The sequence below is a fragment of the Dermacentor silvarum genome, chromosome 10 (genome assembly GCF_013339745.2).
Source record: "Dermacentor silvarum isolate Dsil-2018 chromosome 10, BIME_Dsil_1.4, whole genome shotgun sequence".
Classification (NCBI taxonomy): domain Eukaryota; kingdom Metazoa; phylum Arthropoda; class Arachnida; order Ixodida; family Ixodidae; genus Dermacentor; species Dermacentor silvarum.
Window position 1 is genome coordinate 43072787 of NC_051163.1, and position 72089 is coordinate 43144875.

At 46.3% G+C, this 72089-nt stretch overlaps 2 protein-coding genes across 2 annotated transcripts; one reads left to right on the forward strand and one right to left on the reverse strand.

The window, feature by feature from the left end:
- Window positions 1–33192: 33192 nt before the first annotated feature.
- On the forward strand, window positions 33193–34023 carry LOC119431488 (tyrosyl-DNA phosphodiesterase 2). Its single transcript, XM_037698968.1, has one exon. The coding sequence runs from the start codon at window positions 33193–33195 to the stop codon at window positions 34021–34023; it is 831 nt and encodes a 276-aa protein (XP_037554896.1).
- A 3981-nt stretch (window positions 34024–38004) lies between these two features.
- Window positions 38005–53350, reverse strand: LOC119431489 (uncharacterized). The gene is made up of 6 exons (XM_037698969.2): window positions 53201–53350; window positions 47840–47919; window positions 47630–47713; window positions 42997–43029; window positions 42411–42455; window positions 38005–38040 (listed from the first exon to the last, which is right to left on the reverse strand). Exons 1-6 carry the CDS (start codon window positions 53346–53348, stop codon window positions 38005–38007), a joined length of 426 nt encoding a protein of 141 aa, XP_037554897.1. The 5' UTR covers window positions 53349–53350.
- Window positions 53351–72089: the final 18739 nt, after the last annotated feature.

Sequence of the window (72089 nt, forward strand, 5' to 3'; positions counted from 1 at the left end):
ACATCGCGACGTCACCGTCGGTGGGAACGGCCTCAGACGGGCGCAATTATTCCTTGCATGTAGCACAATAGAGTCGTGGTTCAATTTTCCCCTTGCTCTCAATGGTTTCTTTTGTTGGACCAACAAATAAGCGCACACCGCTTACGCCCCTCAGCGTTGTCTGAGCACTCTCGGAAAACTGAGTACACTTGAAGGTGAACTAGTTACTTCTTTGACTCACTGACTTGACTTCTTCGAATCATGTTGGTTTACAAGACATCTAACCCAGGTTTACTGTAATGCGAGGAGGTTATGAGTGCTGCTGCTTATTCGCACGAAATGCTGCTGCTCCTTATGATCATACCCGCGCGACCTATACACACAAACCAGCCATGGATTGATCGTGCCATTGTTGTGCCTGTTAATGTAAATGACAAGTATCGCGCGCATTCAGTGGACTAACCAATTTTTGCTCGTAAAACACAAGCTCGTAAAACGTGGGTAGCCTATGACCACAGGCCGGGCCCAGATTTAGCGGCGTCATGAATGTCAACGCGTACAATGACTCATGTCAAAGTCATAAAAAACCGACGGGCTATAAAGGGGTACAAAGTTGGGCGTGCAGAGAGTGACAATATGAAAACATAATAACAAAAAGCATGCAAGGGGTCTGCTGCTGCCAGAAGAGTATTCGGGTAGAAAACGCCTGCCCGCAAACACAAAGGATACCACGTGTGCAAAGAATGCAATGGATCGCAGTTCGTTCAACTCTGAGTTTAGTGGAGGTCACAGTGCAGGCGTCCTACAGCCAGGTGAGGGTGTATTGACTGTCTTTGGGGTCAAACACTCTCTTGACAGCAGAGACCCCTTGCATGCTTTTTGTTAATGTTTTTATAATAGCACTGCATGTACGCGCAAATTTGTACCCTTTATAGCACCACTGTATATGCCCGTCGCTTTTGAAGACTTTGACATGAGTCATTGTATGCGTTGAAATTCATGACGCAGCTAAATTTGCGCGCGCCTGTGGTCATAGGCTACTCATGCTTTACAAGCTTGTGTTGATGGCTTTGTTGTAGTCCCGTTTATTTTTTATTTTGTAAAAATAATTTATTAATGTGCGCGCACAAGTTTTCACTGACATTCTTGTTGCCTTCCGTTTCTAATTTTTATTATTTTCTTGTATATTGTTTACACTATTACGGAGAAAATGTATAAATTCAGCTCTGTGTGCTTGCAATCGCACTCGTAATGAAGGCCGGACCCCGGCCGAAACGTCAATAAAGTCCTAGCTGTTCTATGCTTTTCCGACGTGCTTCTATATTTTAACTATTTCTCTGCCGGCCACTGTGATTCTGTGCTTCAGTGATTTATACATATAGAAGCATACAAAATCAAGAAGGTGGCAGATAGATGGAGTAGCATGCTGTGTATATAGGTTATAAACGGGGTAAGTTACCCCAGAAAGGCTGGTCAACGTTTTGTAAGGAAGACCTATCGTCGTGTAATCTGGCTTCGTCATCCTCGGCAGGTTTTATAAGCTTTACAAACGAATAGAAAAATGTGCACGTGATGAAGATCGAGGTGTTACGTAATGTTGAATATGGCATGTCAAATGCGACCGTTTTTATATCTTACTGCGAACTGAACCCGAGAAGGCCTAATCGAGAAGAGCGCTGGAGTGACCTCGCGTTCTCATACAAAAATATTTTGTGTACAGGTATGTTTTGGGGGAGGGGGGAGTTCTGACTATAATTTGTTACTTTTGCGCTGAATTGAGGGCACATGGGCATTTGAGATCCTTCGACACGCATTATACCGTGGGCATCCCTTGTCACGAACCAGTCCATGTCGTTTAATCTAATGACGTTTTACTGAACCTAGATTCATCGAAGAGGGTATATCAATAAGATGTGGCCACGGTCGTTTCATCGAACGTGCTTTAACTACACGTAATGGCCACGACAAAATAGCATCTGCAAACTCAAGGTAAACACAGCTTTTCACTTTGAACTATGACGTCATGATTCCGTACTACTATTTGCACACATGCAACAGTTTTGACAGCCGAAGTTCATCTTGAATAATGAAGAATGATTCATTCAAAATCAACTCGTGTGCATCGGGTCAGTGATATTACATAAGAATTATGAGTATCTCTGAGATTATGCTTGTTCTTGAACATGTGCCTACGCAGTTAATTCATCCTCCTTATTTTTCCCTCTTCGTCCCCTCTCCCATTTCACCTTAAATCCCGCCATGTGAGCATAAACCCATGGTTGTTAGTCTGCGCTCAGTCCTGTCGCCTTCTTATTTCTTTTTCGCACGCAAAACGATTTTCGCTTGTCAGAAAAATACAAGCAGCTTAAGCAGTCACGCTTGTAAAAGTGCCTAGAGGCTTCACAAAAATACATTGCATACGTACACAACCACAAATGTTTTTGGCCAGGCTACTGACGCTAATAAAACGAAAACAAGATGTCTTTGCATGAACTATGAAGAGAAACCGACGGTTGAGGCACTTCCACATTGATATTTATTTGGACTAACTGGTGGATATATTTTTCTGATCACTGACTGTGCACCGGGAAAACATTTTGTGTAAGGGGCGAGTTTTTATGCGAGCTCCAGGAAAGTGGCTGTTGTTATAAAAGGTCCACAATCGTGTGTCCACTTCAAGAGGCAAATGATATTGCTTTGAAGAGGGCGAGCTGCCATTTTGCAATTGTTTTCAGATCTCTTAGTTCGTTCACAACCAACTCTTGCCCAACAAGATGGAATGTACTGTTGCTGTTCAGTAACCTTTATCAGCGCAGAGCAATTTCAATGTAAAGGAATGTGCAGGGCTTTTGGATGGTAAGACGAAACCATTGAATGGGAACAATAGCTCGTTCTACTGTTTTGTGGTCAAAGGTGTTATGCTTGGAAACTACATTACGCATCTTCAGGAACATCGTTGCAAGTTGTCTACTCTGAGCTTCTGGGACGCTACAAAGAACTGAAACACTTGGACCTCTCGAATTCGTTGTTTCCCTGTCATACGTGTTCGTTTTCCGTGCATTCATCAGTGTAGGAAAGATAAAAAATTTGAACGTGACAGCGTTAAGGGGCCCATGTCACAGAAAATCCGGTGTCGGTGTAAGCGTTGGCGTATGGGGGAAATAATCATGCCAAACCGCCACATCCCCCACCACCCCGACCGGAGAGGCGTTTCGCGTGCGCAAGGAGTTAGTGAACAAAAGCTGAATTTGTGAAAGCTGGATTTCTCAAAATTATAAAGTTGGACTTAACCACAAACTACAGAAGTGATAGTGTCGGATCGTAATTTGAATATACGAAAAAAAAATCTGATAAGCAGCCAGGGATCTTTGAATGGTATCGCGTTCTACTCTTAAAGGCGATGCTTAAGCATGCTCCAATTCTGATGGTGCACGCCGGGCGCGACCTAGTCCGGAAGCTCGCACCCACTTTCTAAATTTAGAATAGAAAATACAGGAGCACGTAGGAAAACATATAACATGGGTCTGGCCTTCTCGCTACATATATATATCGCTGGGTATTACGCTCAATGTACTTTTTTTTTCGTTTCAATTCACTACCAACTGGATTATATAGATGTTACTGACGAGACAATGTGCAGGGAGTGCACAGCATGCGACTGCACAAAATCCGAAAAAAAAAAACGCTTCCGCTTTTTATGTTGCCTGCAGCAACCTAATTTATTTTTATAACATAGCAAACTCACGACATGGACGAGTGCAAGCCGTCGCCGGCAACCAGAGCATGCGTGCAATAATCACTCAAGCCGAGTAAATGCGAAAGAACATGTTTGTTTATTGCTGGACTGCCGCAAGAACTTGCGAGGTTGCTTGAAAGTCATTCATGTTACCGTCTACCATCCTGCGTAGAGCAGAGAATGCTGCTCGGTCTTGCATGCCGGCATGTCATCCATTTCGCCGCGACGACAGGTAGCGGCGTTGAAACGGCATTGGTGGAAGCAGTGAGCTTTCAGAAGTCCGAGTTCGACATTGGACAAGCATGCAGCCGAACACTGCGCTCACGCAGAATGTCAAACTACTGCATGCGCCCTTCAAGCCACAACCTTCAGTTCAGAATCGGCAAACACGACACCAACCTCAGGACACGGAATGCTTATTTCCCTAAGCAATCTCTGAGGAAAGTTCCTAGGGCACTGTCATTGAGCTCTTGGTACCGGCTTAGTGGTGTGGCTGAACGCGTCATATGAGTACACCAAGCACACTGCGGGGGCCCAAGGCCAAGCCGTATGCATGGTGTTCTGAAATCTCTCAGTGGGTATGTATTGGAGTCGGGGTCGCACTCATCTGAATCTGCACTCGCCTCAATTTCGTAGGCCCCGGAAATGACGTCGCTGTGGGTAGCCTGGTCGCGCTTGCTGCGGTTGAGAAAACGTTTCCCAAAAGGCGGCCGGAGCTTCCTTTCGCGCTGATTGCCGCCGTCATCGACATCCGTCTTCTCCTCCGAGGAGCGTGCCGAGCGATTGGCCGAGGCGCCGTGATCCACGCATTCTGAAGTAGCAGGCTTGTCTTCACTACTTGGGAGGACGTCCTTGTGGTGCTTGCGCCTTGACTTTGATCGCCCCATGACTTAGCTTATGCTTCAACGTCGATATGGTTGGGACAGACTTCACTCACAGTTCTCTGCAGGCCAGATGCTGTGGGTTGTCACTTGATGGCTTCGATGAGATGCCGGTGAATGCAGACGTATAGCGACGAGATTTGAGAGCAGCGAAAGAGCTGCGCTGATCTGAGTCGTGGAACTGCCTCTCGAGAGGGTCGGCTGACCTTTTATATCCTGCAAAGTTCTCTCCGCCACCACCTTGAGAGCGCCAGTGAGGGGGAGAAGGAATGGGGCAGGGGTTTCGAGAGGTTGCCCTTTATTTGCTGCCGCTAGTTGTGGGTGGTTCAAAATTGGTCACGTGGTTGAGCCTGTAAACGCGGAAGCAGGTAAGAGGGAAAGGGGGAAAGCGACAACAGGAACCCGCCTGATTAACTTCACTGTTTCCGAGAAAGGAAAGCGTATGCAGCTCACCCGGTTCCTTTACATTGAACTTTTCTATTTGGCGCTCCTATCATTCTGAAAATATATAAAAAACGTATTTTTTTTTTGCATTTTCTGCCAACTGAATAGGTACCTAACTTAGAATTCTAATATTTTCTCGGGTTCATTATTGTAGGGTATGAAATTATTCTTAGCACCCACAGGGCTATATGTGGGTGCTAAACAACTTCTTGGGAAGCGCGTAAGAGCCTTGCTTTTCCTATTGCGAAGACGCTGCGCAACAAAGGATAGCTTACGAGCTTTCTGGAAACATTTTATAGAAAATAATTTGGTTCATCGTGTGTGTGCGAATTTCCTGCTTCGTCCTGTCTTTGTACTTCGCTTTCTTTGAACACGTGTTTGGTGCGAAGTTTATTGCTTTTCTAGCGGTTCCTCTTGTTGTGAAATTTATTTTAACAGTGACGGTATATGAGAAAGAAAAGAGAATGGTCGAGTTCTCATTATGAGATGTGTTTAGAGGGAGAGACTTGTAACGGCTTGGTTTCCATCTAACCACGTTGGTAGTAGTGCCTATTCTATAGTGCCTATTCTAGTAGTGCCTATATTATAGTTGTGTGCTTCCGATTTCCACAACTAACAAAATTAATACCACGTCTTCGTCGCAAAATTATTCAGAAATTTAGAACTACGGATTAAGCTTAGATATCATTATAGGATTATAAATACAGATGTCATCTTCGTTCATTGCAGGAGTTATGTCATGGCTGAATTTGTGGGTCAGAATACCGGCAGGGGTGTCCTTTCTATAACTTCGAATTATATGTAGTTATCACAATATAATTACAAATTCACTGTCACTGTAGCATAGGCCAAAGACGATGAAGGCGAAGGCTGGGGGGCTCAAGGGACATTTATTAAATTACTTGACGTTCTCAGTCGAATACGTTGTTACTGATTACTTGTTTTTTTCTCGACCAAATGTCGCAGGTTCCAGTGCCCTTGTTGCTGCTACCTTAATTAAAAGCGCGCTAATTAAGACCAAAGGTCGTGGGTTCAACTCCCACCAAAGGTCGTAGGTTCAAGTGCCTTAATTACTTTATATAATGTAAATAAATGTGCCTTAAATAACTTCGCCTTAACCACCGATGTCTTAACTACCCACGGTGGTCGGTTCGACTGCCACATAGGCTCGAGGGTTTGACTCCCTTCTAAGATCGTAGGTCTGAGTGATTGAATTAACTCTGTGTTAGTTAAACTGGATGAGTACGTCGACTGGCACACCGTCAGAATTGTTGCGTGAGCGTTTTTAACGCGATAGCGTTTGGGGCCCCGTGTCGCAGAAAATCCGGCGTCGGCATTGGCGCCAGCGGGCGAGAAAATCATCCCCAACCACATTTAGGTACGCCACACCATTCTATCATTAATGTTGCTCATACCTTGTCTTGCATTCTTGCCAACGCTATTCCTCGGAATCTTGAGAATGACAATTCACAAACAAATGTCATGAAACAAAACGCCCACAGCACATGCCTTGTATGTTAAATCTTCTCAGACTGATATACTAAATGTGCGAAGCAAACAGGCAAACCTGAAAATAATGTAAGTTTCATTGGCGCGGTTGTGCACTATCTCAGGGATCGGCCAACGCAAGAGGCCGCATTTCCACCAGAAAGGTCGCCTACGTGTATAGCGTTCGCCGCCAGTGTTTGCCAGTAACCATTACGGTTGAATAAGCTGCAGTCGTCGGGAACCATGAGTATACGCAGTCAGGGACCTTTGAATGCTATCGCGTTGCACTCTTAAAGGCGAAGCTTAAGCGTTCTCTCCAATTTTTATATTGGTAAGACAGTGAAGTATGTAAATTATTACACCGAGTCGGCATCGTGTAAATTTCGCATGGATGACACGGTTTTCGCTCAAGGACGTTGAAGGTCGACTGAACAATGAGACATGTAAGCCTTTCGCCTTAATAATTCTTATCTATATTATCAATTCTTCGTCCTTAGAAGGAAAAATTTCACCTTAGTATTTATTCGTATCTTCTGTTTATTCCCCGGTTAAAAATTACATAGGATCTCCTCAGGGATTGATGCTTGAGCACTTCATAGTAACGATGTGGTGTTGAATTTTCACACATCAAACGCTGCTGGTAATCCCAGCACTGCTCAGCGGCTGCGGTTGTCTTGGCGCCATTATCGCTAAATGCGACAGCGCTGTGACGATAAGAACTGCTACGAACGTGAACTGATGAGGGCAAGCAAACTACTGCAGGTGGCGTCGCCAGTTGCGACGATGACGTTCCGATCCGAAGCCACAGCTGCTCCACAGTTCTGGATTAATAAAGGTGTGCCTAGTGCGTGCCTGACTGCAGATGTCACGTGGTACCAGAGGCGCCCTCGTGCCACTGCTCTAGCGTTCGTCGTCGTATTCTTCCACAGCTGGCGAAAACATTGCTGCTGGCTTCTTCTTGAAAGCGATCGTCTTACGAGATGTACGGATGCACAAACAGTTTTCTCGTTTGATAACCATAGAAATGCTTACGCGTTTAAAAGGGTATTGCACAAAATCATATCGTAATTTCCAGCGCTCCTGCATCTTTTCACCAGCTCCATCAAGAGATCCATGTCACTGTAAATAAGCCACACGCTTTAACACGTTATGAAGGTATACTTCTTTCAATAACTCGACAAAGAAATTTAGTACATATCTGGGAATTTGATCTCAGTGACCATTATAAACTTCAAGTTCCCGTAAGTAAATTATACGGCACTCTTAAAAGTCCCCAATTATTCTGTGGAACGCTTGCATTGATAATTCATTGCAGAGGCCATATTTGTCCCAGGTACTTTCAATTTCGTATAATTATTATCAATACCATTTTCAGGAAACATAAAATACCTAGTTTAATTCACCAAATAAATTGTGGGCGAATCGTACAAGCCGCAGGGTCTATGTTGGCGGCATTGTTCAAGAACAAACCACGTGGTAGCATCAGCGTCAGTGTTAATAGCCTCAGAAGGGTGCAATTCATCCTGGCATCTAGTGAAGCCATAGTCACCGTTCAGTTTTCGCGCTGCTGTCAAGGGCTCTTTGTGTCTGTCCAACAAAGAAGCACATGTAAAGATACCACCCCTTAGAGGCGCCTAAACATTCTTGGTTAATAGAGGGCTCTTAGAGGTGAGCTTGGGACTTTGACTCATTGTTGGTCAGCCAGGTTTCTTGGAATGCGAGGACGCCACGAGTGCTGCTGCGTTTTCACACAATGTACTGCTGACCGCTCATGGTCACATCCGCGCGGCTACACCATGGAACCGCCCCCCCCCCCCCCCCTCGAATGACTGTACCATTGTTGTGCCTATGAATGAAAATGGCACGCTGGGCGCGCATTCAGTCGACTGTAACTTATCTTTTCCGCCTTCTGTATCCTGCACACTACCCAAAGCCTAGCGCAGCCGCGCAATATCTTCCAGTGTATGTAGACTTTTTGGAAATGTCACAACGTGCGATGGGTGGTTCAAAGATGGTCGCGTGGTTGAGTGTGTAAATAGGAGACTAACAAAAGTGGTGAAAGCGGGTGGGGAGGAGGTGAAGTGAAACATGCTGAATTTTGTTAAATCTTTGCAAGAAATCGAAGCGCATATGACACATCCTGTCAACTCTCTTATCTCCTCTCAGAATAAACAAATACTGTTTTGTTGCCTCAATTTTCCCCAAAACTGAGAGGAATCTGAATACGAATAATCATCTTCGCTCGGGTGAGTCGAGTAGCTTATGAAGCGGTTCTCAGCTCCCAGAGGTCTACATAGCACAGATTTATAGGCTGCTTAAACAACCGTCTTGGGAGCTCGCCTGAGCCTTACTTTAACAAATGTCAAGACGTCGGGCTAGATCCTTGAAACCACAAAGCTCATGAGTTTTCTGGAAACCTATTATAGAAAATGAAACAGCAAGAATGTGTGTGCGAGTTTCCTGCCTCATCTCTTCTTTATATCCTTGACTTTGTGTAATCGTGTTTTTAGCGCTATATAATAAGTTGTATATCGCTTTCTCTTGGAAAAATAAATTTATAAATGAAAGTAAGAAATAAAAACAAATGGTCGCTTTGTCATTAACACATGAAGTTCTGGCGGCACACGTTTTAATGCCTTGGTTAAGATATAAACACGTTGGTAGCGGTGCACTGTGTGTCAATTCTTTATTCTATGTTCAGCCAGTGAGTTTTTCACGCAATAAATAGCACACAAACGTTGACATAACGCTTCATGATTTCGTCTGTTTTTTTTTTATGAAGCTGTTGACACTGCGTCAACAGCTTCATCCATGAGACATAACAGCCCTACCCAGGACTACGAGACACAACGATTGAAAAAGAACCATTGTATGTAACATTTCGTTTTATAATATTCTTGTTTAGGCACTTCAGCTATGAAATGTCTCTCTTAGTGCTCTTAAAATATTTCTTGGGTGCCTGCTGAGTGCATGAAAAGAGTTGCTTCTGTTTTAGGTATCCTGGGAGACAGTGGCCTTTACAGCAGGCTTGAGCACTTGGTCCAGGGTTCGTCATACACCTTCTACGGGGACCCTGCGTACCCACTACGTCCACTGCTGATGCGCCCATATGCCGGATCTTCTCAGACGAAGACAGAGCAGAGGTTCAATTCTGGCATGAGTACAGTCCGCCAGGCCAGTAGAATGGGGTTCGGCAAGACTGTTGGCTGTTTGCCTTCTTGGACTTAAAATAAATAAAAAATTCTTCTACAAAATGTACCGCACATGTACAAAGTAGGTACAATCCTGACAAACTGCCATACATCTTTGTATGATAGTCAAGTTTCTATGTTTTTTGGCTTAAGACCACCATACTCTGCAATAATATCTCGTTCCTGTCACTGCTTGAGATGCTCAATCCTTGGATCGGGGACCTCGCGTATGTGTACCCCACAAGATCATTTTTGAGAGCACATTAAAATGATCAATTTTTGGCTCAATTTGGACCACTAACAAATCTCATATTTGCAGATGGTACATTTGGTATGGCCTCTTACAGCAAATTTTATAACCCGCCGTGGTTTGCTCAGTGGCTATGGTGTTGGGCTGCTGAGCACGAGGGCGCGGGATCGAATCCCGGCCACGGCGGCCGCGTTTCGATGGGGGCGAAATGCAAAAACACCCGTGTAGGTGCACGTTAAAGAACTCCAGGTGGTCCAAATTTCCGGAGTCCCCCACTACGGCGTGCCTCATAATCAGATCGCGGTTTTGGCACGTAAAAACCCATAATTTATTTTTAAGCAAGCTTTATACTTGTATGCAGTACTGGAGCAATGGTAGAGCACCAGCATCACAGTCTTAGGTTGAACACACTTTAATTTTCGTCATAACTAATTGTTCAAGTATTTAAGCGTGATGTTACAAGGATAATGACCTAATAACTTCCTTTTTGAAAAAATAAATGCATAGCAGTAAGCTTCGAGGATGCTTATTTTTTCGAAGAAAGTTTATGAATAATTTCAAGGAGAGTCCTCTGGGTGGCAAGGAATGCCTCTCGTTCTACCCTGCGCTCCTGCACTTCGAGCTCGTACTGCTTTTGTAGCCTCTGCATTTCTGCAATCCGCAGCTGCCTGTCTTCGTCGAGCATTCGCTGCTGCCCCTCCCATTCCCGCCTTTTTGCTCAAGTTGGTCTCAAGACCGAGGCGTTGTTGAGCAAGGACAATTCACCGCTCCTCTATGGAGCACTCAGTCACTCTCATTCACTTTTCATACTGCAGCCTTTCTCAAAGAAGGTCAACTTGCCGCCCTCGGCAGCTCTTTTCGCACCTGCAAAAAAGAAAAAGATCGAATAAGACGGCTACAGCTAAAATGCTGTTTGTAACAAGGCAGTGACAAACTTCTCCAAACAACATTTTACATACATGTTGCCCAACTACACACAGTGTATACTTGCCTTGCCTTCCCCGCAGTCTCTCTTGCACTACACGGTTCAGGGTCGGGCTGTGCGGTTAGGCGCTGAGGAGAGTTGCTGCAGGTGGACACATAAAATATCAAATGCAGCTTCGTCCCCTGGATGAACCTCTTCATACATTTGCATCAATTGTACTGATGCTGCAGTCTCTGTATCCGGATTCCGGCCCGGGATCAAAATAAGACACAAACGAACTCTGTAACAATATATTCTGGCTGGCATTACTTTTTTGGCTGCTAAAAGGCAGTCAAAAGAAACATAGTTTTGTCGGCATGATGTGGCACCTTAAGCATACTTCCACTAAATAGCTTGTCCTTTCACAAAATGTGCTAACAGAAAATATGTCTCTGCTTGGTGTGTTGTACCATTAGAAAGGTGAAGTGAAATATTATTCCATGTACAGCCAGTAACTATGATAAGGGGAGCGTGTTTAGTAGAACATTGCATACAGATCATAATTGCATCGTCGCGTGGATGATATCTGTCCTATGTTTGCATAAGTTGCGATGCAGCACTGTCTGACTAATCCATATTCTCTATGTTGGAACTTAAGGGTCGGCAAATGTGAGATACCATTGTTGTAATGTTAAAAACATTGCATGAACATGAAAGCTGTACACTGTATCACCTTCGTGCTGATCTGTCGTGCATTTGTATTAGTTGTGGTGCAGAGGTGTCTGTGTAAACCATGTGGCGTGGATAAAAACAAATGTTGACAGACATGTCATTCTTGCTAGCACTATTTCTCTTCACTGATAAGAGCGACTCATGTTGCCAAAACACTGTCTTCCCTGCTGCTGTAGTGTAGTGCCCAAGCTCGACATAGTTCTGCCTACTTGTTGTAGTGGCCTAACTAAACACACTTGAGCTAAAACAGAACCTCAATTAGGTGCAGAAGGACGGCTGAGCAGCATTTGAAATGAGCGGGGTTTTCACTGTACAGAGAGCAACTAGTGTTGTAAGAAGTACTAACGCGGAATATTGTATGACAGACACAAAGAAAGTAAGGCGTTCTGTAATGTTGACATGCATTAAATATACAATCACAATAGGCTATTATGATGTTCGAACTTCGAATATATTTACCACAAACACTGCTTCCCATACATGTGTAGCTGTTACTGTGCTGCAAATAGCAATATAGCATGACCGCATTGTTGCAAGATAAATACAGCGCGTGTAACCCGCCGGGGTGGCTTAGTCAGCTAACGCGTTGCGCTGCTGAGCACGAGATCGCGGGATCGAATCCCGGCCCCGGCGGCCGCATTTCGATGGAGGCGAAATGCAAAAACGCCCGTGTGCTTGCGTTGTAGTGCACGTTAAAGAACCCCAGGTGGTCAAAATTAATCCGGAGCCCTCCACTACGGCGTGCCTCATAATCAGAACTGGTTTTGGCACGTAAAACCCCAGAAAGAAGAAGAAGTACAGCGCGTGTACATTTCTCCTGGAACGAAAAAGTACGTTAAATACATTCATATATGACATGGTGAACGCGGGGTTCATGAAGTAAGTGCACGGTGCTGTCTTGCAGACCCTAAAACCTAACATATGAAGTCGGCCTCTTCAACTTCGGTGGTGTCTGTCAGGTGCACCACGTGCGTTGCCTCGGCAGCATCTCTTGCGACAGAAGTGGCACTACGCTCCGCAGCCGAGATGGCAGACGACTGCGGACGCGCACAAGCCACTTTACGTGCAGCCGTCAGTCTGATTTTGTGGCACAAATCGTCGGCGAACTGAGAATTGTCCTGCAGGAGCTGATCTTTTTCTGTGGACTGTTCCTCAGTTCCAGACCTGCGAAGCGAGCGCTATAGATGAATACAACGTGTACACCTAAACCATCGGAAGAAAGATAAGCAAATGTATGTGCTGGGCGATAAATGGACATTACTTACTTCCTCATGTTTGCCCTATTGTTGCGTCGGTACTGGGCGAGCAGTAGGTCCAGCCTGTCGCGGAGTGCGCGCTGACTGAACTTTTTTCAATTGAAATTTTCACGTTGGTGGCCACGCTTGCCCATCCTGCCTGATCGGCAAACGGGTTCACTGCGCGAACCTCGCGCAGCAAAGTGAGGTAGTCATCTTGGGAAAATCGCGTTCGCGACGATGTAGCCGTCTTCGCTGGTGCCATTTCGAAAATGCTTCTCTGAACAAAGTGTCGTCTTCGGCTAAGGCACGCCTCGGCTGCGTTTGTCCTCAAGTTTGGCTTCGCCAGTGCATTCGCGCCTGCTCATTGCCCAGCCGAAGCGTTTCTGTGCTAGGCCTATGAGCCATCAACTCGACAATCGAATTCTGAATCAACGGCGTCTAATGAATAAACTTCATTACACACGCTAGTTGAGAGAAAGCGATAACCGTAGTCACTTTTCCTAGCTTAGGAACTTCACGCGTTACCACGAATTGAGCCCAGTTTGGTGCTAGGTTGGAGCCGTCGCTTCGATGGGTGCCGCCATGTTTGTTGACGCAAAGCTTTTGGGGCTGCTATAGGGGCTCCCGCTAAATCGGTGAAATAGCGTGCCCGAAGCAAAACCCAAACGCAGTTCGCGTCTCACGCATGCGCAATGGCATCGACGCTATTTCTTTGGGGCCCCAACACGTTTTGGGCCCCTATTTTAAAACTCTCTACTGTTTCAACCCCTAGTTTTGACGATCGCCTAGTTGTGGCCATTTATATAGACGAAATGCCACGTGAAATTCATTTGGCCTTTCAATTCACAATGCAGGTGAAAACAAATATGTGGTTGCCCCTTCTATTAGCTTGTAAGGTAATGAACATCAGTTTCTGTTGAAATAATGCGTTTTCTTGCTCAGGTGCATATGCAATTATTGCACCCTCTACCCCGACATCTAACCCAGGTTTCCTGGAATGCGACGAGGTTGTGAGTGCTGCTGGTTATTCGCACAAAATGCTGCTGCCCCTTATGATCATACCCGCGCGACCTCACCATAGAAACCAGCCATGGATTGATTGTGCCATTGTTGTGCCTGTTAATGTAAATGACAAGTATCGGGCGCATTCAGTGGACTAACCAATTTTTTGCGTCCTAACGCATCCTGCATACGACCCAATGCCTGGCGCTGCCACAAAATGTCGTCCTGTGAACATAGATTTTTCGGAAACCCGTTTCTCGTGTGACTTCCACTTCCGCACACTGGTAATTTCCTGATAAGTTACGAGCAAAACCGGACATGTTCTGCAAACCTCTTAGGTAATAAATAGATATGCAATGCTATACAAAACCTATTTTTTTTTGCCACAGAAATATTTCCCGTAGGCCGTAGTGATATTCTGACTTGTGGAGTTCTCGATTTTTTCTACTGTAGTGTTTATCAGCCCATTGTACTGCAAAGACTTTCTGCTGTCGTTAGCTCTAGCACCTTTATCGCCTGACGTCCTCATATGAAAAGTTATCTTCTCCACCTCAACCAAAACTCCGTAAGCAGAGTGTTTTATGATAACGAAGTTTTTTTCTAGCAAGCCTTCGTCAATTTGCTCCCTCATAAGGTGAGTGTGTACTTTCATATATATATATATATATATATATATATATATATATATATATTCATTTAAAATTGGAAACACGTAGGAAAAACATATAATAGGACTTTACTGACGTTTCGGTCGTGGTCCGGCATTCATCCAGAGTGCGATTGCAAGCACACAGAGCTCAATTTCTACATTTCCCCGTAATAGTGTAAAAAATATACAAGAAAAAAATAAAAAAGGAATACAAGGAACACGTGAACTGACACTTGCGCGTGCACCTAGTGGCATTAAAAAAACACGTCAGTACAACAAAGTCGTGAACACAAGCTCGTAAAACGTGGGTAGCCTATGACCACTGGCGCGCCCTCATTTAGTGGCGTCATGGATGTCAACGGGTGCAATGACTCATGTCAAAGTCATCAAAAACGGTGGGCTTATACAGTGGTGCTATAAAGGGGTACAAAGTTGGGCCTATACTACAGTGGCAATATGGAAATATATTAGCAAAAGGCATGCAAGGGGTCTCTGCTGCCAGAAGAGTATTTGTGTAAAGAACGCCTGCCCGCAAACACAAAGGATACCGCGTGTGCAAAAAATGCAATGGATCACATTTCGTTCAACTCAGAGTTTAGTGGAGGTCACAGCGCAGGCGTCCTACGGTCAGGCGAGGGTGTATAGATCGTATTTGTGGTCAAACACTCCCCTGGCAGCAGAGACCCCTTGCATGATTTTTGTAATATGTTTTCATAATGACACTGAATGTACGTACAAATTTGTACCCCTTTATAGCACCACCGTATATGCCGGTTATTTTTGAAGACTTTGACTTGAGTCATTGTATGCGTTGAAATTCATGAAGCCACTAAATCTGCGCGCGCCTGTGGGCTGAGGCTACTCACGTTTTACAAGCTTGTGTTCGCGACTTTGTTGTACTCACGTTTCTTTCTTTTTTAATAATTTATTATATGCGCGCGCAACTTTCCATTCACCTGCTAGTTGTATTCCTTTTTAATTTGTATTTTTTCTTGTCTACTTTTTTACACTATTACGGAGGAAATGTACATATTGAGCGCTGTGTACTTGCAATCGCACTCCTTATGAAGACCGGACCTCGACCGAAACGTCAGTAAAGTCCTGTTATGTGTTTTTCCTACGTGCTTCTATTTTTTAACTATTGCTGTCCCGGCTCCTGTGATTCTGTGCTTCAGTGCTTTATATATAAATATATATATATATATATATATATATATATATATTTATATAAGCATACAAAATCAAGAATGTGGCAGATAGATGCAGTAGCACGCTGTGTATAAAGGTCATAAACGGGAATACGCTACCTCAGAAAGGCTGGTCAAGGTTTGTAAGGAAGACCTATCTTCGTGAAGTCTGGCTTCGTCATCCTCGGGAGGTTTTATAACCTTTATACACAAATAGAAAAATGTGCACGTGGTGAAGATCCAGGTGCTACAAAATGTTAAAAATGTCACGTCAAATGTGACCGTTTTTATATCTTACCGCGAACTGAACCCGAGAAGGCCTAATCGACTAGAGTGCTGAGGTGACCTTGTGTTCTCGTACCAAAATATTTTTGTAGTAGAGGTACGTTTGGGGGGGGGGGGGGGGGGGGGGGGGCATTCTGACTAGAATTTGTTACTTTTGCGCTCAATTGAGAGCACATGAGCATTTTATATTCCTGGACACGCAATATACCGTGGGCACCCCTGGTCACGAACCAGTCCATCTCGTTTAATCCAATCACGTTTTATTGAGCGTAGTTTCATCGAAGAGGGCATATCAATATGACGTGGCCAGGGTCTTTTCATCGAACGTGCTTTCACTACACGTAATGGCCACGATAACATAGCAACTGCAAACTCAAGGTAAAGACAGCTTTTCACTTTGAACTATGACGTCATGATTCTGTACTATTATTTGCACACATGCAACAGTTTTGACAGCCGAAGTTCATCTTGAGTAATGAAGAATGATTCATTCGAAATCAGGTTGTGTGGATCGGGTCAGTGATATTATATAAGACTTATCAGTATCTCTGAGATGATGCTTGTTCTTGAACATGTGCCGACGCAGTTATTCACCCCCTTATTTTTCCCTCTTCCTCCCTTCTCCTATTGTACCTAAATTCCCGCCATCTGAGCATAAACCTGGTTGTTAGTCTGCGCTCAGTCCTGTCGCCCTTCCTCTTTCTTTCCTATAATTTTCGCACTAAAAACGATTTTCGCTTGTCAGAAAAATACAAGCAGGTCAAGGAGCCACGCTTGTAAAATTGCCTAGAGGCTTCGCAGAAATACACCGCATACGTACACAACCTACAAATGTTTTTGCCCAGGCTGCTGACGCTAATAAAAAGGAAACAGTATGTCTACATGAATATGAAGAGAAACCGACCGTTGAGGCACTTGCTTATAGATATTTAATAGTGACGAGCTGGTGAATATATTTTTCTCATCACTGACTGTGCACCAGGGAAACCTTTTATGTAAGGGGCGAGTTTTTATGCGAGCTCCAGGAAAGTTGCTGTTGTTATGAAGGGTCCAAAATCATGTGTGTCCACTTCAAGAGGCAATGGACATTGCTTGGAAGAGGGCGAGCTGCCATTTTGCAATTGTTTTCAGACCTCTTAGTTCCTCCACAACCAACACTTGCTCAACAAGATGGAATGTACTGTTGCCGTTCAATGACCTTTGTCAGCGCAGAGCAATTACAATGTAAAGGAATGTGCAGGGCTTTTGGATGCTAAGACGAAACCATTGAATGGGAACAATAGCTCGTTCTACTGTCCTGTGGTCAAAGGTGTTATGCTTAGAAACTACATTACGCATTTTCAGGAACATCGTTGCAAGTTGTCTAGTCTGAGCATCTGGGACGCTCAAAAAAAACTGAAACACCTGGGCGTCTCGAATTCGTTGTGCCCCTGTCATACGTGTTCGTTTTCCGTGCATTCCTCAGTGTAGAAAAGACAAACAACTTTAACGCGACAGCGTTAAGGGCCCCATGTCGCAGAAAATCCGGTGTCGGCGCAAGCCTTGGCGTCTGGCGGAAATAATCATGCCGAACCACAACATCCCCAACCGGACAGGCGTTGAGCGTGACGCAAGGCGCTAGAGAAAAAAAGCTGAATTTGTGAAAGCTCTCAAAATTCTAAAGTTGGACTTAACCACAACCTACAGAGGTGATAGCGTCGGATCGTAATTTGAATATACGAAAAAAAGCCTGATTGGCATTTATTGTCATCAGATAGGTCGGTGACAATAAGGCAATACAAACCCTAGAAGTAATTTCAAAGGTTACGAAATTGAATACCTTGCATATTTAAGGACTTCCTTAGTTACATCAGGTAATATTTTTCTCCTAATTTTGACTGCTGGAATTTGAGTTGCAAATCTCTTGCATCTGTGTTGCGCATGGAACAGAATAGGTCGTGTTAAATTGAGGTAGCGAAAATTGTCCCCTTGGCTATGTTGTTAAAAATATTTCCATGACGTCATATTACTTGGACCGAAATTTTCATTGTCAAGTCCAGCGTGACGAAAGAAATTAGGTCAAAATCATCGCAGCTTACTCGGGAGCTTCCTAAATTGGACTCTGTGGCCGTAGGTCAAGGCTAGCATGGCGTCATCGATCGAAGTGCACCGGTCTTCTGGTGGGTTGGGTTTGGTTGGAAAACTGTTATGGTACCGCCACAATTTATTAGAGCTTTTGTTTGTCCCTAAATATGGTGACGGAAAACCTGGTTCTTCCGGCGACGTGAACTTAGACGGCGCAGCGCTTGCATTTATACTTAGGCGCAACCGTCCAAAACAGAGGAAGAAGAGAATGGTTAGGCGGAGCAACGCAGTCGTAAAACGAGTGAACAACAGCCTTGCCCCTCTTCACTCGTGGGATCTCGCATACGTGAGGAGAGCACAAGAGGCAAGGAAATAGTATACTACTAGACACGGCGGAATTTGGAGACAAACGGAAAAAAATTAGGCCGAAGGTTCGGGTACATTCCCTGTAGTTCTCAAAAATAAATGCTGTGCTAAGTAGTCAAGTGGGGCATGCAGACACGAAGCAGAACTAAAGAACCGCCTAGGGTAGACGACAACGCGGAAGCGGCGGCGCTAAAATGAACACTTTTGTACTCCTAACAAGGACTGTGTGTCTATGGTATTGCTCGAAGTGCCGGGTGTGACCGTGTCCGGAGGTTCGCACATACTTTCCAAATTTCGCTATATATATTTGCGGCAAAGCTAGGTATTACGTTACGATCAATGTATTTTTTTTCGTTTAATTTCACTACCAACTGGATTATATACAGGTAGATGCTATTGACGAGACAGAATGTAATCCAGTCGAAGGCAAACAAACGTATAGAGCCGTGACACTATAGAGATCGCCGCCATATTTCTCAGGGAAGGGAATCCCACTAAAGAACAACATCATTGCACAATATGTGACTGCACAAAATGTGCAAAAAATGCTTCTGTGTTCTTTCAACGCATCCGCTCTTTAAGTTGCCTGTAACAACCTAATTTAATTTATAACATGCACAATAGCAAACTCACAAGATGTACCAGGGCAAGCCGTCACCGGCGACCAGAGCATGCGTGCAGTAATCACTCAAGCCGAGTAAATGCAAAAGAACATATTTTTTTATTGCTCGACTGCCGCAAGAACTTGCAAGGTTGCTTGAAAGGCTTTCATGTGGCCGTCTACCATTCTGCGCAGAGCAGAGAATGCTGCTTGATCTTGCATGCCGGCACGTCGTCTATGTCGCCGCGAAGACAGGTAGCGGCGTTGAAATGGCACTGGTGGAAGCAGTGGGCTTTCAGAAGTCCGAGTTCGACATTGGACAAGCAGCCGAACACTGCGCTCACGCAGAATGTCAAACTGCTGCATGCGCCCTTCAAGCCACAACCTTCAGTCCAGGACATCAACCTTAGAACACGGAATGCTTATTTCCCTAAGCAATCTCTGAGGAAAGTTCCTAGGGCACTGTCATTCAGCTCTTGGTACCGGCTTAGTGGTGTGGCTGAACGCGTCATATGAGTACACCAAGCACACTGCGGGAGCCCAAGGCCAAGCCGTATGCATGGTGTTCTGAAATCTCTCAGTGGGTACGTATTGGAGTCGGGGTCGCACTCATCTGAATCTGCACTCGTCTCAATTTCGTAGGCCCCGGGAATGACGTCGCTGTTGGTAGCCTGGTCGCGCTTGCTGCGGTTGAGAAAACGTTTCCCAAAAGGCGGCCGGAGCTTCCTTTCGCGCTGATTGCCGCTGTCATCAACATCCGTCTTCTCCTCTGAGGAGCGTGCCGAGCGATTCGCCGAGGCGCCATGATCCACGCATTCTGAAGTAGCAGGCTTGTCTTCACTACTTGGGAGGACGACCTTGTGGTGCTTGCGCCTTGACTTTGATCGCCCCATGACTTGGCTTATGCTTGTACGTCGATGTGGTTGGGACGGGCTTCACTCACTGTTCTCCGCAGGCCAGATGCTGTTGGTTGTCACTTGATGGCTTCGATGAGATGCATTCAAATCCAGGCGTATAGCGACAAGATCTAAGAGCAGCGAAGGAGCTGAGCTGCTCTGGGTCGTGGAACTACCTCTCGAGAGGGTCGGGGGACCGTTTATATCCTGCAAGGTTCTCTCCGCCACCACCTTGAGAGCGCCAGTGAGGGGGAGAAGGAAAGGGGCAGGGGTGTGCAGAGGTTGCCCTTTATTGGCTGCCGCTAGTTGAGGCTGTTTCAAAATTGGTTCCGTGGTTGAGCCTGTACACGCGGATGCAGGTAAGAGGGAAAGGGGGAAAGCGACAACAAGAACCCGCTTGAGCGTCTTGACTGTTTCCGAGAAAGGAAAGCGTATGCAGCTCACCCGGTTCCTTTACATTGAACTTTTCTAGTTGGCGCTCCTATCATTCTGAAAATATAAAAAATGTATTTTTTTGCATTGTCTGCCAACTGAATAGGTACCTAACTTAGAATTCTAATATTTTCTAGGGTTCATAATTGTAGGGTATGAAATTATTCTTAGCACCCACAGGTCTATATGTGGGTGCTAAACAACCTCTTGGGGAGCTCGTAAGAGCCTTGTTTTCCCTATTGCGAAGACGCTGCGCAACAAAGGATAGATTGCGAGCTTTCTGGAAACACTTTATAGAAAATAATTTGGTTGAACGTGTGTTCGAATTTCCTACTTCGTCCTGTATTTGTACTTCGCTTTCTTTGAACGCGTGTTTGGTGCCAAATTTATTCCTTTTCTAGCGCTTCCTCTTGTTGTGAAATTTATTTTAACAGTGACGGTCAATGAGAAAGAAAAGAGAATGGTCGAGTTCTCATTATGAGATGTGTTTAGAGGGAGAGGCTTGTACCGGCTTGGTTTCCATCTAACCACGTTGGTAGTAGTGCCTATTCTGTAGTAGTGCTTTTATTATAGTTGTGTGCTTCCGATTTCCACAACTAACAAAATTAATACCACGTCTTCGTCGCAAAATTATTCAGAAATTTAGAACTGCGGATTAAGCTTAGACATCCTTAAAGGATTATAAATAGAGATGACATCTTCGTTCATTGCAGGAGTGATGTCATGGCTGAATTTGTGGGTCAGAATACCGGCAGGGGTGATCTTTCTATTACTTCGAATTATATGTAATTATCACGATATAATTACAAATTCACTGTCACTGTAGCATAGGCCAAAGACGGTGAAGGCGAAGGTCGGGGGGCTCAAGGGACATTTATTAAATCACTTGACGTTCTCAGTCGAATGCGTTGCTACTCATTACTTGTTTCTTTTTCGACCAAATGTCGCAGGTTCCAGTGCCTTTGTTTTTGCTACCCCAATTAAAAGCGCGCTAATTAGGACCAAAGGTCGTGGGTTCAACTCCCACCAAAAGTCGTAGGTTCAAGTGCCTTAATTACTCTATATAATGGAAATAAATGTGCCTTAAATAACTTCGCCTTAACCACCGATGCCTTAACACCTATGGTGGTCGGTTCGACTCCCACATAGGCTCGAGGGTTTGACTCCCTCCTAAGATCGTAGGTCTGAGTGATAGAATTAACTCTGTGTTAGTTAAACTGGATGAGTACTTTGACTGGCACACCGTCAGAATTGTTGCGTGAGCGTTTTTAACGCGATAGCGTTTAGGGCCCCGTGTCGCAGAAAATCCGGCGTCGGCATTGGCGCCAGCGGGCGAGAAAATCATCCCCAACCACATTTAGGTACGCCACACCATTCTATCATTAATGTTGCTCATACCTTGTCATGCATTCTTGGCAAAGCTATTCCTCGGAATTTTGAGAATGACAATCCACAAACAAATGTCATGAAACAAAACGCCCACAGCGCATGCCTTTATGTTAAATCTTCTCAGACTGATATATTGATAGTGCGAAACAAATAGGGAAACCTGAAAATAATGTAATTTCATTGGCGCGGTTGTGCACTATCTCCGGGATCGTCCAACGCAACAGGCCGCATTTGCACCAGAAAGTTCGCCTACGTGTATAGCGTTCGCCGCCAGTGTTTGCCAGTAACCACTACGGTTGAATAAGCTGCATTCGTCGGGAACCATGAGTATACGCTGTCTTACCAATATTTCACTGTCTTATCAATATTTTTCATATTGGTAAGACAGTGAAGTATGTAAATTATTTCACCGAGTCAGCATCGTGTAAATTTCGCGTGGATTACGGTTTCGCTCGAGGACGTTGAAGGTCGATTGAACGATAAGACATGTAAGGCTTTCGCCTTAATAATGCTTATCTATACTATCAATTCTTCGTCCTTAGCAGGAAAAATTTTACCTTAGAATTCATTCATATTTTCTATTTATTCCCCAGTTAAAAAAAATACATAGAATCTCCTCAGGGAATGACGCTTGAGCATTTCATAGTAACGATAAGGTGTTGAATGCTCACACTCAACGCTGCTGGTAATCCCAGCACTGCTCAGCGGCTGCGGTTGTCTTGGCGCCATTATCTCTAAATGCGACAGCGCTGTGACGATAAGAACTGCTGCGAAAGGCGGTGCAACGTGAACTGATAAGTCAAGCAAACTACTGCAGGTGGCATCGCCAGGTGCGACGGTGACGTTCCGATCCGAAGCCACAGCTGCTCCACAGTTCGGGATTATTAAAGTGCATGCCTGACTGCAGATGTCACGTGGTACCAGAGGCGCCCTCGAACTTCTGCTCTAGCGTTCGTCGTCGTATTCTTCCACAGCTGGCATAAACATTGCTGCTGGCTTCTTCTTGAAAGCGATCATCTTACGAGATGTACGGGTGCACAAACAGTTTTCTCGTTGGATAACCATAGAAATGCTTGCGCATATTAAAGGGCATTGCACAAAATCATATCGTAATTTCCAGCGCTCCTGCATCTTTTGACCAGCTCCATCAAGAGATCCATGTCACTGTAAATAAACCACATGCTTTCAGACGTTATGAAGGTATACTTCTTTCAATAACTCGACAAAGAAGTTTAGTACATGTCTGGGAATTTGATCTCAGTGACCGTTATAAACTTATTCAAGTTCCTGTAAGTAAATTATACGGTACTCTTAAAAGTGCCTTAATTATTCTATGGAGCGCTTGCATTAATAATTCATTGCAGAGGCCATATCTGCCCCAGGTACTTTCAATTTCGTATAAGTATTATCAATACCATTTTCAGGAAACATAAAGATACCTAGTTTAATTCACCAAATAAATTGTGGGCGAATGGTACAAGCCGCAGGGCCTATGTTGGCGGCATTGTTCAAGAACAAACCACGTGGTAGCAACAGCGCCAGTGTTAATGGCCTCAGAAGGGTGGAATTCATCCTTGCATCTAGCGAAACCATAGTCACCGTTCAGTTTTCGCGCTGCTTGTCAAGGGCTCTTTGTGTCTGTCCAACAAAGGAGCACATGCAAAGACACCACCCCTTAGAGGCGCCTAAACATTGCACTTGGTGGTGAGCTGGGGACTTCTTTGACCAATTGTTGGTCTCGCTGACATCCAAGCCAGGTTTCCTGAAATGAGAGGAGGCCATGAGTATTGCCGGTTTTCACGCGATATACTGCTGACCGCTGATGATCACAACCGCGCGGCTGCACCATAGGAAATCCGCCCTCGAATGACTGTACCATTGTTGTGTCTGTGAATGGAAATGGCACGCTGGGCGCGCATTCAGTCGACTGTAACTAATCTTTTCGTCCTAATTTATCCTGCAGCACTACCCAAAGCCTAACGCAGTCGTGAAATATCTTCGAGTATATATACACTTTTAGGAAACCTGTCGCAACCTGCGATGCGTGGTTCAAAGATGGTCGCGTGGTTGAGTGTGTAAATGGGAGACTAACAAAAGTGGTGAAAGCGGGTGTGGAGAGGTGAAGTGAAACATGCTGAATATTGTTGAATCTTTGAAGGAAAGCGAAGCGCATATGACGCCTTCGGTTAACTCTCTTATCCCCTCTCATAATACACAAATACTGTTTTGTTCCCTCAATTTTCCCCAAAACTGGAAAGGTATCGGGATACGCATAATCAACTTTGCTCGGGTGAGTCGTGTAGCTTATGAAGCGATTCTCAGATCCCATGGGTCTACATAGCCCAGCAACATTGGCTGCATCAACAACCATCTTGGGGAGCTCGCCTGAGCCTTACTTTAAGAATTGTGAAGACGCCGGGCTAGTACCTTGAAACCACAAAGCTCATGAACTTTCCGCATAGCTTTTATAGAAAATGAAACGGCGAGAATCTGTGTGCGAGTTTCCTGCCTCGTCCTGTCTTTATGTCCATGACTTCAAGTAATCGTGTTTTTCGCGCTAAATTAATAAGTGGTCTATTGGTTTCTCTTGGCAAAATTAATTTATAAATGAAAGTAAATAAGAAACAAATGGTCCTTTTTTCATTAACACATCACGTTTTGGCGGCACACGTTTTAATGCCTTGGTTAACATTTTAACACGTTGGTAGTGGTTTACTGTGTGTCATTTGCTTATTTTATGTTCATGAAGTGTATTTCTGGCGAAATAATTAGCATAGCAATGTTGACATAACGCTTTATGATTTGGTCTGTTTTTTAGGAAGCTGTTGACACTGCGTCCTTTTCAATTCTTGCTTATTCACTCTCTCTAATTGCACCATATTTAAATTAACAAATACAGCACTAAATGGCCAGTTTCAAAGAAAAGGAAATGCTGCAAGAAGCTGGCATTCCTGTAAAAAAAATAGGGAATGGGCATTGAGGTTTCGCGTCGTTAAAGAAATTCAGCACAGACTTGTGTTCAATGTAACCACCTGTTGTTTGCACTTCACTTGGGCTTTGACCAGATGCCTACTTGAAAACAGAAATATTCCACGTGGTCCTCCCAATCGACAAGCGAGATTTGGAAATTCGAACAATGTGTTCGTCATATATTACCTGATTTTTTTGCCGCCATAATGATGGGTCACAGACATAAAAATTGAGCATACTTGAGTGCTTCTGGGTTTTAAAATTAACGATATTGATACCGCATGTTCGTCGCGAAACTAGACAGTAATTTAAAATGACTGACTTAGTTTACTTCTCAGTATTTCGTTTTAAATACGCATGATGCCTTCGATCATCTGTGCAGTGATCCGATAGTTTAATTTCTACCTTGTGCCGGCTGCACCGGTGTCTTTTTAATCACTTTTAATTATTCGTCTTCATCACGAAATAATGTTATTTGATGGATTCGAATTTTATTTTATATGCAATTAAGTGTTTATAAAAGAGAGCACTAATTGTGAAGCCTTGCTCCGGATCACACCCGCTTTACTGGGAACCTGTTTCGTTGGACCACTACCATCGAGTGTTTCTCTTGCCGGTAATTGGCACCTACATCTGAAAAGGTTGGCAAGAGATAATTTCTTCGGCAACTCAAATAAAAAATTTAGTTCGCGTCAGTGAGTTTTATCTCATTGCCTATTGTCCACTTCCTGCAGTACAGATAGGTGTATTGTACGAGCCGCTTAAATCTCATGAATCTGTGGAGCGGTTAGATCCGTAATTGATCATTAATTGACCCAGAAGCTTTGTTGACCCAGAAGTTGATCTATTTGTATACGTCATCGACAGCATTTCCTGTATTTGGCTGAAATACAAACAATATGCATCGTTCAGTTCGTAAAATGCACCCTTGGCGCATCGTGCAAACCCCAGGGGCGTCGCTGGTGTACGAACAATCCACGCGGCTGCATCAACGTCGGTATGAACGACTGCACCAAGATGCGACATATTCTTACATGTAGTAGAACTATAAGCACCATTCAATTTTACACTTATCTCAAGGCAATCTGTGTATGCCCATCTAAAGATCAGACGTTTATATTAACCAGTGCTACTGCTTATATTTGTCAGATTAGTATAGCAAGTACAATCAAGAGCTCCTCTATAAGCATTTCTACCTGTTCGTTGGAGTGTACTAGACTTGTGGGGGAGACAGGATTTTTCCTATTTTGATATCTGCTGGAGACCTAAAGTTTGACTGTCACATGCAAAATGTCAATATCATCGTTGAAAAAAAATATGTTCTACATGTATATTTGTGTATTAGCATATCGAATGTGTTCGCTTGACTAATCACAGAAATTTAGTTACCGCTTTGGCTAGTAGTATCGGCTCATAGCGCCTGTGTTTTTTATATTGTTCTTACTTTTTAGTATTACATTTTTGTGGTTTTAGACCTCGTTGAGCCAGGGCTGTTTTAAACCGCGACACTTATTTTTTATTTCCATTTAGATTTCTTTTGTATTTTTTCACAAGGCTTGTCTCCTTTACTATCATTTCCAGTTTGCTCTTCCTTTATTTAGGCTTCAGATATTGTTGTAACTTTGTAGTATATACTATGCTCCTGTCCTGCCTTTTTATTTCGTTGAAATACAGGGATGCCATTCTCTTTACTGCCAGTTCTCATTTGTACTTTCTCTAAACGCAGATTGATCGAACAGATGCCTTTTTTAACAAATCTGCGCTGTAGGACGAAACACGAGGAAAGAAGTGAGGACAGACGAGCGCAGACAGGCAGACTTCTTTTCTCGTGTCTCGTCTTGCAGCGTGTTTTTGTTACGAAGATGAACCCGTGCCAACTCGCCGAGCTGTCAACGCTCAATTGTTCAGCGCTCAAAGTACACTTGTCGCCAGTCTTCACTCCCCCAGCTTGGAATTCCAGAGAGATTATTTCGATAGTTGCTGCTGTCTTAGCAAACGAGGCCCCCTGAATTGGCCACAGATTTTCTTCTTTTTTCTGTACTTTGACATTAGCTACTATACACCATGCCAAGGCTTATTCTCCCCTCATCCCCCTTCGAGGGTATCAGACACTGATCTATGGGTACATTAAGAACAACATAATGAACAAATCATGTGGTGACATCAACTTCAGTGGGAACGGTGCCAGAAGGAGGCAATTCATCCTTGCATGTAGCAAAACCAGAGTCACGGTTCAATGTTTTCCCTGCTCTCATGAACTCTTTGTGTTTGAGCAGCGAAGGAGCACACACCGCTACCACCCATTAGAGGCGCCTAAGCATTCTCGTACAATAGCATGCACTTGGGGGTGAACATTGGATTTCTTTGATCCATTGTTAGCCTGTCCTATGTCTCAGCCAGGTTTCCTGGAATGCGAGGAAGCCATTAGTGGTACTGGTTATTGACACGAAATGCTGGTGCCGCCTCGTTATCGTACCCAGGCGACCAAACTATGGAAGCCCTGCCTAGAATGACTGTACCAGTGTTGAGCTTGTGAATGTAAATGGTGAGCTGGGCGTCCATTCCGTGGACTGTGGCTTACTTTTTCGCCCTAACCCATCCGGCAGTGAACCCAATGCCTGGCGCAGCCGTGAATATCTTCAAACTAATATGGAAATTGTTTCGAGGCTAGCTTTTACATCCACGTACTGGTAATATCCGGATTAGTAACCAGCAAAAAAATGACATGTTCTCCGTACCTCTTAGATAACAGGCCGAAGCACAAAAAGTAGGCAAAAATATTTCTTTTTGGCACAGCCATGTTTGCTCTGGGCCGGTGCCATGTTCTCTCTTGAAATCTATTCGCGTTTTTTCAGAACAGCGCATACGCGTATTACGGCATTGTAATGCTAAGACCTTCCGCTTTCGTTAGCGCCAGAACCTTCATGGCATAACTGCCTCCGTGAAAAATAATTTTAAGTCTCTCTCAGCTTCACTGCGTAAAGCAGTGTTGTTTTGATCCAGAGGAAATTTCAGCAAGCCATCTTCAATTTACCCGCTTATACTGAGGGTTGAGATTTTCAAACAAAAGAAACCACCTAAATAGAAGAATGTGACCGTCGTGATGACCAAAGTACTATGAAACTACTAGAAGACCTAGTCAACAAGAGCCCTGAAGGGACGACGTGACTCTCGTGATCTCGCATGAAACTATTTCTTTTTCTACAGGTTTGCTTGGGGGGAAGGAAAGTGGTACTTCTCGTTATAATTTGTTGCTTTTGCGCTGAATACAGGGTACATGGGCATTTGGTATTTTTGAAAAGGAGATATACTGAAAAGTGTCATGGACCGGTGGCGTCCATGACGTTTCATGAAATGCCGTTTTATCGAGTGCAGTTTCATCGAAGACAGCCATGATCAGTTCGTAAATGTGGTGTGGCCATGGACTTTGCATCAAACATTCTGTAAGTACACGTAATGGTCACGCTAAACTATCACCTGCAGACTGGGTTTTTTCCTTTAGCCCTACGATTTCAAGACATTGCACTCTAATTTGGAAGTATGAAACAGTGCTTGACAGTCGACGTTCATCTTGAGGAAGGACAAGTGGCTGATTCAAAATAACTGCTTGTGCAGTGGATCAGTGTTTAGCTCCAGCCTTCAGTGATATTTTATTAGGTCATTTCGACAGGTGCTTGAGGGCTAACTTTGGTGAGACAATTAAATGCTGGGAACATATTCCGGGATGTTTTAAAGCTTTTAGTCATATTTCGCAGTGTGACGCTTGGCCGAACTCGGAAAACATTTTTAATATCTTTTTCTTCTAACCTGAATAACATTGACAACAGTTTCCCACTAATAACAAACTGGTGTCTTTAGATTTATAGCATTTGTTCACGGGGAAACTTGATTGATTTAAATATGCCTCTGGCTCTAGAAAAGCGAGCGCCCTTTAGTGCGCACATTCCAAACTTGTTCAGCGGACGATAGCAAAAGCATGTATGAAGCTATCGCTGTCAAGGCCTTGCCTTCACCAGATTAATACCAACTTTCAATGTCAAGTTGAAAGACCGAATGCTATAGGCTACCCTGCCAACCTATCCTCATGCATAGCGGAACCGCTTCTTGCAGGTTTTAAGAAGGAAGAACGAAGTACAAGACAAACCACTTTTGAGGATAAATCCAAAGTGCTTCGAGTGGCTAGTCGCGCGGCAATTCTGCGTATATTCTCGGGATTCTTTCACACTCGGAAAAACACATTTATGTAGCACGTATCGAGCAACAGAAAGCTGTATCGGTAGTTTTTCATTGTCCTCTACAATTTTCTCATTGATACTTTGATAATTAGGACAGTACTTCTTGAGTTAGATAATTAATTATAATTACCTAATTAGAATCTCAGTAACGAAAAAATTACTGGCGGCTACTCCACTGCACCGGAAACAATACGCACTAGGTTTGCTTCGCGTAACGCCGTTCCTATTTTGTTTTAAATCGTGCCACGTGATAGCTGGGGCACCCTCTATATTTCTTTCCTTATAGCAATCATCGAATGGCAAAGTCTTGAATAATCGATTTGTAAGATAACTTCTTTTAAATGTCATCCTCTGTTGTCATATCATAAGAAGCCAACAAACAAAAGTACCAAGGGCAGCATGGGGGAAATTACTTGTGCTTAATAAGTGAAGTAAAGAAATGTTAAATTATTAGGAACGAAAATGGAGGGAAAAAATCACCGCATATCCACGAAGTGAATGATGATGAGTGGGCGAAGCACCGGGGGATCATTCGGCTACCCGTGAATCCCCCGACGCCGGCAAGCGGACCCAGAGGCGGCGAGAGCGCGGGAAGCGGCGGCAAAACGCCGGAAGCGTTCTCTACCTAAGGTTCGTGGCGCCGATGCTCGGTTCAAGCGCGAGCTTCGGAGCCCTCAGCTCCGGGTCCGCTTGCCGGCGTTGCCGTACTGCTGCAGCTTTGCGAGCCGTCGACTCCGCTTGCAGTTGAGCCGCCACTCTCACCTTTTCATCCATATAGTGGGCGCGCCGTTATAAGAAGCGAGCGTTATCATCCATGGTTGAAGTGAGAAAGAGAGAGCGCATCGGGAACGAACGCCTTTATGCACCGACCGTTATCATCCATGGCTGAAGAGAGAAAGAGAGCGCGCGTCTGGAACGAACGCCCTTGTGCACCGACTGTTATGATCCATGGCTGAAAGAGAAAGAGAGCGCGCGTCGGGAACGAATGCCCTTCTGCACCGCAGCGCCCCCAGCGGTCTCCATGCAAACCCGAGCTACGGACGACGGGCGACGAGGGAGGGACAAGGCTCGGCCCTAAGGTGCTTCGCCCCTAAAACAACTGGCCGCAGGTGGGGCACGAAGTCATGTCTTCGCATTGCGCGTGCGATGCTCTTACCAATAGTTACCGCGGCGCCGTTCACCCATTAACTTTCTGGGGTTTTTATGTTTATGTACTAGAATTAAACCTGGGAATGTTAGCCAGCGACACCACTCACGGACTTGACGGCGGATGTTGAACATACTTTCTGGCGCAGGCGTCACGTGAACGTGACGCCTGCGGCAGAAAGGATGCGCTGGCTAACACTCTCGAGTTAGTTTCTAGTTGTAAAACATAAATACCCCAGTAAGTGGATGGGTGAACGGTGCACCGGTAGCTCTATTGGTAAGAGCATCGCACGCACAATGCGAAGACATGGGTTCCTGCCCCACCTGCGGCCAGTTGTTTTTCCTCCACTTTCGTTTCCATTTATTTACCATTTCTTTACTTCATTTAATAAGTACATGTAATTTCCCCCATGATGTCCTTGGTGCCTTTGTTCGTTGGTTTCTTATGATATGACTAACCTCGGTTCTCTTTCTTCTCGTTCCTGTGCTATCGACGTTTCTGCCATAGTTATTTAATCAGGACCGTGCGTTTTAGCACAGACATATAAATGCGTACTTATCTGTTAATGAATGGGGCTTGATCATACTTGCCTACTTTGATTTATATTTTTTCTTCTCGTTTTGTTGCTACTTCGGCAATACGCGACAACGCCTATATACAAAATACGCGTGTTAATATTGTGTTTATTAAGTATTCTGTTCGCCATCTGTTCATCCGCTTTAAATTAATGTAAAAGTTCTTAGTATCTGGATGCCCCCTCCCCTCTCCTCTCCCCCTGCTATTTTTGACCATTTTTGGAATGGCAGTGCACATTATTAAATTTTCTTCGGCGAATGTCTTGAATGGCAATAGGCAGAAGCACTGCTTGCAGAAAAAAAACAAAAACACTTCGAGTGTGTTACAGCATCCTTTCGCGTCTTTATTTGCATTTTATCAGCGCCTTAATGTCATTTCTAGAGAGGAAGATGAAGGCTGAATTGTTCCCCCTATCATGGCCAGGAAAGCAGAACAAAAATCAACTTTGTCTGGGTCCGCGCTCACTCGGGAAATCCCGACAACGGGGAAGCGCATAAAGTGACCCGTGGGTTAATAAACCGGGTAGCAGTTCTCCTGGAACCGGACCCCCCCCCCCTTCCGGGTTGGAGAAGTAGTGACTTCCTACAACAAACTTACCAATCTATATAAGGAGAACAGGAGAGAATACCCTACACCACAGAGCAACCTTACCAGAACGCAGGCCACTATCCTCCAGCGAAATCAAACTAACACCCTTACAACTGCTCATCGTTTAGCTGCGTTCATAGATGGAGAGGTTGCCCCAATAAGCCAAAACTACGACAACCATGCCATAGCAAACCAAAGACACATCCTCTGGGAATGCGAGGGCCTTGCCGTAAGCAGAGAGCTTCTGCCAGCTCCCTCAGAAACGACATGGGAGACCCTAATACGGTCCCCAGAAGAAAATCTACAAAAAACTGTCAGCCTTTTCACTGGGGTGGAGATCGAAGACCAGCGAAGCTGTACTAGGGTGGAAATTATGTATTTCCAATTATGACGTTTAAGATGCGATATGGTGTAGTTGGTTATTCGAACTATTAAATTATGAGAAATATGTATGATCCGGCGGTTTTCATTTATTTATTGACCACAGGGACCATGGCGGTATGGTCGCTACGGTACACCGCCATAGGATGTACGGCAAAGGTTGGCACTTTCTTCGTAAACACGTCACCAACGCCGCGCGCGTTCGGTGCGAGCAAAACACCGCCGCCGTCGACATCAGTACTGTGCGTTGTTTGTGTGACCGCACACAACCGCTGTCAAAACGCTGGCGTGAGCAAGCGCGCCAGCAGCAGCGAGCGAAGATTCATGCGGTCTATCGCTTCCACGGAAAATGAGCGGCGAAAGCACACCGCATACAAAGGTAGGAGCCGTATTGCAGATCGCATTCAAGATACGGTGCGCGCGACCGCCCTTCGCCGCGCAAAGTACAAGTACGCAGTTAATTGCTCGCAGAGCAAAAGCCGCACTCCCTCCCTCCCGCGCTGCCTTCCCGCTTTCCTCCTTTCGCGTGGGTGATTGAGTCTCCAATTGCCCTTGCGCCCGGTCGCAAAATACGCATTTGGTGCTGCAGCTAAACGTCGCCTCCCCTCCCTCCCTCCCATCCCCCCACAGCACTTCGCGCGACGGAAGTCGCGTTTGCTCTCCGCCATGCGTTCGCTCCCTGTGAAAGCGCGCGTCCCTCGCACGCATTCACTCGCACATACAGCATACGGCCAATGAGTTTTTTTCTACACGCGGACACGACCATCGGAGACTGAGTCCTTAACAGCTTCGCTGTAAAAGAATCATTACCTGGGCGGAAGAAGTCGCCGCAGACAAGCGACCATCTACAAAGACCTGAAGTTTCTCTTAATAAAGTTGTTTCCTCCTCCTCCTCGAGGGTACGAGCCATGCGTGAAGGCAACAACGACAAGAATACGGAAAACGCGATGCTGAGAAAGTCGGTTCGACGTGGAAAATTTAGGGTGTTATGGTGCCCTTCATACTTCTGGCTGCAGGAAATGTTGATTCATGACACTACGCTGGTTCCTTGATAGCTATAGTTTAAACTTTTAAACTGGTAAAATTGTTTCTGAGTCTACGCTCAAAACATTTTAATAGAGCTTCTTCCTTCCTATTCGTTCATATTCACCGTAAATTATCCTGGCCTGAATAATTCAATCAATTCTGCCTTTTGCATTCTTTACAAAAGTTCAATTTTTGTTCATGATGATCTTAATTTGTTGCACTTATTTGTTCATGCCGCCCGAATCGAGACACCTGTTTCGTAGTGGGTACGTGGGTATCCTGTAAAAAATCGAGGCCCAATAACAACAATGGCACTGTCGGGCCGTTTCAACTTTGGTGGGCAGAATTCTAATATGAAGGTACTTCTATCTCTTACACGTCGAATTCGTATCGCTGTTTAACCAATGAGGGACAGCGTCCTCTGCAATTACCAACTTCAAGGGATTCGAGTTGCAGGTACGAATTTCATTATCCGATTTGCTGACTGCATGGAAAACTAGAAGAGCATTCGAAAACACCTGGTGCAGCTTTTTCGAAGCGTACCCTGTAGCCACGATGTCTGGTGAAATTTCGGCCACCATGGAGAGCGACGCACCACAGACGGCTGAACGCACACCGATAATGCCGGGCTCACTGAAGTTCATCACGTGGGACATAAACGGTCTCGACTACCGGAACTTGATGCCACGTACTCAAGCCATCTGCTCGATAATCCGAGACGCAGACCCGGACGTGGTTTTCCTCCAGGAAGTGGTGACTCTCCTCGATGATACTATACGGCGAACTTTTCGAGACTACACTTGGGTCCGAAAATACATCATGGACAACTTTACTTGCACCTTGCTGAAGACAGCCACCACAAAATTCGAGAGGTGCAAGATACGCAAGCTCACGCGCGACTCGGTGAAACGGCAGGTGATGACGATCGAGGCATCTTTCGCGGGCCTCCCGATCACGCTTATCAACACCAAGCTTGAACCCGATCCCGACAAGTCGAAACTGCGTAAGAATCAACTCTCCAAGTGCTTCAAGAAGTGTCTCAAGCAGCCTTCTAACAGGACTGTCATCTTCGGCGGAAACCTCGGCCTGCGCGGACACGAGCTCGATGACGTGGGTGGACGTCCGCGCTCCCTAGTGGACGTCTGGGAACGCTGCGGCAGGCGGCGGGAGGTCCGCTACACGTGGGACATGATGGTGAACGACAACCATCCCTGGAACGCTCGCAAGAAGCCCCAGTACCGCCCCGACAGGGTCTACATTAAGGCTTCCAATCCGGCCACCATGGCGCCTGGGTCTTTCGACTTGATAGGCACGGAGAGGCTGAGCTCACTCGGTCGCTTCCCCAGCGACCACTGGGGTCTGGTGTGCCGTTTCAATTTGCTGTAGACATTTCTACGCTATAAGTGCAAGCACGGAAGCGTGCTCACTTGGCGCCAGTATCAAGGAACACTATAATGGTGATATACGATCATGGTAATAAGTTGCGTATTCGCATCTATTAGTGGTCGTCAATAAATTTAAAATGAGCGAAGTTTCTGCCGCTTTAAAGCAGGTTGTTTGTTTAGAATACATTTCTACTTATTGCTTGCCGGTGTCAACAATTCAATAATACACTGTACAGCGCCAGTCACCATCGTTTGGGATGCGGCATAACGTTTGTTTTTCATTAGCCGCATCGCTCTGCATCACGTGGATAATCGTAAACTTCACTGCGATAACCTGAATACGTGTTATTTTAATCTTCCTGTTCGCATCTATGGATGAAACTGGGGGTGCTATGAGACGCTATACGGAAGTGTTCCGGATTGTTTTCGACAACTTGTGGTTCTTATCGGTCACGCAAACCCTGAGTATGCAATCCTTTTGTGTATTTCGCACCGATCAGAATGAGGACACCACCGGTGGGAATCGAACCCGCCACCTCACGCACCCGAAGCAGAGCAGCATTTTCAATGAGCCTACGCGATTGGTTCGTGACCCATAACGGAAGCGGGAATAAGGTACCCTACTGCGTGTGAGTCTAGGACCCGGTTATTCCCCATGAGGCAGTTGTAGAGCTTCAAGGATTTCAGGGAGCCACTTATGTCGCCCGTACGCCTCAGGTGGGAATTAAACATTGAAGCACGCATAATACAGTAGCAGACAGCCATTGTACGACAGATGAATGCACCGACGATACGCGAATTTGCCTTGCAATCCTACAAGTATTCAATTTCATTCCTCATTCCCTCCCCGTATCACATCGCCCGCACCAGTTTCCGTCATGCAGGTTAGCAAACGTTCCGCACTTGTCACGGTAGCTACATTTCGCCGGGTATTCATGTGTCTCGGCGAATTTCCTGGACTTTGAGCACCTTTTGAGAAGCCTCTGGCTTATCTGGTCACAATGCAGCACGACTCGTACTAGACCTACTCTTTTTAGATCTACGCCGATATCTGTGTTGGACTTCTTTATGACTGGCCGATTGCCACGGTCGCACGTGAACAACTGGTTCAATTGAACCAATCATTCCCTCTTTTTTTTTCTTTTGCAAACTTGGCCCTCGCTCAATTTCGTCACCCAACAAGGCTTGTACAATTTACCGGGCAGTGAATACACGCCTTCAGATACTGGTGTTACATTCTCGTCAGTGAATAGAAGCTATTTTTGTATGTTCTACCAGTTCATCGCCTTAAGCAACACATCGGCTGCGAAAGGGGAGAAACAACTTAGAAAGTGGCATGCGCCTTGAAATGAAACGTGTGGTGCTAAGATAAAGGTCCCGTTGTTACTTATTCGGGAAAATCAATCCGCATGCTGTTCAGACTTACTTTTTGTAGCGTTAGCTACACTGGCCTAGCCAAGCCCGTTTCGCGCGGCACATCAAGAGCCGTGCTGCGCATGCGCAAGGATCAGTGATGTCACACGGCTTGCGCACCGGAGCCACCGGAGCCGGCACCTCTCGCGCACTCCGCCGCCGCCGCGCACGACTCACCGCCGCCGGTCTGCGCATTCCAGAGGAGTGACGTCGTAGCCGTGGTAGACGCACTGGCGCCGGCGCGCGCTCGCTGTGCAGTCGCCGTCTGACACTGCGCTGGAGCCGCTGCGCTTCTGACTGGCGTTTGCCAGTGTGGTATAGCCATGGAGAAGGAGAGCGCAAATGCTGCTCAACAGCGCAGAAGAACGGAGAAGCTTGACTCATCGGATCCCGAAGTAGTTGCCTGGCAATTAGCGGTTGAGCGTAGGAGGAATGAACAGAAGAAGGCTAAACGTGCTGCGGAGACACTGGAGCAAACGGACGAACGTCTAGCAAAGCGGCGTCGCCAGGAGGCTGAGCGACGTGCCCGACCACCCCTGCAGCAACAACAAAACGCCGTCGATGACGTCAAGGCTCGCCGATCGACTGAATATACTGTGAAACTCAGCGAAAGCGCCAGTGCGACTCGGACCTTCCAGACGGACTTCGTAAACAATCCGTTTGGATATGTGTGCGACGTGTGCGAAAGACTATGGCACATGAAAGACTTGACGCCGCTGAGTAGTGCCATGCGTGAAACGTTGAGTTTAGCGGCGGCGCCTCAGTGGGCTGAAACCGTGGCGCGGGTTTGTACAACGTGCAAGAACTTTCTCGTTAAGCAGAAGATTCCACTCTTTAGCGTTACCAATGGGTATCGTTACCCGGCCATGCCGGCAGGTCTATCGGTTCTGAACGATGTGGCCGAACGTTTACTTTCGTCACGCATTCCCTTCGTTCAGATCCGTCGTCTAATGAACTGGAGAAATGGTCAGTTTGGCATTAAGGGACCTGTGCTGAACGTGCCGGTAGACACGGACGAGATGCTAAACCTTTGCTAACGCTACGTATATCCTGGCATAGCCGAGCTAAGCCACTGCAACTTTTTTTTTACCCACTCCGCGTTGGCATGAGCATCAGACGGCTCCCAAAATATACTTCGTGGTCGTGTGGCAATGTAGCACTTGGTTTGAGCATAGTGAAGTGGTTAACGAGTCACTGAGTGATTGCGATGGTGTGCATTGCTAAGTAAGAACGAAGTGTCCTCTGAGCAGAAGTAAAGTAAGACAACCTTGGTTTTGCGGCGCATGACAAAAGAACTTGCACTCTGTCCCGCCTTCGACATCGATGTATGTTCTGGCACTGTTCGTTGCAAGGAGGCGTGAACTTACGAGAAACCGAATTGTTGCAGGGACGCTCGGAAGCTTGGCTCCTAACTGCTTAACGCAGTAAAACGAACGTGTCGACCCTATAAATCATGCCTTGCAATGCAGCACACCCGCGTTCCGTACGCACTCACACCTTGTCAGTGTTTCGGAAGCACAGCGACAGATTGTGAGGGATGCGTAAGAGAGGGGCCCGGTTGCAGTACACGCTGCGTACAGGACGCGTCTCGCCGGGGGCAATACGATGTGCCGCTACATTACTTCAATGGAGAACTCATTAGTTTCGTTATTCATCGCAAAATGGATTCCGGCCGCACATGCTTATTTCTTCTTGCAATGTGCTATCCTCGTTCTTTTTTTTTTCTCGAGAAATGGCCTAATAGATGGCGGTTTCTTACATCATTTACCTCGAAGAACTTGGGAGTGTTATTCTGCACATCATCAAATCCTGCATGTTGTCAAGTCCGCCATCGTGTCAGCTTTGATTAGCCCACAGGGCTGCGTACTATACGCCCTTTCTGATGGGCTGAAAATGTCTGCCGTTGTAGAATTTCACATAAGGACCGCACATGACAGTGTGCCAAAAATATGCGTGTGTTTGTATTCAGGGAAGCGTTATTGTGCTCTTTGTATCAACCAGTCATCGTCGCTTACATATATAACCAGAAAAATTGGTCTGTTTCCTCCTATGGTGTATTTTATACCATCCGTATTTCGTAGAATTTTGTGTTTGCCCAGATACGCAGATGACGATGCCCACAGTGTTTCCTTCGTCATAGTTATGTGCTGCGCTTCACTCGCACGTAGCTATTTACGCGAATGTTTATATGAGGTGGTGTAAATGCTTTTTGTTAAGTTAAGACAGTAGGCTTGTGCCCTAAGTTCAGTTTGTTTTTCCTTGTAATGAAAATTCCCCTCTGTAACTCCTGCTACACATCCTGCATCTGTTTATTGAAAACGTCCAACTGTTCATGGACCTTTGACCGGTTTAAGCACCGTCGTTTTGTTTAGGAGAGCCAAGGTGTCTCAATTTTTTTTGCGGTGTTGTACACGCGCTTCTAGACGCGCATTTTCACATTTCTGCGAGCTGATTGCAAGGAACGAAAATGGAAAGAAGGCAGACGTGCGTCTGTGTATATTAAAGTGCTATCGCCAAGTTCTGTATCATGGTGCGTCGCTGCACTGTCGGTCCCACCGAGCTGGTGGCATCAAGCAGGTGGTGGCGGTACGTCCTTGAAGCAGTTCTGCAAAAATAAAAGCATTGGCCAGTTAGTGCAGCTCAGTTGATGTCCTCAAATCTGGCAGAAAAGAGTTAAAGCGCTACGCGCGTATGAAAAAAAAAAGAAAAACAAGAACCCTGTCTCAGTACAATTCCATGCACCACCATAGAACATGGAGGTATAGGAAAGGACTCGTAGGGAGCACTGCGTAACAAAATTGAAGCCCAGGAAACTAAGCCCAACACTGGATCATGTCTCGGTAAGTTCCAGTCATCCCAACCGCCGCGCTAGTCGCTTTCAGCGCACGTTCTTCTGAAGGAACAGCGGGTGCGAGAGCGACTCGCGTCCGCCGTACTCGTGAGTCGCAACGAAGACCATAAATGTATGCGTGGCAATAAACGACCGAAGTTGCGCGAGCGCATAGACAGAAAAATGTGCGCATAACGTTTGGCAAGGAATCCGAACAAGCGCGCGTCCATTTCAACCTACCAGGAGCCAAGCACACTGCGTCAAGTCCGCCACGCCCACGGTAACGTGTTGGGACGAGTTTATGAGGGAGAAAAGGCGAAGAAGGTAGCTTCACGGAGAGTTGTCGTGCGAACGCTGTCTGCGTGATGAAATGTTCGCTCCTGTAGATCATCTGACAATTCGTTTGCAGCACGGCTGAAAATACGAGACGTACACGGGCAATGCCATTGCGCAGCAGGTAACTCTCCGATTAATGGCCGGATTAGACAGTTTCGTTTTTGCCTGGTACATCGTACGTTAGCGATACGCGACATGGTAGGGCCTTTGCGTGTGCACGTCGCACACCGCGAATTCAGCAGCCGCTGATCAGAGGGCGCGTGGCCAGCATGAACACATGTCGAGCAGCATTCTGCCTTCCTATTGGCTAAGGAGTCCTGCAGCTTCCACCGTGCTGCAAACGACTTGTAGGATGGAGTATAGTTTATTAAGGCGACAGCCTTAGGTGACTTGTTGCGCGATGACCTTGAATAAAAACAAGGCGTCTGTCTAGTCGAGTAGAACAAACAAAAACCACGTGACCTTCTCCGAGCAATCGGCGCGTGCTGAGGGAAACAAACGGCGCGCGCAGACAGAAAAAAAAGTCACAGCTTCGTCCGAAAGGTGAAGTACCAATTGCGATAGAAAATTAGTAGTGAGCTATACGGTAGTAAGGATAGTAGTTTTATCGGCTGCATAAACTTGGACACATTCACTTACTAACTGAATTAACAAGCATGGTGTCAGCGTGCACAAGCAAACATGAATAGATTGCACTCGATGACCGCACACAACCGCTGTCAAAACGCTGGCGTGAGCAAGCGCGCAGCAGCAGCGAGCGAAGGTTCGTGCTATCTATCGCTGCAACGGAAACTGAGCGGCGAAATCACAGCGCATACAAAGGTAAGAGCCGTGTAGAGATCGCTTTCAAGATACAGTGCGCATGACAGCCCGCAGCCGCGCAAAGTATAAGTACGCAGTAGCTGGCAGAGTAGATGCCGCACCCCCTCCCTCCCGCACTGCCTTCCCACTTTCCTCCTTTCGCGTGGGAGATTGAGCCGCCAGTTCCCCTTGCGCCCGGTCACAAGACACGCATTTGGTGCAAAAGCTAAACGTCGCCTCCCCTCCCTCCCATCCCCCCACGGCCTTCCGCACGACGGCAGACGTTGCGTTTGCTCTGCGCCGTGCGTTCGCTCTCCGTGAAAGCGCGCTTTCACTCGCATATACGGCATACAGTGCGTGGCGACGATTTTATCGCCCTTGGACTGTATACGGAACCTCACGGCGACGTTGACGGCGACGGCAGAAATCCGCGTGGAGTGTCCATAGAATTGCTCTCGCAATAAAACAGTTGTTGCATCGCTGACGTCACGCGGCGGTGGCGGCTGTGGCGACAGACGACTGCGAGGCGAGAGAGTCGGCGATGAAGGACGTTTGCCCGGGGCCTATAGCTGATTGCGCGATAGGCCTCGGAAGTAGGCTACGGCCTCGGAGGCTCGCCAAGCGAGAAACGAGGTGCGCCGTGTGAAGCGGCGGGAGCAAGGCGTTTGACCTAAAGTCCCTATATAAGAAAAGTACCGCCATCCTTTGACAAACGCCGCTTCTCTCTCCCCTGTATCTCCGATTGGACGATGATAGAGCGTGATTTTCACGTCTTTATATTTTCTTTTTTTCTGCCTCAGAGCCATGTTGAAAGTCCTCTGCGCAGCCGCAGTCACCGGCGGCGGCGCGCGCCCGGCCTGAAAGCTTCAACGTGGACTTTCTAGGTGCGCCGCCGTCGACTTGGCTTTCGCAAGCAAAAAGTAAAGAAAAAAGCAAGCGCTTTAGGAGAGGAGGTGGCGGAGGAAAGAGTAGATGGCGGTACTTTTCTTATATAGGGACTTTAGTTTGACCGTGAGTGCTGCTTTCGCCTGCAGAGAGGATGCAGCGTTAAGTCTAAGGGCCCATTCACACTTGCGACTAGAGCAACGTCCCGCGACTGCTTGCGACTGGCGACCAGAAAGCTACTCAGGACGAACGATGTTCACACACACAAATGCGACCGACGAGTCACTAAACCGAAATGTCTTGCGATATGACGTTCACGTCTGCTTGTAATGTCATCGCCGCGTAAAATAGGCGTCAGCGCATACGGACGTCCTGTTCCTTCGCATATGATTGGTTCGGCTGTTCTGCGACTGCGGTCGCGCGACTGAAAAATCTAGCAGCCAGCAACTGGCCCGGAACGGTCGCCTTTCGAGAAAAGCGACCATTTGCGACTACTTGCGACTGGTCGCTTTACGGTCGCGCGACCTCGCCTAGTCGCAAGTGTGATTGGGCCCTGAGAGAAACGTCGTTGGCGGGAGTATACGAGCGCACGAAGCCGCAGCTACGCGTCGAAAAATCATGTGTCTTTAATTGTGTTCAGCTTGTGTGACACATTTGTAACACTCAGTGGTGACAAGCATGCTGCCCCTTTAGGTAGTGCATTAAGTGCTCGCATGAGTCGTTGAGGAGGTTGACCTCATGTATTTCACATTGCGGCTCGTTATGTCGTACAAGAAGTCTGAGTCCTCCGATCGCATAACTTAATGCGTTACCAAGTGTGCAACAGGCTTTCGCCTTCACGTGTTACAGGAGTGAACTTATCCCTTGTTTTGTGCTGTGGAAGCTCCGAGCACCGCGACCAATGAAAGGGAAAAACACATCTAAAGTTGTCCATCCGCGCTTGGTCGTCCCGTGCTTTTTGACCATGGCAAGCGTCCGCTTCTGAAGGCCTCGTAGCGTTGGCCCTGTGGCACCGAACTGCTACGACAGAGTGGATGCGTGCTATACTATTACCCAATATGCCGTGCTGAAGAAACGCGAAGAACCACATGGGCGTCCACATTTTCGTTCCACATTTTCGTTCTTATTTTATTTGCAGCCCGTTGCGGCACACTCAGGTGCATGCTCGCGCGAGCAAACGCCCCTGGCGCGCAGGGAAGCATATACGGAATGCGCGGAGTGACACATTTCGGTGACCGTACTTCTTGCGTAGCTTCCACAGAATTGCACCTGACGTATGAAACGGAGTATAGTCTTCTTGGAAGGACCACGGATGGTACGAAAGAAAGTGTCACGCATTCGTCCCACCTTTCTGCGAGAAACCGTAGTGACGGATGCATATGGAGCCATATTTGGCGCGGAAAGAGACAGGCAGGTGGAGCGACCAGGTCCGGCAGGCTAATTTCCAACGTAACAACATCACCACCCCAACCAACACCGCTCACACGCTTTCTGGGAAGCGTTGCATGGCCCCTTTAAGGAAAAAAGTGAAATCGCTAATAGATCGATATCAATTAAATTTCCTTTTTTTGACGACATTTTGTGGCAAGTAAAAATGACTACAGCGGCGGAAGGCGACACTCGTTTCGGATATTTCAATGTGCAGCAGCAGATGATCAAAACATACATTCAACAGTTTTCAACAAAGGCTTCTCTTATCGCCCGTCTAGTAAAATCCAGCGGCATCGCTGGCGCTGCCATCTCGCGACACGGAGTTCAACCAGCGCGCGTAAAAATATTACTGCAGTTGCATGTTATTGTAACTTAGTTGCTGGTGTAAATACGTCAGCAGGAACATATTCATGAAGGTACGGGAACTCTTTTCTTTTCCTTTGACAAGAGTCGTGCAAGAACAGAAATTATGTGACGTTTTAACATTCCACAAAGCACCGGAAGATGTCGACAGCGTTGCTGTCACTGCCGTTCATGCCTCTAGTGTTCCGCTGTTCCATAAATTGGAATTCTCGCACAGGCAAGTTAGAGCTCTCGATTACTCCGTACGGCTGCTCACGAAAAAGCCAACAGCACGAATGCAGTTACTGCACAAGAAAACGGCAAATATATGGCAAGGGTTGTTCACTTGCCGATATTGGCTTGAGCGATTTGGCGGCCTTTTGTCCGAGTATTTCCTGCGAAAAAACAACAACATATTTTTGTAGTGTTGCTGACGTTCTTGAGTTTGTTGTAAAAGAGTTTGTTAGCAAAATAGGGGTGTGGAAACTTGTGAATTACGGAAACATTCATGGAAAGAACGCTTTTTACTGACGTGGCTGCAGCAAACTCGGGTGAGATGACTATCATTGACCCTCCCCCCCCCCCCCCCCGCCCCCAATTAACTTCTACGGTCGGCCATGGCTTTCAGCGGTTATAAGTGAACAAGGTTGAGCCATTCACTTGTTTTCATCTGTTAGCACCATGCTTAGTAAATTGACTCGATGTGCGGCGGCCTCAGACAGACGGCATCCCTGAATCGGATTCCCGAAGCGAAACAAATAGTTACGGGCAATAACAATTATACGTACAGTGTTTGCACTAGTTTGTATCATTTAGTAAGTCCGCTTGCATGAACGCCTATGTGTGCGAGACAGGCCTGGACCTGCTCCTGCAAGTCTCTTCTGTCGCGCTTGCACACTGAACAACGGTTTGAGTTTGAGTTTTGAGTCTGCTTACCAGTAGCTGTGGGTCCTCCATGCAATCTATGCCCTGCAAGGAAACGGATTTCAGCTGCACCACTTTCTCCTTACGCAGGCTTTCGTTCGTTCTAGAGAATTTCTGTACTATCAAGCAACATTGCGGACAGAAGTCAAGTTGTTTACCTCGCATCGTTGGTCGGAACATTTTGTGGCGTAAACACAGAACTCCAGGTTAACAATTAAAGGCAAACGACATATCTTTCTCTGCAATCAGGCATACAGCGCACACACACACACACGCACGCACGCACACACACACACACACACACACACACGCACACGCACACACGCACACACGCACACACACACACACGCACACACACACACACACACACACACACACACACACACACACACACACACACACACACACACACACACACACACACACACACACACACACACACTTTGTGACGTCACCGCGCTTTCATATATAAAAGGGAGACCCGTCTCGCAACTCATTCGGATCATTCTAAGACTGCCATGGGTAGGCCACGGAAATTAAAGCCACCAGAAGAACAGCGTTAATCCAATGCTCAACCTTACGTGGTGTTTGATACAGCTTCGCTGGGCATTCAAGTTCGCAGGGCGGGATGGCGGCCAATTTTTTTTTAAGTGGAGTAGAATGAATATTATATTTCCTGCTTGATGATGCGGAAGACGCCATTTTCTTCGAATGCGAAAGAAACATTTACCGAGAGATTCCCAGCATGGCATGAGTGGAATCAGCCGTGAAAGACGAGCAAAAATAATATCGCGAAAAAAAAAAGAACGAGTGCAAATAGAAACGTTACGTAATTGAACTCCATCAATATAGTTCTTTTGTGTACAGCTAATCTCATCGCGTATGATGTCTGTATCAACTGAAATAATACGTGCTATTATTTTTCTGCCTAGAAGGTATTTTCATATTAGAACAAAAGAGATTTACACGGAAAGACCGAGGCTTGAAGTGGTCCAACAAGGAAGGTCACTGTAGCCAGCGTATGGACGAGGGAACCCGTATTCGTCAGGGCCATGCCGAAGTGAGTCCCCCTGCCAGAACGTTGGCTGCAGCCTGAGGCATTCCTTGCTAAACCACTGCTGATCACTCCATCTAGTATATATGACGCACTACTTTTCGCTTACTGGACGAGCATGAACACTGACAGTTGCTGTACAAACCCGGCCGCGATGGACGCTGGTGGAGCGACGCAACTGGAGAAAGTTTCACGCGAGCAGCTCTGGAGTAGATCCCAGTGTTTTTTCATTCGGCCACTGGTGACAGGAATCCGAGCAATTTGTTTGATACGCGGAAGCACCAGTATGCGCGTGTGTTTGATTTACATAAAACATACGGACACGTTAAAGTCGGCGTATTTCCATATGGCAAATATTCCGTGACTTAAAGGCACACTGAAGATTAATGTTATGTTAAGCTGATGTGGTAAATAACGCTCCTGCGAAAGTAAAAAAAGAAAAGAAAGCAGTATTGGCAGCAATAGCAAAGGTATAGCGTTGCGCTTAGGCTCCTCATGCGGTGGTGTAACTTTACGCGGTTACGACATGTTGGCACGACGTAGCACGCGAGACAACCAGGCAACTCCTGCCGGGCAAAAGGAACGGCACCCATGGCAGCGACTAGAAGCAAGCAGCGCTGGCGCGTGAAGCGCCGCCAGTCGAGTTGCAGAAGTCGCACCACGATGGCGCACGTGCTAAGACCACGATACCTATATACGGGGAAATAACGGGGTTTGCCAGCGCTTAGTGAAATATTAGATAACCTTAGCTTGACGCTTACCGCCGCAAACCAGAGCATACGAAGAGCAGGAACGCTTGTTTGCCTACAGAGGGCGAGCGCCAGCCGCACACGACGCTTGGTAAGCTGCCTGGCGACGCCGCCTTGAAGTTCTCGCACCTGATATATTTTGACGCCATCTGCTCATGCCTAATTAGGTTTTGATTGGTAAAAACGGACTACACTGTATTCTAAACGAGCCAACGGTTGAACTTGGGAAGCTTCAGGAATATTTAATGAACCGACAACTTTGCGATCCGCGACGTCATGCTCACGAGCCGGCCCTGGCTTTTGCAGCTTTAATTCGAAAGTGATAAGTCAATGTTCATTTTCCCTTCGAATATTCGACCTATTTCCGCAAAGTTCATCGAAACTTGAGTGATTCAAAACATATTTCATCAATCCAAATACTTCCCCAATCCAATACAAGCCTTGAAAGGGGGTCCTGCCTTAAAAAAACAAAAAAAAAACATGTTATTATAAGTGTCAGAATTCTTTTTCTTAAACTGACTGATTGAGTGAAATTGGTCTCAAAATGCTGAACCTTGTGTCAGCGACGTGATCGTGGCATCGTGACATAGAAGAAATTTTGCTGAGATCGTGAGGCTATATGGGGTAGGTATGATGACGTCGTTCATAAAATATAAACACGCTGTCAGCCGCAGTTACCGCATCAACGGAGCGAGCCAGTGTATCGTCACGTAATGGCGCACTCAGTTGTTCGTCCCAAAACCAAACCAGGGGACGCATTCACAAAGCTTTACGTTGGTAAGTGCTGTTTCTCACCGGTCAAGCACCTTCGCTAATGGCATGTCGATAATTGCGAACAATTATAGCCTAAGAGCTTTATTCAGATTGTTCTTAAGAGTAACTACCCGCGTATCCTTACGCTGGACATATCGCTAGCAAATGTGCCAGGCTAAAGGCAACCAGCACTAACAAATGTAAAAATGTGTGAATTCGTTGTCGGGCTTGTTGAAATACCTAGAGTAATTTATTTAGGGCGCTCTGACTCTTACAATTATTTTCTATTGATTCGAGAGCTTGTACTTTGATGTCACGCATGAAACGACCAGTCAAGTATGTCATACCAATTCATCTGTATATCAAATCTCAAACGGTTCTTTTTTTTTTTTTGTTCCTGTAAAAATTTTGAGTCGCAGGGACTTGAGTAAGAGTCACGTCGAAATTCAAGGCCTTTGTAAGGAAGGATGTACCTACAATGCAGTCCTTCTCTAAACTGCAACTTTCGCCTCTGCTTTAGTATAACAATTACATTCTCGCCTTTTACGTGCCAGAAGCATGATATGATTTCAGGCATCCATGGCGAGAGACTCCGGATTGGTTCGACCACTAGGGGTTTCCTTAATGTATCCCTGAATCTAAGTATTGGAGCGGCATTGCATTTCGCCTTTGTCAAAATTCGGCCGCCACGGCCCGGATTGAACCCATGGCCTCGAGATCAGCAGCAGAATGCTTTAGTTTATGCTTTCGAAGCTCGAAGGTAAGAAACACGGTGCGAACACCATGAGCAGTGCAGTCGAGTGGTCAAAGCAGCGTCATGCCTAAACATCCGTACAGAACTGAAAAACAGGAAGCCTAACACTTGTCTGTCAAGATAAACTGAAGTACGAGTATTATACTTAAAGCCTAGGTGCACAAGACATAGATATGAACAACCGACCCATAGTCAGGTCCGACGCCGACACCCCGAGCTTCATGGCCTTTAAACTTGCTCAGGCCAACGTCACCAACCCTCCCCCCACACCCCCTCCGCAAATTGTAAATGCCCTTTCTTTTTTTTTACTTATTTATTCCAAGTACGCACCTTACATGCCTCTATTTCAGGCATTGGGTAAGAGGGGGCTAGTAGAACATTATGGTAACGAAAAAAAAACATACTCCCCCTCACCCAAAATTAAACAGGGCTCAGTGTGTCACGTTCAGGCTCTTACAGACGAGATCGTACGTCACCCCAGAGCGCTCAATCGGATATATTCTAACTTCCCGCAATCGTGCTCCAAATGTGGGCACGACTTCTGCTCTTTCGATCATATGCTCTGGCTGTGCCCGTCCAACGCGGGCTCTGATCTTCACGACAAGTCCAAGTGGGACGCCCTACTGCAAAGCGCGGACTTTGCGCATCACCGACAGGCCGTCCAGAGGGCCCGCGACGTCGCCGAGAGTCACCAGCTCCCGGTTCCGTCATGGGCGGAGCCACCAACTTGATTGGGGTGCCTTCGGCTCCCCCAATCTTTTTCCTCAGGACCTTTTAATAAAGTTCTTGTCAACTGTCAACTGTTTACAACGTCAAACAAACTCTGTATCAACAGTAAAGACATGCAAGAAAGAAATACAGAACTGCATTATAGCTCTACATTTTAACATGCCCGGTGAAAACGCATTAGGAGATACAAGAGCTATATGAACATCCACGTTAAAGAAAGATAAGTTACGAGCTAACTTTCAAATAGATATGATAATTAAGAAAACGACTTGAATGTAGAAGCAGACCAAGAAAATTTAAGGTAAAGCGCTGATTGCCATTTCAGGTTGAGCAATCTAAATAAACAATGCAAAACACACGTAACATGATAAAACAACAGTTGCTTTCTGGTGTTTGTCATCCCGCAGAGTGCGTGTATAGATGGTCGCGTAATATTTTACTATTAGTTTCAGCGACGATGAAATTTGACTGGTCGTTCGATAGGCTTGTGCACCTTCCCCTTTCGGAATAACGGCAGCGACATGATTGTTGCCACAATAACCTCTCGCTATGAGAGAGTTACTTAATCCAAGTCGAGGGGGGTAGTTCATGGTGAAGGTCACTCACCTCCTTGTAGTCTTCGCTCATGACGCACTCGATGTCAAACCGCGGGAATCCTTTGGCCAGTTCTCTTTTAATGCATTCCACACCCTAAGGAAATACGTCAGACGGGGAGCGGAAGGGGGAGGGGGGGGGGGAGGTTTCCAGTTACGTATGGGCGGTATAGACGTCATGAATGACGCTGTTCTTCTATAGTTTATACGGAGATGCACTCACGAGGATAGCGGGCGCAATATGCATCAGCTGCTCGAACTGCATCACCAGGGGAACGAAGCGTGCCTTGCACTTGTTAAACACTGCCGATCGCAAAAAAGACAGAACAAAACGAAACTATTCAATGGTACGTGCGCCCTCCGCAGTGCACTAAAAACGACGCCACCTCTATCATTCTATACTCTTTAAAACGTATTTAAAAATGACTCAAGGGAGTCCAGATGCTGAAACCGATGCGACGAAAACATGTCATATCATCAGCGCTTATATATGTGCAACCGTACTATACCAACATGCCTAACTTTAGTATCGCTGTGTAGACGAACGAAGCCACTAATCGGCCATGCATGTGTGGTATGCAAGGATGGTGCCATTGTTGCGCCACGGATTACGCAATCTGAGCTAAATTTAGCCTCTCACTCTGCCTTCAGAGAGGCATAGTTCGGCAATACATTTGTCGATACGAGCGGGAGTGGTGGTCGCGTTCTAGTGAACTCACTTTGACGTGGTAGGTATAATCAATCAAACTCATACATGTGCTCACCAGTGTAGTTATAAGGCCTACAAGTGTGCCATTTGTTGCAGAAATTCCACGCTTGCTCGGCTGTGGTGGCCCGCGTTCGACACGTAGGGACTAGAAATCACATGAAGAGACCCGGGAAGCTATACAAAGGCATATATCCAACCCCTTTGACCAAGGCGGAAATCCCTCTCCGTATAGGGAGCGAGAGCGCAGTAGCTTGAAGCGAGCGCAGGAGCCTCAACCATTTACGTGTGCGGCGGGCTTCAGCCACTCACGGCCGTCTCGGGAGTATATATTGAAAATGTAGAACCCACAGCGCCCAGCAACCGTGGTTGAACACTATTGGCTGAAACGCCGCCGGCGACGCTCGACGCCGCGACGCCCTGAGCAACCACTGTGAGAACGCGGTGCCGCCTAACCTAACCTAACGCCTGGGAACGTAATACGTCGCGGGGCGTGCGTCGCGGCCACCAAGAACACAATGGCGGCGTGTTGCTACGGTGTGACATCAAAGCATCGCCGGCAGCGTTGCAGCCAATCGCGTTCAACCGCGGTTGCTAGGCGCTGTGCCTTCTAGATTATCAATAGAAGTGTATCGGGAGCCGCGTATGGGTCACATACGCGTATGGGTCATTTCTTTACCCGGGTGCCCAAACAACGTATGGACAACAAACGGCCCAACTACAAATAGGGCACGAGCACGCATTCAAAATTAGACAGTAAGACTAAGCTAAGCATGTGAGCTGCGTAATGCGTGATTAAATGTAACTTGTGTACCTGGTTACGTCATTTCTGTACAGCCTAGTGCGCATACAGGTACATCTTCTGCAGCATGCACGTTTCCCACACCCCACTGCTGCTGCATACCTACCTTAATTTTCTGGCCGGCATTTTTGTAACGCATAATAAACTAATTAACTTTGACAACACAGGGTTCTTTAACGTGCACCCAATGCACGCTTCATGCACGAGCGTTGTTGCAATCCGCCCCTTTGGACTGTTCGTTATTTTTTAATGTTTGCTGGCCAAGATTATCTGGGTTATTTGTGACTACGGTTGTGCGTGACCTAGTTTACGTCAACAGCGTAAGATGTCATTACTGCGGCTGCGCCCGTCTGCGTCGCGAGTGAACCGGTACTGCGCAAGCTTCCATGACAGGCTAAAACTCTCCAGTGGTCATGTGTGAATGAGTTGAAGGAATTCTGGTGTTTTGCGCACCAAAACCAATTTCGAGCTATAAGGCATGCCTAGTGGGGGGGGGGGGACTCCAGATTAATTTTGACCACCTGTGGTTCTTTAAATTGCACCCAGTGCAGTTGCACGGGCGTTATCGCATTCCATCCCCATTCATTTGCGGTAACGTCGGCCGGGTTCGAACTCACAACCTGGTGCTTAGCACCACAACACCATAGCCACTAACCTACGTACCAATGCGGCTCTATGTGTGAGCTTCATGCCATGCGTTAGCTCAAAGAGAGGTCTCCGTTCGGCAGCCATAAACGCAGTTGCTTGCTCAACCGAAAAAATGTCGTCCCTTCTCAGAAGAAACATTAATATCACGGTCACTGCAGGCCCAGTATGCCTGCAACATTCGATGCCACTCTTGGCCATATTCATGCAGTCGAGGAAGGATATGAAGTTTTCAGGAAACGTTGACACGCCCTTCTTGGGCCATTTCCCAGGCCCATATGTGTGTCATCATGACGTCAAGCACACGATGGGTATTTAAACAATCAGTCTCTTTCAGTTTCTTTTTCCTCAGGAAGCCTGGAAGCGAGCCCTAACCAGCTCACTCTGATCTGCACAACACTTCGGCATAGCAGCACATCTTTCAAGAACAAAGCTTTGTATTCGTGAATTGGGTACCCGATATTGCTTGCCCTATACCAGTTTTGCCGCAGTTTCATTCACCCAAATTTCATGAATGATTACACAGCCGGATATCTCTACCGGGCGTTTCTTTGACATATACCAATATGGATGCGTGAAGAGCACCACGAGGTGCAGGAAATGAGGGCAGTGGAAGGTCGACCAACGCGCACTGCATGTTTGCGCCCTGAATGTGTCCCACTTCCTCGTTTGAGCAGCCGACATTCATCACCTGTCCACTTTGCGCTCTGCCCACCATTAATGAACGATTCCACCTCGCGAAACGGCACTGGAAAATATATGACGCCACCTGCAGCTTCAAGGGCGCTGAGACATTGCAGTGGGACTACATAACCGTGTAAAATACGACATATATAGGTGTCGTACGAGCGGTAAATTGAAGACTGTCGTTGCGATTGTTCAACTAACATAGAAATTACGAGAAATACAGACTTTGGATTGACGTTCGTGGACTTTGGCACCGTCCACTAATTCAGACAATCGGCTCCTCATCGATCTCTTCTGATCAGCTTGGCCACAGGTACCGTTCTGCTGGAATGGACTTTTGCTGAATCGCAACTAACCGGCATCCGCACATCGGCAACTGAAAGTCTAGTTATATGTATATACCGGGTGCTCCAGTGAACACTTTGAAAAAATTTTAACGGTCGCTTGTGGCAGATAGCACAATTTCTAGTTCAGGAGCTGGTCTACTCAAAGAGGCGGACATTACTGGCACAAAATATTGAAGTGCATAATCGACTAATTAAGAAAAACTAACTGATTAAGTTGTTAGATAATTACCTTATGGTCCACATTGCAATTTACAAATTCTTGTCGTGGAGTTCGCAAGGCGCATCGCATCCACTTGGAACAAATTCTCAAGATGACACCAGTTTCAAATATTAATTCCCAAACTTTGGGGAGGAATGCGTTGGCATTCAACTTACTTTTTGAATGCATAAAACGAGGTTTTGTTAAGACAGTAACTGGAACGCCAATGCATTTCTCCGCAAATTTCGGGAATTAATATCTAGAAAATGATATCATCCTGAGAATTTGTTCCAAATGAATCCGCCTTGCGAATTCCACGACTAGAATTTGTAAATTGAAATTTGGGCCATAAGGTAAGTATCTAACAACTTAATCAGTGAATTTTTCCTAATTCGTCGATTATGATTTCAATTTTTTGGTGCAAGTAATGTCCGACTCATCTAGTAGACTAGCTCATGAACAATAATTGCGATATCTGCCATTGGCAACCTTAAAAAACGTTTGAAAGTGGTCGCTGAAACACCCTGTATAAATTGCTGTGATTTGCGAGTGCCAGTTCATTATTCTGATCCGGGAACATCATTGCATATGTACAGTACACGCCTATTGGCAGATGACCTGAATGAAGCATTTGACTGTCAACATTGTTTCGCATTGTATCTCCTTTTTTTTACAGATATTACTTCCTGCGTCACAATTATTCTTTCTGTGCCTTCTTCTTTTTATTTTAAGTGGTCAATATATATATAGCCCTTGCCGAATCAAAATAGGCGCGCTGTAAACAAAATTTTGCTCGGAAAGCACGCCAATAAAAGCGGTAAAATTTTGTATATGCTGCTGAAAAAGGTCCTCACATGCACAGTCCGGACATCTTTACATGTTCCTATACACTTTGCCAGCAGTAATGGAAGTTCCGTTTCAGGTTCAGGCTGGAAGCCACTGGAAGTCTGAGGCACGAAAGGCTTCTGCGTCAAAATTAAGTGCCGTGGAAAATAGAATTACGCATTTTTATTCATTTCTTTGGTGATTGAACCATGTTTCCTTACTCCAGCGTAAGAGTAGAAAACCAGATTTTGCGTTTTAACGCGATAGCATTAAGGGCCTCGAGTCGCAAGTCATACGGCGTCGGCGCCGGCGTCGGCGTAGGTATCGGCGTCAGTGGCGGAGAAATTCACCCCAAACCACCCCGACCATGCAGTCCCTCCACGTGGCGTCTGGCTTTAGTGAACAAAAATTGAATTTCTCACAGTAAAATGCGTCAGAAAAATCACAAAGTACAACTTACCCACAACCTACAGACATGGTGGCGTCGGATTGTAATTTGAATGTACGAGAAAACATAATTCAGTTACGAGAAAACTCAATCGCAAATCCCTTTTCCAGCATTTCTACCATAACAATAGCGGCACATCGGGTAGGTTACTTGCGAAAACACCATCCAGATGGCGCTCGCCTCCACGGCAGCATGGGGTCACTATATATGGCTCCCACAGGGAGCTATCGGGAGCTATATACAGTAACTCTACGGCAGCATAACACGGTAGCGGCGCGCAGAGGCGAAGGTGGAAAAAAAAAGGAAAGCTGCAGCTGCCGGGAAGCCTGACAAGCATTCTGGGATGAATGTTAAAGCCTCCCCCAAAATTTGGACACGCACGCGTCTCCGGGCAACGACAAACAATGAATAAAACAATAAAAAAGTTGCTGGGGCCTTGACATTTTGATATAAGACGGCTTATATTACCCCTGTAAAACTTTCTCCCCAGCAACGCATTTGTGTTTAAAGGAGAAGCCGACTTTAAGGGGAGCGGTGTAAGCTTGGTCTTTGTTAGCTGGTTTCCCACGTTGTGGGTTGCAGTGAAGCCTACGCATAAAGAAAAAAATGCGATGCGAACGGGTGCCGATAACGCTATCGTGTATCACTCCTAAAGCCGAAGCTTAAGCATCCTACAATTTTCGGACCTCCTCCCTGTTTTTTTTTTTTTTTTTTGTCTTTTGGTCTCTCTGTCCTTAATGACATGTTCCAACTTCACTGAAACATACCACATACAGTTCACTGCGGTTTCCGTATGCTGTTGTTGCGAAAATTACGCACAACTGACGCTGAACAGTTTAAGATTCCATTACATAGGTCCGAAATACGTCTAGGAATTCGAAACTGCACACAGAAACGTTTCAGCGGGAAAACTTAGCGGTTATACCCTTCCTGCAGGAGGGCGTCAGCTGTGCCGTGTCGAATTGGCTGGCGAGTTCCAACAGGAACTTTGGGTCGATGGGTGGTCCCGCCGACGCGCCGCACCACAGCGCGACCAGCACGAGCAGCGTGCAGAGGGACAACGCTGTGGACATGACTGCTGTGACGCTGCTGCGTGAGTGCAGTGTTTAGTGTCCACTGCACACTCCGCTACCTTCTACTTCAATGATGGAGGTCATATTAATAAAAAACAAAACGCAGCAGTCAAGGAAAGACTCGAGCCGCCGGCTGCGGCGTCGCTGAAATCCGAACCGGTGCAGCTCGGTCAACAGGGTCGCTTTCCTTTACGTGATTGATCGCGAGACCTCATATCGCACTCGGTCGAGAATTCAGCGCGCACGGCCTAGATCAGATCTGTTTGCTGTGCGAGCTTCTGGTTCACGATGCTCTCACTTCGCTGGCCCTATATACCTTGCTCGCGTGTTCTCTCACCTGCTCCAAATACTATGATCCGGAGATGACGGGAAAATAAATTGAACATGGTTCAGACTCGAAGCCGTTTGGCCGGTGTCACGGTCGGTGATAGCTGGCGCATGTCGGCTGTAATGCGCTCTTTCTTGAATGGGAGGAACAAGAAGAAAAGAGATGACGATGGATGTCTCTGAATAGAGTCTACGTGAACTCCAGGCCAAATACATGACGCAGAAGAACTGAAAGCTCCGATAGTTGACAGACAGATATTCATACTGTGTGCTGTGTCCGAAACACACGGACGACGGCAAACACTAGCCGACACAAGTGCTCGTATGAACATGTGAACGTATGAACATATACTACATGACGCTATTGAGGCAGTCTCTTATTTGTGAAAGATTCCCGAAGTACAGACATGCGCCGATTCCTTGAGCGGCATTGAAAAGCTGGGCGCTGTTTAAAAACACTAGTAAGTAACAGAGTCTAAAATACTCATTTCTGCGGATTAAGCATGTAGCAAAGTACGCACAAAAGAATCTCAAAGGAACTCACGATAAAAAGGCACTTTAAAAGCTGTCAAAACAGGCCCATATGTTTTTTTTTTTTCAATATCCGAGTTTCTCCTTTCTTTGTGTGCTGTGGGCATGTAATAACAATTGAATTGACGTTCTTTTTGATACTAAACTTGTTTAGGATGTGTATAAAATAATGAAAGCATAGACATTTTAATGATTTTCTGACATTCTTTCATAATCTGAACATCATGCAACTGCGTAAGCCGCATTTTCCAGCTTGTCTCAGTTAAGATATTTTCATGCTGAAACAAAGGCGGGGGCGCGCGGAAAATAGAAGTTCAGTTCTGACCTGTCGCGGGACTTAACTACGTAGTATAAAGATTTTGTCGAAATAAAAAAAAATATTCGGCAGTCCTCTCTAACTGCCCTCACATGAACACCCAGAACTTCCAAACGCGCAGCGCCTCATCTGGGGAATATTGAACGCAATGTCGCGTGGTCCTCGCTCGTGACAACTGATCGCGTTAATGTTCTTTTGCCGTTATCTACTAAAATACAAAGCGTAGTAAAAGATATTGGCTGATTTACCAATCGACATTGCCCACAATTCCCAACGACACTATTTTTTTTTCTTGTCTAGTAGCGCACCGACAAAGTGACACCAAGATTCGTGACACTCGCTCAAAGCGCCATTAAATTTGTCTGTCTGGCACCAGCATTACGTGTACAAGCGTTCAGCGTAACGTAAATCACCAGGCTAAGCGTGCCAAAATGCGCAACTTGAAATCTCTTCCAATACTTCTGTCCTAAGGCGTGGATAAAGTGCGGCGTTTCCAGTGTGCCAGGCAGCGGTGGGTGTAGTCGTTTACGTAACGCCGGCGACACCAGGGTCACTGAAAAATTGTGACTCGCAGCCTCGCGGCGATAAGCTACTGCCGCAACGCATGCGCACAAGTGCATGCAGATCTAGCACGTTTCTTTTGGCAAAGGCCCAAACTCAGCATGCTCGCTTTAGTGCACCCGGAACTGTAATGCAGCATGCTGCGGGCCAGCCCAGCTAGCGCGTGATGCACTCTGGTCTAGCGGCTTTGGTGTGAGATAGACCATGTTCTATTCTCATGCCAGCCTCCCTAAAGGCGCCTAGAGCCGCTGGTTATGCTGACTACGCCAGACTGTCAAGCGTCCAATTCACTGCGTCATTCGTGGCGCGCTTCAGCGTTAGCCCGGAGTATACCAGGACTATACATCCGCGCCTTTTGCACTTAAAATCTTCACGCATATACGATACCTGGCCAACCGGGACTCCGTGCGAGGCGTAAGAGAACAATAAGGAACAACATGATGATGATGATGATGTGTGGTGTTTTATGGGGCAAGGGCCAGTTATGGCCAAAGAGCGCCATGCCATTGTTTGTGAGTGTGCAGTGGAGCGATGAATTCTGAGAAATAGATGAAGTGTGGCTGTAAAGGGGCCTAAAAATAATCGCTGTAAAATTCGTAAAATATACATGCACTAAAATCATGGCAATGACTAATGAGGTGTACTATGAAATGGAGAATGCATTGAGAAAGAATGACACGATATTTAAAATATTTAAGATGTAGTAATTGGAAAGAAGCAGTACTGCCTAAACAGAGCCCTTGAACCACAAGGGCCTGGAGGCATGTGCTTATACAAAACTACTATCACAGCAGCATCCTCTGGAGGGAGGATACGCTATGAATTTATTGGGCTGATAACATGTAGCACAACATCGTTCAAAAAGCCGAGGATTGCTTTGGCGTTAAAAAGTGGTTCTTCACCAATAAACATCATGGGATGAAGAGGGATATGACAGCGGTATGCTACAGGAAAATATTTTCTTCTCTCCGTTTCGGCTTCCCGACACTCCAGCAGGACGTGGAGGACGGTCAGCCTCTCACCACATCTACCACAGGTTGGTGGTTCATCATCAGTGAGCAAAAAATTGTGGGTGCCGTACGTGTGTCCTATTCTGAGACGACAGAATAGGACATCAATTCGTCGTGTTTTCGTAGCTGAGGGCCAGAAACCTAACTGTGGTTTAATCATGTGAAGTTTATTATTTGTTTCAGCATCCCACAAGTGTTGCCAGTGGCTTCGTAGCATCTTTCGCAAGAAAGGCTTCAAGTCTGTTGCAGGAACAGCTACTGTATGATTACTAGTGTGCAATGCAGCTGATGTGGCCATTTGGTCAGCTCGCACATTACCCTCAATGCCTCTATGGCCCGGCACCCAGCATATAATGACATGCTGGTAGGATATATACGCTCTGCATAGAGTGGAATAGAGCTCAATGAGTACAGGATTTTTGTGTTTGCAGAGTGACATCAGGGCTTTCACAACGCTTAGAGAGTCTGTAAATATAACTGTTTTTTGAAGTTTTGTTTTCGTTATATGCTTCACAGTTGACAATAGTGCATAGGCCTCAGCCGTAAAGATACTTGTTTCCGGGTGGAGTACACCGGATTCCGAGAAAGATGGGCCGACGGCTGCATAATAAACCCCGGCATGTGATCTAGAAGCGTCTGTGTAAAACTCTGTACACGAGTACTTGGATTGAAGCTCTAGGAAATGCATTTTAATGTGTGCCTCTGGAGTGTCTTTCGTGACCTCTACGAACGATGTGTCGCACTCTATGATCTGCCACTGCCACGGCGGTAACAATTTAGCAGGAGCCATAGGACGATGTTCAAGCACTGGAACACCCATTTGCTCACTAAGATTCCTTACACGTAAAGAGAACGGTTTCCTCGCTGCAGGTCGGTTATGGAAGAGTGCAGCGGCAGTCATATCGTTTATGGTGGAATAAGAAGGATGTTCGTTGTTTGCTTGTACTGTCAGAAAATATACGAAACTGCTATATGAACGCTGCAGATGGAGTGACCACTGGTTCGACTCTACATAGAGACTCTGGATCGGGCTTGTTCGGAAAGCACCGGTCGCGAGGCGGATACCCAAATGGTGAATGGGGTCTAGTATTTTTAATGCACTTGGCGTTGCGGAGTTATAAACTATAGCTCCGTAATCAAGGCGCGAGCGGACAAGACTGTTGTACAAGCTTAGGAGGCATTTTCGATCACTACCCCATGTTGTGTGCGAGAGGAGTTTTAAAGGGTTCATAGTCTTCAGACACTTTGTCTTCAGATATTTAAGATGGGGGATGAAGGTAAGCTTAGAGTCCAGAATTATGCCCAGGAATTTGTGTTCACTGCTCATGGATAGTTCCTATCGATTGATCGTGATATTTGGTACCGGTGTCACGCCTCTTTTGTTTGAGAAGAGTATGCATGTACTTTTCTGTGCGTTTATTTTGAACCCATTTACATCCGCCCATTTAGACAATTTGTTTAATCCAAGCTGCACCTGTCGTTCACAGATAGCGATGTTACATGATTTGAAACCTATCTGTACATCATCGACGTACACAGAATAAAACATGCTGCGTGGAATGACTGTATGCAGGGAGTTCATTTTTACAATGAAGAGTGTGCAACTAAGTACACCCCCTTGCGGCACGCCAGCCTCCTGGGTGAATGTTCTAGATAAAACATTGCCCACTCTTACGCGAAACGTGCGGTTAGACAAGTAGCTTTCGACTGTGTTTAACATATTTCCGTGGACCCCCATCGCAGAAAGATCTCGCAGAATTCCGAGAGATGAATAAATGCATCTCTTATGTTTGCCTCGATGCGAACAAGGTGGTCTATTGTCGACCTACCTTCTCGGAAGCCACACTGGAAGGGGTCTAGTATTTTGTTATTTTCTAGGAAACTGATTTAACGCCGGTTTATCATTTTTTCATACAGCTTGCACAGGCAGCTCGTTAGAGCTATTGGCCTGTAGCTGCTGGCTAAGGACGGGTCTTTGCCTTGTTTAAGTATAGGGATGACTATGGCTTCTTTCCATGAGGACGGGATACACCCAGCCGCCCACATGGAATTAAAAAGAGATAAGAGTGTTTTCAGTGTTTCAGGGTGTAGGTATCTAACCATTTCATACATAATACGATCGCCACCTGGTGCCGAGTTGTTGCAACAAGTGAGAGATGCTTTAAGTTCGGCTAAGCTAAATGGTCGATTGTAAGCCTCACTCGAAGAACCTTTACGGTTAAGGGGCTGCCGCTCTTCGCAATCTTTGAACTTCAGGAAAGTTTCTGTATAATGCGATTCACTTGATACATATTGAAAGTGTTCACCTAGACAATCCGCCTGGTCTTCCAGGCTATCACCTTGGCTACTTACTAAGGGTAGAGGATGTGACTCCCGGCCTATTAGTTTATTTACCCTATTCCAGACTTTTGTTTCGTCAGTGTATGAATTTATACTGGAAATGTACCTTTCCCAACTCTCTCTCTTTGCACGTCGACGCGTTCTTCTGCCCTGTGACTTTGCTTGTTTAAAATTTATCAGGTTTTCAGCTGTTGGGGAGTTGCGAAACAATCCCCAGGCTTTGTTTTGTTTTTTACGTGCTTTTTGGCATTCATCATTCCACCAAGGCAGGCGACGTTTATTAGCCAGTCCATTAGTTTGTTGTATGCACCTTTCAGCAGCGTCAATGATAAAACCTGTTATATACGCCACAGCATCGTCTATGTTAAAAGAGGCAATGTCATCACGGCTTTAATATATTATTTGTCGGAAAAGTTCCCAGTTAGCCGAGTCAACCTTCCAACGGGGAACGTGTGGCGAGCATCTATCGTGTTCTGTTAAGCTTAGCATAATTGGGAAGTGGTCGCTCCCAAAGGGGTTCTTGAGAACAGACCACTCCAGGTAGGGCATTAGTGTACGCGATGCTATACTTAGGTCAATGGATGAATATGTCTTATGTGTAATGCTGTAATACGTAGGCTCTTTCTTGTTAAGTAATGATGCGCCTGAAGAAAACAGAAAATTTTCAATTAGGCGACCTCTCGCATCGCAACGTGAGTCTCCCCACGAAGTGTTATGTGCATTGAAATCTCCGACAATTATGTACGGCTCCGGAAGTTCATTTATGTAGTTATGGAATTCGGTTTTATGTAGTTGATAATTTGGAGGGATGTATATAGAGCTGACAGTGACGAGCTTGTCAAACAACACCCCTCGGACAGCAACTGCCTCTAGGGGCGTACGAAGTTTTAGTTCCCGGCAGGCAATACCTCTGTCGACTACAATAGCCACACCACCGGAAGGCACGACTGTGTCATCGCGGTCTTTACGAAAAATGGCGTATTGTCGGAGAAAATTTGTTTGCGTGTGTTTGAGGTGTGTTTCTTGGACACACAGCACTTTGGATTATATTTATGTAGGAGTTCTTTGATGTCATCAAGATTGTGGAGAAGTCCTCGGACATTCCACTGTAATATTTGTGTATCCATGTTGAATGTGGTTTTTGTGCTGTGTGTTAAGAAAGAGGAGTTACTTCACAGAGCCCTTTCCGGGCGCCGTGATGCGGTGGTTTTCTTGTTTGGAGCGATCGCGAGAATCTCGCGGCTCCTTAGGCGCTGGTGGCGCCGTCTGGCTGGTTGTTGTGTCCATAGCCTCTTGCGAGGCGCTGGACACGCGCTCTTGCGAGCGGTTGGTTTGACGAGAAGGCCTCGCCTCGAGGGACGAGGCCCTGGAAGCCACCAGCCCGGAGGTCGATGGCCCCGTGTTCTGGGATGGCGGAGCAGTGTTAGCTGCAGCCGCCGAGGGGGCGGATGGCGTCACTGGCAGCTCACCGCGTGTGAGCCGGACAGCCGCCGGAAACCGTTGTGTCGCAGCGCCCTGACGCGCCACATCGGCAAAGGTGTTCTTGGGCAGGTATGATACCCGCCTACGTGCCTCCTTGAATGATATGTTCTCCTTTACTTTGATTGATACTATTTCTTTGTCTCTTTTCCAGGTAGGGCACGACCGCGAGTATGCGGCGTGCTCCCCATCACAGTTCACACAGTGGAGAGAGTTTTCACATGATTCAGAGATGTTCGTTCGCACTGCATTTTGCACAAGTCTGACGGCCTCGGCAGTTCTGTGAACTGTGGCCAAATCTTTGGCATTTAAAGCAACGGAGAGGGTTGGGGATGAACGGCCTTACTCTGAGTTTAATGTAGCCTGCCTCGATGGTTTCTGGCAGCACACTGGAACCGAATGTGAGTATTAGATGCTTTGTGTCAATTTCTTTACCATCACGCCTCATTCTGATTCGTTTTACATTGATTACGTTTTGTTCTTTCCATTCTTCCAGAAGTTCAGCTTCGGTCAGCTCCATGAGATCATCATCGGAAATCACACCGCGGATGGTATTCATGGTGCGGTGTGGGGTAACTGAAATGGGTATGTCCCCGAGAGACACTAGGTTACATAGTTTTCCATGTTGCTTTTTGTCGTGAAGTTCCAAAAGAAAGTCGCCACTTGCTAGTCTGGTTGCCTTATAGCTTGGGCCAATTGTCTGAGTTAGACTTTTGGAAACGAGGAAAGGCGAGATCATTCTCGTTGTCTTTCCTGGTTTCTCACAGTGTATCACTTGATATCGGGGAAAATTCTCACTGTTACGGCCAAAAAATTTAAATACTTCTTTGGTGCGCCCTCGTTTCTGAGGGCGATCGGAGAGCTTAGGAAAGGAGCTGTCCATAGAAAATTTGCAGTTTTCGGCAGTAACGCCAGCCGCCCACCGTGGAGCCCAACAAGGGGACGCCACAGGTCTTATAAAAATAAGTCCTGCGCACGCCAGCCATACGTCACCACTATAACCGAATATGAAATAACCTAGGTCGGCTATTCACACAGGGTTAACCCTCGCTGCCAAGAAGATCAGAAGTAATATAGAAGAGAGTAGAAGACAGGAAAGATGAAAAGGCGAGAGAGAAAGACGAAGATTGGAGAGAGAGACAAGAAAAGGCAACTACCGATTTCCCCTGGGTGGGTCAGTCCGGGGGTGCCGTCTACGTGAAGCCGAGGCCAAAGAGGTGTGTCGCCTCCGCCGGGGGGCCATAAAGGTCCAAACACCCGGCTTCGCCTCAACCTCCAGGATCCCCTTTTCCCCGGACACGGCTAAGCCACGCACGGTTAAGCGCAGGAGGGTCCAACCCTCTTGTGCTCGGGTACGTGGTGGCGCAACTCACCAAACGCCTGCTTGCGCAGACGCCCCTGCGGGGGAGGAACAACATGGTGGTCCGGGCTTGTTCTGAGCTGAGATGCGACGTTTCGGTCAACCTTTACTAGGACGATATCGTTTAGCTGTCACCTAAGATACCGATGTGTGCACTGGCACTTTAGGAGCCGATGAACACGCACGCACACACACACACGTACACGCACACACACCTGAGCTCTGCACGATTGTAGAACCTGTCCCCAACAATGACTGTGGAGGATAAATAGTAAGGCAAAAACTCGAAAATTTCGCGACGGCAACACCGCAGTGATCAACAGAGGCCGCATCGTTGTCGGCAATGCGCTCGCATATTGCTATAACATTACCTTGACTCTGTACAAACCAATGTAGCATCGGGGGTTGTTCATGGCAGGGCAGCAGCATTTGGTCGTCTGCCATGAGAGCCCCGTACTTCAAAACCAGGGCTCAGGGCTAGCCGGCAGCACCGTCGATAGAGGGCAGCATGTCCGAGTCTATAGGAGCGGTCAAAGGTTTTGCTGTGCCGTAACGTGAAATGAGCCCTGCCACGCGCTAAGACGTAGTCCAGCGAGTGCCCGCTCTGTGGTCCTTGTTTGGTTTGGTTTATACCTTTTCTGAGGGCACGCACACCCATTATGGGTAATTTTCCAAGATTCGAATGGAATTAGAAGATGACTTTTGCATTTTGTGAGGAAACAAACAAAACTGCTGGGGAATAGTGAAATGAATGGAAAAGAAATATAGTGATCTAAAGTTTTGGCAAGAAAATCGCGTCGAAAAAATGAAATTCCTCAAGAAGCTGAGCAAGCATCCATGAAGCTTACGTGCGTTTACAAGTTAATGAAGAGCTTGTTCCTAAGTGAAATGACGCAGCCATCACTGGTGATCGGCCATGAAACAGGAGTTCCAAGAGTTAATATAATAATAATGATACTACTACTACTACTAATAATACTACTACTAATAATAATAATAATAATAATAATTTGGAGAAGCATAAACCGAGACTAAGTCGGCAATAAGGTTTCCACTTGAACTTGTTGATTTTCCATTATGAACCAGTAGCGTTGCGCCTAGAACAAGGATCCGCACTACCAAAAGTCTATAAATGACAAATGCGTTAGTATGGCCTCTATCACTTTATCAGCTAAGGAAATAGCGCAGTTGAATGGAACTACACGTGTGTGTTGACGTTCTTTCGTTGTGATTCTGCCCTGGTTGTCATGCGCAATGGTGTTTGTGACAAGGTATAAATAAGGTCATGTTCTTCTCGGCAATAAATTGTTAATAGTTTGCGCTCTGTGTGTGTCACCGTGTTCCTTCTATGTCTCTATTTTACGCTCAGCGCTACACGTTCATGAGTCAGCAACTCAAAATTGTGAACTTCAAAGTTAACTGATACAGATATTACGTCTATAGCAACTATATATTACGGTGAATTAATACGAATTATACGAAAAAAAAACGACAAAGAGAAGGGACGTTATTGACCCTTTTCGCGGTGATCCCGTGGGCGCTGCCATGTTAGATCACGTGGTGACGCGTCCATTGCTTGCCTCAACTGCCTGCGTTGCCTCCTTGTTTACAATGGAAGTGTATGACGCCGGCGTGGCTTAGAAAACCTCTGTTTTCGGAGATATCGTAGAGGGTGACTAGGTGGACGACACGAAGCTTTGATCACAGCTTCAGAGAACATGCAAAAGCGCTTTTGGAGCTGATTAAGCTATGTCAAAATGGCACAAGCAGCGTATATGGTGCTTGTTTTAAAAGCGGGGCTAAATATGTATTCCAAGCTATCCAAACATTCCGCTCATGAATTTGTCAGGATTAGAGTGTTTTGCTCTTTGTTCTTTATTCGGCAATATTTTGAAGCAGTGGCTTGTCACTTTCTGACTCAATGATGTTCCTCGGTGCGGCCACTCTGATTATTTTCAGCCTAATCGCTCGCGGGTGTGCTTAGTACGTACCGATAGATTTGTTCTTACTGCGCACAAGGCTTGAAACGTAGCTGTTTTGTACATTGTGATACCTTGTAGCAAATATATATTACAGCTAGTAACTCGCTTACTCTTGTGGACCGTCACGAAACATTCAGCTTCGACCATTCATGCGCCATCGGTGTAGTCAGTCATTTATTGTGGGTATACAGTGCGCATATATTCAAGTGTGCACCCATTCACTTATTCTTGATACGTCGGCGATAGAGTGGGCGTAAGTTTTCCTGCCATTTGGGACAGATGTGTATAGATAACGTGCGCCAAACTTACTATGACAGGAAGTGGCGCTGCTCCCTTTGTCATTGTTTAACGAGTGGTACTCGCTCTTGCCGACGTTCTGGGGATGAAGCCCTTTCTTTGAAGGTTAGCGATACAAGGCTGTTTGATGAGCAAATTTCTGTATCCTCGAGGAAAGCCGTGCATCTCGAAGTGCCGGTAACACGTTCGGACAGCTGCAGCAGCGGTCCGCGAACTTGGCCACACAGATTCATTCCATTCCTAAACATGCCAGTCACTATTTTTGCAGCTAACTACTGCACACGTCTTCAATCCACATGATTCAATCTAGCATTATTGGAGCACAGTGTGTTAGCGAAAACTCAGTTGCATTTCCGACAGCTGATCGCACAGAAGCAAGGTAGAAGCGGTAATGGTTTCGTATTCGTGCGTGGTCGCTGAGGAGACGTATGGCGCGCCGCCGTGAGCGCCATCTCGTTTCTCTAAAACAAACTGCTCCGCGAAAAGGGTCAATAGCAGAATTTTGTTTTTCTCTCTTGCACAGAAAAATGCAGATGTCATTAGAAACGTTCCTCTCGCTAAAACCAAGTTCGGTAGCACCAACGGTAAGGACCGACCGAGGAGTCAAATTCAAGCCACGCTTTTGGAAAGGTTTCAAAAATATCTTTTTGCATTGGTACAAAGGCGACAAGCTCTTTAAATAAAGTTTATTTCTCTCTTTCTTCTCTCTAGTGATTCACTCTCATTAGAGAAATGACGCAAAAGTGATAAGGCCAGACCAGACCTGTGAAGTTAAAGGTGCAGTAAGAGAGAGGAGGCTCCCAGAGAAATACGTCATCGTCGTCGTTGCTACTGCGGCTCCAGCGCATTGGCCTGTACGCAATTCGAAATTCTTCATCGTCTGAGCAAACACCCCTATGCCATCGTACGAGGGAGGAGGCTGTAGGTAGGTTTTCTTTTTCTTTGTGCTACATTCGGGTGGATGGCAATTTTCCCTTTCATGACACTTCTGCCACCTGGCGGGGTTCCGCAGACCTGATTTGCCATGTAAATGTGGCACATGCCCACGCTGGGGGATTGGCCAAAAAAAAAGCCGGGTAGGTCATTATCAAAAAGAAGGAATAAATGCTTTCAGAGAAAGTACGTCATTTTTTTTTTTGGCGTCGTCGTCGTTATTGAGCGAAGATGCGTAGCACAACCACCATTTAGTAGTGGCCAATAAATCGATGGATTAGTCAAAATGTTATATTCGGAAACGAATTGTTAGGACCGCCACAAAGTAAATGGTGAGAAAAAGTGAAATTTCATGTTGAAAGAAAACTAAAGTAATGATCAGTAATGAACATTTGAAGAGTACTAAAAGAAAGAAAATAGAATGTGTACATAACAGGGCGATCAGGCTAGACTCAATAAAGAATTCTTGTAAGGCGCAGCAAACATCCCCATAGCTGACCCCTAGAGTCGAGGCCCTAAATGAAAGAACAACAGGATTTTTAAGCCCAGGCCGTGACGTCGAATGGGGAAATTTTAAAATTATTTTTCTTGCAACAGTTAAGCTGACAAGGTGTCAGAATTTAGGAGTGGCGGTAATGATGATCGTTAACACGGCACATACTTACCTGACGCGGGTAGCAATTGCTTGGCAAGGAAACACGAAGCAAACAAGTGCCACAAGGTTTGAACTCTCATACACGGTGGTGAGCGGCGACATGCGCCATTTGATGACGTTTTTTCCTCTGCTCTACGACCTTTTTGGTTACTTTTGTTGCTGTTTTCACTTGGAGAGGCGGCAGTACGGCTGTGACTGTTCCATGGCGCCACTTTAAGCATGTTTTTGGCAGCTCGGACAAAACTACGGAAGCTTTCTGGCATCTGCCCGGGAAAGGTTGTCTGAAAAATCTCTAAATAAAAGTAATAATCCACATGAGCAATATAGCGCATAATTTAGTATTGCTCACTAGAATATTAAATGAATTCTTCAGTTTCACTTGAAGCTCATGGAATCATTCCAGTGGGATGACTGCACGTACCCTTAACATTGGGTATGAATAGCTGCTCTCAAACAAATTATTGTCTTCATTGAATGATGTTTGCTTAATCTCTGCCAGCGCACGGCGCAGTATTATTGCCCCTTTTCTAGACAAACAAACTTCTGTGTTCGAAAAAGTTAAAACGTGTATGCAGTGGCTATGGCCTTATGATGCTGAGAATGAAGTCGAGCGTTCGATTCCTGATCGCGATGGCCGCAATTCACTGGCAGCGAAAGACAAACGCAATGCTGCACTTAGATAATTTACCTCACGTTAAAGAACTCAGGACGTCAAAGCTCTCCACCAAAGCTTTCCCATGGCCCTATTATCACTTCGAGACGTTAAACAAAATCATTCAGTAGATACAAAAAGACAAAAAGCATGCATATGCCAGAGGGGTGGCCATCCAGGATGTGTGCTATAGCATAACGCTTCAACGAGTTCGCCATACGCTTCTGCCGCAGTTTTGAGAACGTCTGTTTTGAACCGCAAGCGATTAGACACGTTGCAAGCCGCTTGAAACCAGCCATTCGATCGCTATGCAGCTCACCTCTTAGTAATACCCTTCATTTGGTCCTAAAGGTGGTGAGGTGCTCTAGTGACACGTTCGCGATACTTTCATGCTGCGTCGTTCTTGCAGGAATAAATTGGATCACCTTGCATGACTTGGTCGTTAGTTAAATTTTGCCAGAAACACGAAAAGCTTTCTCAGACGATAATCTGTAGCAGACGCTATAGCGGCATATGTCAACGGACCCAGTCAATGGACCCGACTACCTCCCACCGGCAGCACCTGAGCTATCCAGCCCATACGTTCGCCCTTGTTATCAGAATTCTGCAGAATGGCGCACTTCCAATGACAGGCCCATCTGCTTCTGTTGTGGACTCATTGGACACATTTTCCGCCATTGTCGCAGTGCTTGGAACTCACAGCCTTGGCCGAGCTATCGAAACATCCGACGTCCAGGTGGTAGTTCCCGAGTGCCGGTATACACAAGGGAGACGACAGCGCTCCGCCATCATGGCCAGCACGATCAAACCGCTCCCTTCGCTATCCCGGCACCTGCCCCGCTCACCACTGCGTCGTCAGCTCACATTCTCCCTCACACTCCCGCTGCTCATCGGAAAACTGACGGGCGCAGCTCCAAGAGGTGAGCCTGCCACGACAACCCGACCCGAAATTCGTCTGCTCACTCTACCCAGACATCACAACCTCATCAAGGTAGACGTGGATGGTACATCTGTCATCGCACTCATTGACACCGGCGCCCACATATCGGTCATGAACTCAAACCTCCGTACTCGTCTGAAGAAAGTTCTTACCCCTGCTCCGATCGCAGTAGCCCGCGTAGCCGATGGTGCGACACCGGCTGTTTCTGGATTGTGTACCGCCCGTGTCACTGTTGCCGGATGCCACACTTCAGTTTTGTTTTACGTCTTCGATCAGTGCCCACATGCAATCATCTTAGGACTTGATTTTCTCTCGGCACATTCGGCTCTTATTGACTTCTCTGCAGGAGTTGTCCAGCTTGCCTTAGCCTCATGCCGTTCGAGCCTTCCGATCCTGCGTCGAGTCGACTGTGTTCCGCCGATTACAGTCACCTACCCCGTCTACCCGTGACGTACATCGACGTCTCTCCTGATCCCCCTGTGGACGACGGCGATTGCTTCGTGTCACCCAACGCTACCGTCCTCTGTTCGCAGAATGTCATGTTCCCGCACTCGGTCATCAGTATAAAAGACAATGCCGCATGTCTCCCTATTGTGAATTTTGCACTATGACCTCAAGTGCTAACCCAGGGTATGTCTCTTGCAACCCTAGCTCCAGCCTGCGACTATCATGTCTCTGTCTTAACTAATCCTGCACCGCCTCGTGTCACCGATTCTCGGCCATTTTGATGTGTCCGCTCCAACGGAAGTTCGCACCGACGCTAGCGACCACGGTATCGGCGCTGTTTTGGCACAGCGACAGCACGGTTGCGACTGGGTCATTGAGTATACGCTAGCCGTCTTCTGTCACTAGCCGAACGCAAATACTCGATCACCGAACGCGAATGCCTCGCCCTAGTTTGGGCAGTGGGTAAATTTCGCCCCTACCTGTGTGGACGGCCTTTCACGGTTATCACTGATCACCACGCCCTATGCTGGCTTTCGTCCTTAAAATGCCCAGCTGGACGTCTCGGTCAGTGGGCTCTACGGCTCCAAGAGTACTCTTACACAGTGTTGTATAAGACAGGCCGACTCCACGATGACGCTCATTGCTTGTCACGTCATCCAGTAGACCAACCAGACCTTCCCGAGACCGGTGAGTCAACTTGTGTCCTCGCACTTACCGCGTTTGGCGACATCGCCGATGAGCAACGACGTGACCCTTACCTCAGATACATCATTCTCAGCCTGACAGACCTGACAATTTCCCCCTCTTTGCGTATGTTTGTGCTGCAAGATGGCATTTTGTACCGATGCAACATGCACCCTGATTGCCCTGAACTGCTGCTGGTCGTTCGCAAGCATATGCGTGAGACTGTAATCGTACAGTTGCATCATGTTCCTACCCCTAGTCATCTGGGAGTCCAAATACATATGACCATGTTCGGTGTTGTTTCTTTTGGCCTGGTATTTACCTTTCCGTTTGCCGTTATGTCACCTCCTGTAAATCTTGTCAGCAGTGCAAAGAACCAGCAGCCCTACCAGCTGGCCATCTTCAGCCCATTGAAATGCTATCTGAGCCATTATTTCGGGTTGGTCTTGATCTCCTTAGCACTTTTCCCCGATCGCTTAGTGGGAACAAGTGGATAGCAGTTGCTACGGACTACACCACCCGGTACGTGATCACGTGGGCTCTCCCTACCAGTTGTGCAACCGACGTCGCTGACTTCCTACTCGACGCTGTCGTAAATCACCACGGCGCTCACCGACAACTCCTTACCGACCGGGACCGCTACTTTATCTCACAAGTTGTCCAGGACTTCTTGCACACCTGCGCTACAAAGCACAAGTTTACAATGGCGTATCATCCTCACACCATCGGCGTCATGGAGCGCGTCAATGGAAATATCAGAGAAATGCTCTCTATGTACGTCTTTACCGACCACCTTGACCGGGATGCTGCTCTGCCGTTCATTATATTCGCCTACAATACGTTCCACCATGATTCTGATGGTTTCTCTCCATTATTTGTCTTGTATGGACGAGACCCTATACTACCGTTTGACACGATCCTCCCAGCCGTTCTCGATACAACGTCAAAATATGCCCGTGATGCCATATCTAAAGCTGCAGAGGCACGTGAGATTGCACGCCTGCGTCTGACCACTGCCAAGGAAAAGCAATTGTGCATATACAGCACGGTGAGTTGGACGTTGCGAGAAGCTGATTTCGCCCTATTCGGGCCCGTACCGTGTCTTGCGTCAAGTGACAGACGTGACCTATAAACGAGATACAACCTCTCGATAGCTCCACACCACGATCCTATACTCTAAAATCGTTCACGTCGCTCGACTGAAGCGATATCACTCGAACCTACCAACCGCAGGGACAGCGCCTTCACTGCTAGGAATCATGCTACGAAGCGCTGCAGCAGCGAACGATCATGACAGGACTGACGAAGACGACGATCGCCGATAGCCTCAAGCACGGGCTTCATTTTGTATGCCTCTCTTCTGCCCGTTGTATATATCTTGTAAATATATTGTCAAGCGTCTTTTCTCCCCGTATGAATATGTATATATATCTTGCTATATATGCTATAGCAGAGAGACGATCGAAATAAAAATGTGAGGAAGTTAATAGAGCCTATGTTAGAAAGCCCTTCAGTATAGAAGTTAGACCGCTTACTACGTGCTTCTGTCACATTCCCAAACACACATTCCCAAACCTACACAGATACAGCAAAATATACCCACAAACATATAGCGGCATCTGCCCCTGGTGCGGCGACACACGCCCTACGCTCTTTCACATCTCGTGGGGGTGCGGGGGCAAACCTGAACATTTAAAGACGCCTAACACGTCATTTGAGCGGTGGGAGGTACAGCTGACCGGCGATACCCTGGCGGGTCAAGAAGCTCTCGTCCAGCAAGTACGTCGAGCAGCCATGGCCAGTGGAGTCCTGGAATGAGGACACCACCCACTCGTCCTCAAGATCTCGATGGTCTAAATAAATGTTTTTCTCTCTCTCTCTCTCTCTGTCACATTAGTAACCGCACATAAAAGCCATCAGTACAGGTCTAGTAGTTTCTTTCTTACTCGTAAGTCTTCCCTGCAGCGTAAATTGTTTGATGGGTGCATGGTATATATATACATGTGTAGATGGTTATGTCCGACGAAATCTAATTGAAAACGCTTTAATACGAAGTGCAAAGTATAAAACATAAATCTTATCTAAGAGCAAGTTTTGATACACCCCTTCAAGAACGCCTTCACAAAAGCCAAACAATTAGTGTAAGGGTTCATTCTTGTTTCAGTTTATGACATATAGTTATAATTTGCACTATACAGAAATACAAGTTATTTCCTACACTACACAATCTTTCCATTTTTATCCGTAATCAATGTTATTAGGACGTGTCAAGTGGTGAGCCTAAACCAAATTAACGCTAGCTTTTGGCGCCGATGTGTATCTAGGTGCTTTAGCGAGGAAAAAACTCATTTTCCAGTAATGACTGCATGAAGCTCCGCCGAACCGGGTAAACACAGCCTGGTTTATAAAAAGGTCCCTACGCGCCCTAGAGACAACAAATGACGGTAAATTTTAAGGATTGGTTGCCTAGATGGCGAATACAGCATCTATTTGAAAGATAACAATCTACTCGTAGACGAAGAGGACACAGTTCATTCACGAGATAAGTCCATAAAGGAAGATCGATTCACAGTTACTTTAAAAGATAAGTCCCTGGCCGGGACGGGGGAGAACGCAGCCCACTTTCTGCATATGTCCTTTCAGACATTATCGACGTTCCGAGATACGTCGACTCGGCTGGCAGGCCCGCGAAGTCGATGCACCCGGTTCACTTGTTTTCATCTATGATTTTGCGGACCTGTTGGATGCGGTTGGCGGTTCCGTTGCATTGCTGTGGTGCCATTCCCAGCGTCACATTGTACACAGTCCAGCCAATGACGTGCGTGTCGGTCTTGGCGTAACCGAGGTGCTGGTAGGTGGCCACCATCTGCGCGCAGGAGTAAGAGGAGCCATGCCGCTGCAACAATCCTTCAGTAGCTGCCCGTAAAAGCATTCCTAAATATAATCTACAACGAATATCATGAACGAAAAATATCACCACTACTCTAAATATTCTGTTGACGCTCTGATTTCCTTACGCTTAAGTTTAATCGTACGAGCAGAAACGTTATTGTAGTAACATGAATTTTTGTTGTGCGACCTGACGATCCTTCACCTACACAAAGTCAGTTTTGTGTGGGAGAGCGGCTTCTTTCTGCAGCCTCACTTCTTGTTGCATCAATTGTCAGTCCTGTCACTAAAACAGAGGATACAACCGCTCAGAACCCTCAAGCTTGGGGCAGAAATTCTCGTCCACTTATGCGGTATTTTCAGTCTTTATGTGGGTATATGACACCAAATGGCTTGCTCATTTGTTTTTACTCTAATAATAACTGGCGTTGCAAAGGAAGACAGGCATGTTGCAAGCATAAATTTGCATAGCAGGAACAACACAAAAAAATAAACACAGAACATCTAGCTTATACTGACGGTACTCCTGAATGGCTTGTAATGGTGGAGTCAGTGAAATGTATACGACACTCTGCACATACATACAACGCAATGCCAATTGAAACCAGCACTATACATTTACTTCTATGCAAAAAAAATGCGATGACCCTATTCGCAATCCTAGATAATACAGCGATGGAGCAAGAGCTCTGCTTTCATTCTCTTCCGCTGCGCCACCTACATGCGCGAAAGCAGAGCGTAGCAAAGACAACTAACTCCCCCTGAACAAACATGATACTCAGTAATGTCTTATGGTGCTCTGTATGTGCATAACCCATTTTATGAAGCTTTGAAGTGAGCTTTAGTACTGTTTTGTGCTTCTTGTTGTGTCTGTGTGGAAGTGAAACAGCCTCTCTCCTATGTGACTTTCTCATGTTACAGATACGCGCTCACACCACGATCTTCCCTTTAACGTCGCCTATACTGGTAGGGCCAGTATAGCCATACCAGGATATAGCGAACTCGGATAAAGCGACTTATTCTCTATATGCAACGCTCGAAATTTACTGACCGATACTTATGTAAAATAGCTCTAGCTTCCACAACGAACTAGGCATTTGATGCATAAAACTCGGGCTAACAGCTGTCAAGCCATTAAACAAGCCATTAAATGTCAGAAGTCGCCAAGGCTAACCCTTCAGGACGACGTACTTTCTGCGACGGATACTTTGCGCCCGTACTGTGCCGATGCTGACGGAAGTAGACCGGACAACACAATCCAGCTCATCGAGAACGCCCTTGTTAGCGAGGCTTAGAAACAGTTCAAGGCACAGGCAAGATTACCGTTCACTGCGCGTA

What these genes read in the sequence shown, in the direction of transcription:
- LOC119431488 (XM_037698968.1), top strand. Translation starts at nt 33,193, where the DNA reads ATGTCTGGTGAAATTTCGGCCACCATGGAGAGCGACGCACCACAGACG.
- LOC119431489 (XM_037698969.2), bottom strand. Translation starts at nt 53,348, where the DNA reads ATGTCCACAGCGTTGTCCCTCTGCACGCTGCTCGTGCTGGTCGCGCTG. An exon ending in TGAGCGAAGACTACAAGGAG is followed by an intron (nt 43,030 to 47,629) that starts GTGAGTGACCTT and finishes GTTTCCTTGCAG; the next exon opens with GGCATAGATTGCATGGAGGA. An exon ending in AATCGCTCAAGCCAATATCG is followed by an intron (nt 38,041 to 42,410) that starts GCAAGTGAACAA and finishes TTATTTTTGCAG; the next exon opens with AACTGCTTCAAGGACGTACC.